General features: G+C 43.6%; 2 protein-coding genes and 1 long non-coding RNA gene across 6 annotated transcripts; 2 read left to right on the forward strand and 1 right to left on the reverse strand.

The window, feature by feature from the left end:
- Positions 1-34,914: 34,914 nt before the first annotated feature.
- Positions 34,915-40,065, forward strand: LOC128322145 (uncharacterized). 2 transcript variants are annotated; one of them, XM_053242922.1, is made up of 4 exons: positions 34,915-35,024; positions 36,782-36,870; positions 37,484-37,623; positions 39,489-40,065. In XM_053242922.1, exons 3-4 carry the CDS (start codon positions 37,509-37,511, stop codon positions 40,004-40,006), a joined length of 633 nt encoding a protein of 210 aa, XP_053098897.1. In that variant the 5' UTR covers positions 34,915-35,024; positions 36,782-36,870; positions 37,484-37,508; the 3' UTR covers positions 40,007-40,065. The 2 variants fall into 2 exon arrangements, with proteins under 2 accessions (XP_053098897.1, XP_053098898.1); XM_053242923.1 differs by lacking the exon at positions 34,915-35,024 and having other exon boundaries at positions 36,774-36,870.
- Positions 40,066-42,829: 2,764 nt separating this feature from the next.
- On the reverse strand, positions 42,830-45,407 carry LOC128325337 (uncharacterized). Its single transcript, XR_008307386.1, has 2 exons — positions 45,342-45,407; positions 42,830-45,208 (listed from the first exon to the last, which is right to left on the reverse strand). It is a non-coding gene; the product is annotated as an uncharacterized LOC128325337 (long non-coding RNA).
- Positions 45,117-60,587, forward strand: LOC128325336 (uncharacterized). Of its 3 annotated transcripts, none has more exons than XM_053251022.1 (3): positions 45,117-45,215; positions 52,274-53,100; positions 55,144-60,587. In XM_053251022.1, the coding sequence occupies exons 2-3, from the start codon at positions 52,293-52,295 to the stop codon at positions 55,737-55,739; spliced, it is 1,404 nt and encodes a 467-aa protein (XP_053106997.1). In that variant the 5' UTR covers positions 45,117-45,215; positions 52,274-52,292; the 3' UTR covers positions 55,740-60,587. The 3 variants fall into 3 exon arrangements, with proteins under 3 accessions (XP_053106997.1, XP_053106995.1, XP_053106996.1); XM_053251020.1 differs by lacking the exon at positions 45,117-45,215 and adding an exon at positions 45,559-45,639; XM_053251021.1 differs by lacking the exon at positions 45,117-45,215 and adding an exon at positions 49,682-50,835.
- The last annotated feature ends 10,547 nt before the right edge of the window (positions 60,588-71,134 follow it).

Raw genomic sequence — 71,134 nt, forward strand, 5'->3', positions numbered from 1 at the left:
GGCAATGGTAAACCCCTCCTGTATTCTACCAAAGACAACCACAGGACTCTGTGGTCACCAGGAGTCAACACCGACTCGACAGCACACTTTACCTTTACCTTTAGTGTAATTCAAAGCCTCTCTGCAGGCTTTTACTGTTTTGGCTTCAGACCTAGCTGAGTCTCACAAGTCTGGAGGGGTTCCAGCACCCTGAGCATTTACCTCCCAAAGATGCTCGCCTTCCTTCAGCCTCTGTTTACCTCCCAGGCTTACCACATAGTCTGGTTACAACAGCCTCATCATTGACTCTGCTATCCTCATAGATTACACCCTGGCTTCCTGACCACACCCCTTTCTCTCTCCTTGTCTCAGTTGAACCTGAAGTGTTAAGTCCTGAAACTTAACCTGAAATGTTAAGTCCCATGTTGGATTTTGTGTGTAATAGCACAGCTATACATGAACTTACTACTTACTACTAGATGGAACCCTCTTTATTATCGGACTTGACCATACTTGTGTTGTGGGACAAAGTACCTAGCTGGGCCGGCCCTACCATGAAGCAGGGTGAAGCAGGTCACTTCAGGTGGCAGACTGTGGGCCACTTCTCAGGAGTAGGACAGCAGCCCATCCAGCAGTGATGGGTAATTGTCTAATACAGCTCATCAATAATCAACAAGTGTTAAAAGGTTGATTCAAGCTTTTAGCAAAAGGTTTCTAACAGAGTATGTCAGGCAGGTCAGGATGAAGTTGTTGTTCAAGCCAAGAATGCGAGGTGTCCAGCCAAAAGACAGCGAATACAAAAGGATGCCTATGAGAACCAGACAGAACCTCAGCTAGTTGGCACCTTATGAATACACTGTCTATTCACCCCAAGTCCAATGAGAAGTAAGCCAAGGAGAAGAACAACAGTAGGTGCCAAGTTTGGATGGCAATGTATGAAAACATCTATTTTTATGACAAAGATATGTATGTAGTGCTAGTCTGATTTGTTTTTGATTTGCTTGCTTGTATGTAACCTATAAAACTCAGGAGCAAGAAAACTTCTGTGCACAGTGCAAGCCAAATTGTTGACGTGTACTGTGACTTCATGGCTATGAATAAAGACTAATCACACACACCCTCATTGTTTTACAATTTCTGGCAAACCTTTGTTGAACAGCAAGGAACCTGGTCAATCCTTTTGGGTCAGTACTGGATCAGGAAGGGAAGGCAAAGTTCCAGAGGAATTCCTGCTACAGCAGCTCCTGCAGGTGGCCTGCAGAAGAAGGGAGGAACATGGCACCACTCTTCTCTTGCTTTATTTTATTGGGTTTTTAACTTTTGTTTTTGGAAGTTGCCTTGAGTTTCTTTTGGAAGAAAGGTGGGTTATACAAATTAAAAATAAATACATACATACACTGCTTTTCCTCTTCCCTTCCTAAAAGTAACAGAAGGAAGGTAGGAGAGATTTGAAAGAAGGAATGAATTTGTGATTATGATTCTTACAGGAAAAAGAGAAAGAGGAGAAAAGAAAGTAGCCCCATTTGGTGCTCTGCTTCAGGCAGCAAATGTTATGGGCCATTACTGATTTCTGGCTCCTAGAACAAAATGATCCCCAAGAATATAGAACTTAGTCATCTCTGGTTGGGATGAAGACAACATAGGCACTCCTAAGATTTGGTATAGAGTCATGTGGCCCTGATACAGAGGCCACTAGCTTGCATGTCTTTAAAAGGACTTAGACAAATTCATGGAGGACAGGTCTATCAATGGCTACTAGTCTGGTGGCTATAGGCCACCTCCAGCAGCAGAGGCAAGATGCCTCTGAATACCTCAGGAGAGCAACAGCAAGAGAGAGGGCATGCCCTCACCTCTTGCCTGTAGACTTCTCAGAGGCATCCGGTGGGCCACTGTGAGCAACAAGATGCTGGGCTGAATGGGCCTTGGAACTGATCCAGCAGGGCTGTTCTTATTGTTAGACTGGACAAACTAATGTTCTTATTGTCACACTGGGCAAGCTAATTCTTCTGGTTTCTCACAACATTCTAGTGTTTTGCTTGCTACATCAGCTGTGATCCATTAGAGAACTGTCTGCCCCACAAGCGGCAAACCCCCCCCCCTTTCCCCACTCTTCCTAGCTTTTCAAATTCAGATTAAACTTTCACATTCACTTTAGCTATGTTCCCCCATGTGTTTTGCACATAAAAGGCACACACTCCCGTTCCTCTCATAAAAGTAAAACCTGCACTATCACTTCAAATTTTATATCCCTCTCTTTTCCAAAGAGGTGAAATATAGGCCACAGTTTGCCTATTTCCACCAGCTGCAAAGTGGTGTTCTGACCATAATGACATCCTTCTGCCTCCCATGATATGTTTTTCCTTCAACAGCTCAGGGAGTCTGCAGCAGTGATAAAAACCCATCAGCCCAGCAATGGGATGCAACATTTCTATTTATTGCCATTGTACTTATAAGGTAAAGATACAGTACATAGAAGATGGAAAATAAGTCACCACTTATTTACACACTGCACAGTGAGAGACTCCAATATTACCTCTATCTTACTCTATAGAATTAAATGTATACATATTTATTTATTTATTACATTTACATTTAGTACTGAAAAAAGAGATTCTTTAACTGAAATAAAGATTCCCAGACAAAAATACGTTAACAGAATACAGGAATATACATGCAAGCAAAAGGGTTTGTCACAGTGGATCATATTTCAGCCTGCTGTCTTGCTTCCAGCAATGACTAATCAGTGATGCTTCAAGGGAACATTAAGAAAAACCTATAAAGTGTTGATAACTATGCTGCAAGTGGACACAGTGCTAGGCAGAGCTTTTCAGGAGCTCACTTAACTGAGTTTGAAGCCTGATGTGTGAGATTTGACTCCCCCTTTTAATAATACAGAGTTCCCAAGTTATTGTTAGCCGCAGAATGGCTCTTTCCTTTAGAAACATTTGCGTAGTTTTGTGTGTTCTGAGCACCAGAAAGAAGTCACAACGCTAAATCAGGTCTTGTAAACAGTTCTGCAGACATTATTACCAAACTTAATTGATCCACTCTGGAAGCTCTTCTTGTGATCCAACATAAAGCAGTTGAGTTTACACAAGAAAATGGAAAAAGCCAAAAGTGTTGAAGCATTGATAGAATGCTAATTACCAAGTGAATTTGTGGCACGCAAAGTGTTTTGTTCATGGCATCACATATTTATGATGCTCACAACCCAAGCCTAGGCACTTGGAAATAATTCCTGTTGCATTAAATGGGACTTGCTTTCAAGTAACTGCACAGGACTGCAGCCTGCACTCTTGTGCTTACTTACCTAGGAGTAAGCTTGATTGAACATAGTGGGACTGACTTCTAAGCAAACATATGCTAGTTACCTGAATCCAAGACTAGGTTTTTCCAAGTTCTTTGGTGTTAGGGATGGGGGGTGGGACAGGACGGGTGGTCATTTGAAATTCAGAATCGTCTTCCAGGTAAGAATAGTTGAGCAAGTTGTTCAAAATTGTTCTGCACATAGGACCTGTTGTTTGCCCCCAGGCTCTGAAATGCTCTCCCAGTGAATGTCCATCTGCTCTTTGACATCTGTGGCTGCTTTTAAAGAACAGCTAAAAGGCCTTTTTATTTGTCCAGGCTTTTACCCCTTAGGGGCTGCTGGGTCTCTCAGCTCTCCTGCTTCTGATTGTCTTTTTTTGTGGGTGTTGTTTTTTTGGTATTTTGTGGTTTTTGCTGTTTAACTGATTTTAATGTTTTAAATGTGATTTTTATTTATTTATTTTAACAAATTTGTATACTCCTCAGTATCTAAGTCTCTAGGCAGTTTACCAATTGCGATGATACTGGGCGAGTCCCCTGATTTATAGCATATACTTATCCACCAAAATGTTTTCAGCTGTCATACATTACTCATCAAATCAGGATATTGATCTACAGTTATTCATTTGATCTACAGTTATTTATTTACTTAGGTCTCTTAAAATTTAGTAACTCCTGTAGACATTGAATAAGATTATAATATTGAGCCATATCTACATTAGATTGTCCCACTGCTATGATAGTAGATCAAAGCTGAAGAAATTCCTCTGTGTCAGACAAGTTCAGCAAAGATTTTTCAAGATCATCAGACCATCTAATGTGTGTGGGTACTTCATCATCCAAATTAACAAAAAGGGGTTCTTCTACCATTAATATTCCCTGACCAAAGGGTTTCAGTTCAGAGCTGGACTCGGAGAGATTATCATTCTCACAATGATGTATCACCTTTAGATGGGAGATTCTGCAAGACCATAAAGGAATCTATCGTACTCACTCCTTCCCACCCCCCATGATGTAAATTCCCTACAAAGGTCACCTTGTACCACCCCATTCAGAATACAAAGGTCCAGTCTGTCTGACAGCTGAACAAGATAAAGGCCTGCATAACTGCAGACTTTGTCCTTAAAGGTTCGAGCTGGTAATGAAGTACCATCACCTTCTTTTGGCAGGTATATTTGATATTTAGCATAAAGGTATACATTATTGGGCCCGAGTCTTGCATTACAATCACTGCCCAGTATTATATATATGGTAAAGATATAATATATTAACCAGATAATCTTAAAAATTGGCCCAAAAGCATCAATCTTAGCTTTTTTGATCCAGTTGTGGTAGATTTAGGAGATGACCATGCTTATCTTCAAACATGGCACTTGGCATCTATGATGCCAGGCATGTGATGCACACAACCAGCTCCAGGCTGGAGGTGCCATTTTAGAGCTTTCAATCTCAGCAGTAGAGGGTGTTTCAGTCCACCCTAATCCCTCAGTGCTAATCCTTCACTGGTCCATACAAGTGATAGGGACTGGGAAATCTTCATGGTGCCTTTCAACAGCAAACTTCTAAAGGGGAAACATTACATTCCCAGTTGTAGACAACAGTGAGAATCTAGGAATCCAGGAAGCAAACCATTGACTGAAACCACTGGACAGAATGCCGACTATAGCACTCCACAGGGAAGTTTGTTCCCCTTGTACAAAAGGGAGGGGTGATCCTTCCTTCCCTCTGCAGTCCCTCTGTTCTCTAAAAAAAAATATGTCCCTGCAGTTTTCAAGCCCTCAGGGACACATTTTGAGGGGCTGCAGATGGAAGGTGGGTTCAGTAAAAAATGCCCCTTCCTCCTTACATGTAGTATGTATTTCAAGTGGAACTGGATGCAGTCCACTGAAGCTAGTTCAAGGTATTACATCATCTGGTAATCTTTACCCAGCCACTCCTAGAAGAGGAAACCTAAACTCAATCCAGCTTTTTTTTATCCTGGCCAGGCCCAATTTTCCAATACCTATTTGCTGAAGCTTTAAATTGTTGTGCAGCAACAGTTGGCCTTTATCTAACCCTTCCTCCTGATGTAGGCCTTCTATTCTAGCAGATGGGCCTCTTCAAAAAACCACGCCTACTCAACATTTCAAGAGTGCACCCTGCTTGACCTTCCTTCTACATGCAAATCAAGACACTGAACCATAATCCAAAGCAACCACCAATGGCATGACTAATGAAGATTGTCTTCCCTCATGGGGTGGCGGGATGGCCATTGCTCATTGAATATGTTAATATATGCAAAATTAAAAGAGTCCACTGGGTTGAAACTGAGTTTAATTTTTTTTAAAAAAAATTGTTATATGTAAGCCACCTGTAACTATACAAGCTCAAATGTCCCAGCCCTATTCTGCTTTGAACAGCATTTATAATAACATTTCTTCTAGCTGTCTGTATAAACTGCTGATCTGAGAATGCTTACTGAATGCTTGCTGCAATGACTCAGTGTTTCAGTCAATGGTGGGCAAATACTTGTGTCTTCATTACATTACTGAGTGGATTTCTGACACTGTAAATGATGCTAAACCAGCTCAAGAGCCTTTTTGTGCCTTTCCAAATCATTTCCCCCACTGTTTCCTTCAAGTAAGTAATGAAGAAAGCAGCATTTCTTTGAGCCTGCTGAAGAGGAGCTCAATGTGATGCTGGCGTTTTCATCTGATCCCTTCAAAAAAACCAAAACAGTTTAAGATATCAGGCAAAAAGAAAATTGTGTACGCTTTTTTTGAACAGATGTATTTATGAAGAATTTTGATTGCATCTCACTCAAAACATCACAATGGGCCCAAATGTTCACAACCTTGGGAAAAGGTACTAACCCATACCATCAGTTTGTAGAATGTATTGTGCTGCCCTCTAGTGGCTAAATTCACAGGGATTATAAAAGATTCTCCTCATGATGGCAATGAGATAAGAATGCATTAAACACTTCATCTATCATAATAGGTATATGGAACACCACTTCTCCACACACAAATCTCATGTTAACATCCGTTCCAAAATTTTCTCACACTGATGCACTGTCAGAATTATTCAGAATCACTGAAATAATGCATGATAATGGGTGCCTTTACTACCACTCCATAGAATCCCAAAGCAGGGAATCAAAAATGTCTTGGACCAGGGAGGAAAGCTAAATTGGAGCTAGGAGGCAGAACTCCCTTTTGAAATAGTAGCCAAAACTTTCCTTAAAATGGCCCCAGGAGGACATTGAAGCACAGCCGCACAATTAACTGTTCCATATTGGTGACAGAACCCAAGAATTCTGTCTTGCCTACAGTGCATTTTTTAACCTTAAAATTTATAAACAATTTTTTTCCAAGTCAGGGTAAAAGTTGTGTGTGTGTGTGTGTGTGTGTGTGTGTGTGTGTGTGTGTACACGCGTGTGTATATACATAACTGCACATAGAAAATGTCACATATACAAAAATAATGGTGTTATAATGCAGGGGTTCTCAAACTTGAGTCCCCAGATGTTGTCAGACCCGACATCTGTAACTCCCATCATCCTCAGCCACAATGGCCTCTGGCTGCTGCTGATAGGAGTCACAATCTAACCACATCTGGGGACCCAAGTTTGAGAACCCCTGATATAATGAGAGTTTTTTACTCCCATTAAACTACTACTACTACTATTACTACTACTACTACTTGATCCAGCAGTCAAGAAATACGCCGCAGACTAGCACTTGGTAGGGTTGCAATGAAGGCCTTGGAAAGGATGTTTAGATGCCATGATGTGTCTACACCTACAAAGATTAGAATCATTCGGACAATGGTTTTCCCCGTGACACTCTATGGATACGAAAGCTGGACTTTGAAGAAGCAAGAAAGAAAAAGTATTGATGCTTTTGAACTCTGGTGCTGGAGAAGACTTTTAAGGATACCATGGACAGCCAGGAAAACAAAACAAAAAAATGGATCATTGAACAAATCAATCCAGAAATTTCACTCAAGGCATAAATGACCAGGCTCAAACTATCCTACTTTGGACACATTATGCAAAGACCCAGCTCCCTTGAGAAGTCCGTAATGCTGAGAAAAGTTGAAGAAAAGAGAGGAAGAGGACAACCAGCAGCAAGGTGGATGGACTTGATTACGACACAATGAATGCACCACTGAGAGACCTTAAAGGCTGAGTTAAAGACAGATAATCCTGAAGAGAATCTGTCTATGTGGTCCCTGGGTCGACACCAACTTGACAGCACTTAATCACCACCACCACCACCACCACTACTACTACTATTTATATATTGCTTTTCTACTACTATTTATATGCTGCTTTTCAACAAAAGTTTGTAAAGCAGTTTACATAGAAAAATAAATAAATAATAAATAAGATGATTCCCTGTCTCCAAAAGGTTCACAATCTTAAAAGAAACATAAAGCAGACACCAATAACAGGCACTGGAAGGATGCTGTGCTGGGGAAGGATAGGGCCAGTTGCTCTCCCCCTGCAAAATATAAGAGAATCACGACTTTGAAAAGTGCCTCTTTACTCAGCAGGGGTTAGATAAATAGCTATTATCAAACAAGTGATGGCTGTAGGCTGGGGAACAAAGACACTCTAGGAAAATTATATTGTCTCATGTACCGTGCAAGGCAAAGGTACTTCAGCCCAGTAACACTGCATGCACACAAGTTGTGCAGCTGCAAAAACTGCATAAATTGCATGCACACAATATGACTGGGCATACAGACCCTTGAGCAGAATGTCAGCCAGTAACAGTAGCAAATTATAAATATCCATTTGTATCTAGGCAGTACACCCTCACTTTGGGGAAGACATGTCAACAGTGCATTTATTTAATCCACATTGTGCCCATCTCTGCTTATACCTTCTGCCTGTCAGACTGCAGACCAGGCAACAGCAGGGCCAGGCAAACATAATCACCGTCCTCCCATAAGCAAGAGTAACATTGACGTGAGACTCCCCATTCCTGCACCTGTCAGTAAAAAAGTTTTCATAGGAGCATGGAAAGATCCAGCAGGGAAAACATTTGTGCAGATGTGCCTAGGTTTTACTTCGTGCCAGGAAATGGGAAGAAGCCATAGCTCAGTGGAAAGGGGCACATGTTTTCTGTGTAGAAGGTCTCTCGTTTAATCCCTAGAATCTGTAGTAAGGGCTAGGAAAGACCACGGTCTGAAACCCTGAAGAACCACTTCCAGTCAGTGTAGATCAGGTTTCCCAACCTGTGGTACTCCAGATGTTGCTGGACTACCACTCCCATCATCCCCAGCCACAATAAATTGGAGCTGGGCAAGACGGGAATTGTAGTTCAGCTATATCTAGAGTACCACCAGTTGGGAACCCCTGGTGTAAGCAATACAAAGCTAGGTAGACCAATGGTCTGAATCAGTTTTAACCACTTCATACAGAGATACCAAAGCCCTGGTAACATCACAACCAATGTTCACCTCCGTAATCTGTTTCCACTGACAGGGATTAGCCCTAGAACCATTACAATTTTTGCAAATAAGGAAGATGGCAGTGAATGCTCCATTCTGCTGCCTGTCCTCTTCCCTCCATGCCCCACTCCCCATCATTTGAAGCCCAGTTTGCAAAAGAAATTATTCTGGCAAACTGATAAAGTTTGGCCTCGCTAATTCAATTTCATCAAGGAGAAGAGCAACTGAGTATTAGGTGAATGGCCTAATGAAGGAAAGTTATTTAATTTATTTCCATCAGCAACGAGCCAGAGATATGCAGGGTGTATTCCCCCCCCCATTCCTTTTTTCCCCACGAGCACCAATTTTCCAACTGCCTGTGCTTAATTGGACTTCAACTTTGAACTGCCTCATGTTTAATAGGGCCTAATCTTCAAATAGAATATATTTAACAGGGCCTGATCTTCATAATGAATGTGTCCACGGCTCTGAATTTCAAAGGAGTTGCCTTTTACTAGGGTTTGCTTGCAGAGTAGTGCAATAATGTAATAACAGGGCCAGGTTTTAGAGTGTTTAGTAGGATCTGATATTTAAAATGTGGGTGCCTAATGGAACCTAATCCATATACGTGCTCACCTTCCAGGCCTCTTTTCTTCAGCTCCTTCTACCCTGCATATGATTGCTACTTGTCAGCACTTCTCTCCAAAAACTATACTTTGTTCCTCATGATGGAATGATTCAGTCCTCATTTAAATTCAGGCTCTGCCTTGGGGTTCCATTGAATATAGCCAAACTTAGCATTCCTAAGAGCTGATTCGCATCTAAAGCAGCAATCAGGTAGTGCTGTGGGTCTGATCAGTGTTTGCTGCAATACCTTATGAAGATAGCTAGGTATCTCTAAAGCACAATGGCATGCAGTAGACACTTGCTGAAGAGCTATGATGGGCCACAGTTCCTGCACATACACACTGTGTTTTGAAGACAAGGATCGTCTCGTGCCACTTTGCGTGTTTATCTCAAAAACATTGATTAGGAGATGAGGTGATAGTTCAGAGGAATGGCACCTATTATGCATACAGAAGACCTTGAAGTCAATTCCTGACATCACCAGGTTAGGAGGAGAAATATCCCTGTCTGAAACCCCGGAGAGCCACTGCCAGTCAGTGTAGGAAACATTGAATAGAATCATATTCCAGACAGAAGCATTGCTAACTGAGCAAGGAGGCACCTTTTTAAAGTGGTGATTCTCTTTATTTAGCGTTGGGGGAGCAACTGGCCCTATGCATCCCCAGCACAGCATCCCTCCAGTGGCTGTTGCTGGTGTCTATCTAATGTTTCTTTTTTAGATTGTGAGCCCTTTGGGGACAGGGAGCCATTTTATTTATTTATTACGGTATATCTATGTAAACCACTTCAGGAACTTTTGTTGGAAAGCGATATACAAATAGGTGTTGTATTTGTATTGGCCAAGCCAGGGTTCAGTTGAGGCAAAAGTCTGGCTACAAGCAAGATTCCCAAAAGAATTGTGGGCACACTGTGTTCCTAGAAGAGAGGACACTGTGTTCCTAGGAGTGTTCCTAGGAGAGCAAGAGTCATGCAAGGGGGTCAGGACCTTGGACAGCTCTGAGCAGGTAGGATTGAGCTGAAGAGTAACACCAGAAAAGGTAAGATGTTGTTCCAGCAAATGTCTGGAGTCTACTGAAGGCCTACATAGATTGCAGTCTGGCTAGGCCCATGCCCTTTCCCTTGTAATTTAAAGAGGCATTGCTTAATTGTGCAGATGCTGACTTCAATGATACTGGGAGGCTTCAACTCTCAAATTCCAAAGCACTCTTCTGAATAAGAGGACAAGGGCAGAGTTAGGCTATGGGAGCAGTCCTCCCCACTCCCTGTTTCCCCAGCAGGGGGTGGGGGTTCCATCAAAGTGGGGGCTTTGGGCATCTGAGCTGTGGAGACTTCCCATTCAGCCCCATCCCCTGAGTCTTCTGCCTCATCTCCCCTATATATCTGCTGGGGCCTTGACATTTACTTCAGAGGCCCTTCTCTCGGGCCCACATTTAAGTGGGAAACATTTGGTGGATACCAAAGATGCAGGAGCCTCTTCAGACATTACACTGTACATGCATACAGGTGTCTGTACATATGTGCAAGTTTTTGTGTGAATGACTGTACATGCATTTATTTTAAAAGTGTACCTGGACACAGGCCCTTCAAATGCAGGGTACAGATACAAAATATACTGTTGTCTGTGCATTGAAAATAATATGTGACTAACTGTATGTGTTTACAGTTCTGTATATGCATATACACTGTACACATGTTGTACATGTGTTGAACATACTGTGTGACTAGGGCTAGGGTCTTCTCAGCTGCAGGACCTCAACTTTAAAATGTCTGCCCTAGAGAGATTTTACTGGCTTTCTGGAATGGGACTGTAGCTCAGTGGTAGAGCATCCACTTTGAATACAAAAGGTCCCAGCTTCAATCCCTGGTATCTTCAGGCAGGGTTGAGAAAGGTTCTTACTTGAAACCTTGAAGAGTCAGTCAGTATAGACCAAGCCTGCTCAATTTAGGGCCCCCAACAGTTTTTGGACTACAATTCCCATAATCCCCAGTCACAGCGGCCAATAGCCAGGGATTGTGGGAGTTGTAGGCCAACATCTGCAGGAGGGCCGAAGCTGAACAGCCCTGGTATAGACAGTACTAAGCTAGATGGGCCAATGGTCTGACTTGGTATAAGCTCTCATCCCCACAACATGTCTTTTTCCTACTATGTCTTTTTTTAAAAGCAAAATTGAAAAGACATTTGTTCCACAAAGCCATCAAAAGATGGTTTGATCAGCCACTGTGTTTTCATTTCTTCCTTCTTTTAGTGTAGTTTTAATTTCATACTCTTGATTTTACTGTATTTATGTGGTCTTATTGTTTTGTTAGCCCCCTTGTACCACTGCAGGGAAGGCAGGCTAGAAATCCACAACTACTACTACTACTAAGCATATTTATATACTGCTTTTTAACAGCAGTTCTCAAAGTGGTTTACATAGAAAAGTAAGTAAGTAAGTAAATAAATAAATAAATAAATAAGATGGTTCCCTGACCCAAAAGGGCTCACAATCTGAAAATAAACAAGGTAGACACAAACAGCAACCCCTCGAGGGATGCCGTACTGGGACAGGATAAGGATAGTTGCTCACCCCTTGTTAAATATATGAGAATCACCACTTTAAATGGTGTCTCTTTGCTCAGTTAGCATTAAATAAATACAAGAGTCGATTTCCCTAGCTACTACAAACCATCCCAATCAACTCTCTTATAAATCTAGACAGGTAGTAAACCTTTTTGCAGAAGTCTCCCAACTGAAACAAAATTATAATTGAATTCTCAATATTGTAAAAGCCTACCAAAGAGAAACCACAGCTCCATCCGCAGCAAAGTTTTGCTGCAGGCATGAAAGCAACTTTATACTCAGCCACCTCTTAAGCGTTCCATGTCAGCCGAGTTATATTGCTAAATTAATTCATCCTCCACTCCCTTTTTATTTGCAGCAGACTCAGACTTTGGTGTAGTCTTAAGATTTATGTTGCACACATCTTATTGACAGCCAGCCAGGTTAGAAGGTTAGAGCTGCAATATGACTCAAATTTGCATAAAACAAGGGCATTTTATAATTTAGCTGATGCAGATTTGGATAAGATGATACTTGCTGTCCGTTTTATAATTAGGTGGATAATCATAAGGTAACCTTTGCTAGTCATCAAAAACCACTATAATACAAATGAATTCCAACTCAGCATCCAACTTATTTTTCTCTTGTCCTTGAAGGCTGAAAGAAGCAGGTGGGGAGAGACACAGGAAATTTGCTGGTAGGCTTCACTCCGCAGCCAGCTTCACGTTGTTACTGTATTTTATAGACCACAAATGCTTAATCGATAAGGCAGTATTTTCAGGACCAATGCTCTTTCCCAGCTCTCTCCATGGCGGAAATTGATTGGCTAGCCACTCACACAAATCTTTGGACATGAACTGGCCAGCTTGGCTATACCCTTCCTTGAGTTTAAGGGCAAATTCATCAGCAGAGCTTTGAAGAATGGGAAAGCTTATTGAGACAAAAGCATCCCGTGCTGACAAGCAGTGAAATAATACATGCTGCCCTTGGGCTTGTTAACGAACTTGTCAGGTTAAGAAATGGCTCCAGGAAACTATCAAATATGCACTGACTGGTAGATTAGTGCTCCAGCAAATAAACTGAAAACAGAACACTTTCCCCTCCCAACATGCCAGCAAGAGCTGGCCACAAAACACCAACTTCCTTTGTAGCAATCTGGGTTATGCTCCCTGCAGCAAAGCTAGCGGAGTTGACACTCTGAAGCGACGACGAAATTGCATTGCTGCAGTCCAACAGAATTTAGCTACTCCTGGGCAGTCAAGCATCCTTGCTTTCTGTTATCTGGCTTGTGAATATGGCCTAGGCTTTTATCACATGCAGTGCTTGGGGTAGAGGGAAGTGCAGGAGTTTGTTAATGTAGGCCCATGTTACTTGGGTTGAATTAGGAACAGTCCCAAAGACTGGTTTGCATCTGATTTCCACCACCACCACCCCCAGTAATATTTAGTAGTATGCAGAGAAAATCAATGGAACCTGGCAAGTAACTGACATATTTTAAAGAAAATTGGCTGCCCCAAAGCCAGACAAGTTAGTGGCAGTGGTGAGATCTGACCACAGCTCTTCTACCTCCTAGGAGTCTATACTATGGGGGAAGGTCTGTTCCAGGGATGAGAGCTGTTCATGCAGTAGTGAACATGAATTGTCCCCTTTGCTAAGCAGAGTCCAGCCTGGTTTGCATTTTGATAGATGAGTATATGCAAGCACTGTCTGCTGTAAGATATTATCCTTAGTGAAGAGAGCATCTTAGTGGTAGAGCATCTGCCTTGCATGCAGAAGGTTCCAGGTTCAATACCTGGCATCTCCAGGTAAGAACATAAGATCAGCCCTGCTGGATCAGGCACAAGGCCTATCGAGTCCAGCATCATGTTTCACATAGTGGCCCACCAGATGCCTCTGGGGAGCCCACAGGCAAGATGTATGTGCATGCCCTCTCTCCTGCTGTTGCTTCCCTGCAACTGGTATTCAGAGGCATCGTGCCTCTGAGGCTGGAGGTGGCCCACAGCAACCAGAATAGTAGCCATTGATAGATCTTTCCTCCATGAATTTGTCTAAGCCCCTTTTAACACCATCCAAGCTGGTGGCCATCATCACATCCCATGGCAAAGAATTCCATAATTAATTATTCACTGTGTGAAAAGGTACTTCCTTTTGTCTGTCCTAAATTTCCCGACCTTCACTTCATGGGATGACCCCTAGTTCTAGTGTTGTGTTTGTGAGAGAGAAATTTCTCTCTGTCCACCTTCTCCACTCCATGCATAATTGTATACACCTCAATTATGTCTCGCCTTTGTCGCCTCTTTTCTACGGTAAAGAGCCCTAGATGCTGTAGCCTAGCCTCATAAGGAAGGTGCTCCAGACCCCTTATCATCTTGGTTGCCCTCTTCTGAATCTTTTCTAGTTCTTTAATATCCTTCTTAAGATACAGTGACCAAAGCTGTACGCAGTACTCCAGATGTGGTCACACCCTAGATTTGTATAAGGGCATTATAATATTAGCATTTTTATTTCCAATCCCCTTCCTAAAGACTCCTAGCATGGAATTAGCCTTTTTCACAGCTGCCGCGTACTGAGTCGACACTTTTAATGAGCTGTCCACCATGACTCCAAGATCTCTCTCCTGGTCAATCACCGACAGCTCAGATCCCATCAATGTATATATGAAGTTGGGTTTTTTTAGCCCCGATATGCATCACTTTACACTTGCTTACATTGAACCGCAATTGCCATTTTGTCATGCCCCACCTCCCACCCCAGTTTGGAGAGATCCTTTTGGAGCTCCTCACAATCTGTTTTGGATTTCACTACCCTAAATAGTTTAGTGTCATCTGCAAATCTGGCCACTCCGCTGCTTACCCCAACTTCTAGATCATTTATTAACAAGTTAAAGAGCACCGGTCCCAGTAACAATCCTTGGGGGACCCCACTTCCTACTTCCCTCCATTGTGAAAACTGTCCATTTATTCCTACCCTCTGCTGCCTGTCCTTCAACCAGTTACCAATCCACACATGCACTTATCCCTTTATCCCATGATGACTGCTAAATTGGTGTTGCATTGGCTTCTTCCCAGTCCTCTGGTACAGAGCCTGATTGTAGGGACAAGTTACATATTATTGCTAGGAGATCAGCAATTTCACATTTGAGTTCCTTCAGAACTCTTGGGTGGATGCCACTGACTCTGGTGATTTATTATTTTAGCCTACTTTCCACAGGCTTATGAGATCACCCGGCATTCTGTGTGTGTGTCCATTCGTCCAAGTGTGTGTCCCCCACTATCAATTTTGCAATACCTGGACCAATATGAACCAAATTGGGTACAGGTTTAGGGACACATAGGGACACCTCAATGGCATAGTTTGTGGTGACATCATCCACCCCAATCCAAGATGGCAGACATGTACACTTTTGAGTCGCAAGTAGGCTAACTTGTGAACCACTTAACCGATTTGAACCAAATTTGCTACAGCTGTATGGACACATAGGGATGCCCCAGTGGTGTAGTTTGTAATCCACCCCAATCCAAGATGGCTGACATGTGAACTTTTGAGGCACAAGTGCACTAACTTGTGGACTGTCTAACCGATATGAACCAAATTTGGTACAGTTGTAGTGAGTGACACACAGGGACACCTCAATGGTGTAGTTTGTAATGATGTCATCCACCCCAATCCAAGATGGCAGATGCATGAACATTTGAGATGCAAGAGCTCTGACTTGTGGATCTTGATTTGAACCAAATTTAGTCCAGTTGTAGAGACAGTGAAAGGAAAGTAGGCTGATTATTTCTTACTAGGACAACTTCTTTATTTTTTCAAGACAGTTTAGAACATCTTCCCTTGTCACCTCAATTTGGCCCAGTTCTTCAGCTGTTAAACTTGAAAAGCTCAGTTCCTGAGAAGGTATATGGTCAGTATCCTCTGCCATGAAGACAGATGCAAAGAACTCATTCAGCTTCTAATAATAACAAATTATTAAACATTAATTATAATTAAAAGCCTGCGAGAAAAGATGAGTCTTGAGGGCCTTCTTGAAAACAAACAGAGAAGAAGAGCATCTTATTTCAGCAAGCAGCATATTCCAAAGTGTCCACAGAGCAGCCGCAGAGAGAGCCCGACCCCAAGTCACCACCAATGAGCCAGTGGCAACCGTAACCAGTTTTTGCATCCCTTATTGTCTCCTTGCATTTCCTTTGCCAAAGTTTATGTTCCTTTCTGTTCTCTTCATTTGGGAAGGACTTCCATTTTCTGAAGGAAGTCTTCTTCCTTTTTATAGCTTCCCTAACTACTTGTTAGCCACCCTGGCATCCTCCTGAACTTGAGGTACCTTTCTTCCTTTTTGGTATACATTCCAACTGAGCTTCTAGTATTGTGGTTTTGAATAAGTTCCATGCTTTCTGGAATGATTTGACCTTCCTGACTTTCCCTTTCAATCAGGGAAATATCAGTCCCCTCATTTTTGAGAAGTTTCCTTTATTGAAGTCCAACGCATCTGTGTTAGACTTCCTTGACAATTCTCCACTTGCATATATGCTGAACTGGATCAAACTATGGTCACTGCTACCCAATGGTTCTGCAACTCTGACATCTTGCACCAGGTCCTGGGCACCACACAGGATTAAGTCCAAGGTCGCCATCCCTCTGGTTGGTTCCACGACTAACTGTTCTAAGGCATAGTCATTTAGCATGTCTAGAAATTTGGCCTTGCTTTCATTATTTGAATGAGAATTTACCCAGTCTATGTGTGGGTAGTTGGTCACCCATTATTACTGCCCTGTCTCTCTTTGACGCCTCTCTTATTTCCTTCTCCAACTCCAGGTCACTTTCAGCATTGTGATCCAGAGGGTGATAGCATGTCCCTAGAAACACATTTCCTTTCAGTCCTCATAATGTTATTATTTTTTATTATTATTATTTATTCAATTTCTATACCATCCTTCCAAATATGGCTCAGGGTGGTATACACAGAGAAATAATAAATAATGGATCCCTGTCACCAAAGGGTTCACAATCTAAAAGAAACATGAGACAGACACCAGCCACAGTCACTGGAGGTACTGTGCTGGGGGTGAATAGGGCCATAATGTTACCCATAATGGTTCTATGGAGGACTCTGGTCCACCTAGGTTTTATAGCTTGTTGGAATCTATCCTGTCTTTGATATGCAGTGCTACTCCTCCCCCAATCCTCCCCTTCCTGTCTTTTCTGTAGAGTTGGTATCCAGGAATAACTGTGTCCCACTGGTTCTCACTGTTCCACCAGGTTTCCATTACACCCACTGTATTGATGTTTTCATTAGTAACCCAGCTCACCCATCTTCACTTGGAGGCATTGGTATATAGATACCTACACACCAAGTCCCTCACCTGGTGTTGGCATGTGCTATCCCCCTTACCAGCCTTTGACCTTTTTGGCAAGCTGTTGTGTGTTTCCTTCTGCTCAACTCCTGGCTCTACTCTGTTCTCTTCTGGTTTATCCAAAACATGTGCACCTTAGGGGATTTTGCTGGCAGAACCACATACCTCTCAGTTCCTGGGCAGCAATCCCCCAAGTGTCATTTTAAAAGCTCCTCTGTGACCTTCTTTATTTTTAGCGCCAGCAATCTGGTTCCATTTTGGTTCAAATGGAGCCCATCCCTTTTGTTCAGGCTTCGCTTTCCCCAAAATGTACCCCAGTGCCTAATGAATCTAAACCCCTCCTCCCAGCACCACCGTCTAATCCACACATTGAGACCCCTCAGCTCTACCTGTCTTGCTGTCCCTGCATGTGGAACAGGTAGCACTTCAGAGATTGCTAGCCTGGGGGTCCTGGACTTCAATATACTACCTAGCAGCCTAAATTTGGTTTCCAGGACCTCCTGACTGCATTTCCCAACATGGTTGGTGCCAACGTGCACCATGACAGCTGATTTCTCCCTAGCACTGTCTAACAGCCTACCTAGATGCAGCATGATATCCACAACCTTAGCACCACGCAGGCAAGTCACCATGTGGTCTACACGTGGGTTACCCCCTCCCCAGGTAAGGCTGGGAAAGACACCTGCCTGAAACCTTGGAGAGCCACAGCCAGTCAGTGTAGACAGTACTGAGCTAGATGGACCAATGGTCTGACTTGACATAAAGCAGCTTCCTATGTAGCATTAGGAATGACAGAGACAGTTTAACAGCAGCAATAAAAATCAAAAGCCAATTTTTCAAGATCACCATGCTAAAGCCCACTTCTAAACAAGCTTGAATGCCTAAATGTACAAAGAGAAGGAACTTGCCACAACTCCTCAGGCAAAGAGTTCCACTGCCCAGACACCATAGTTGAGAAGGTTTTATCCCAATTGACCCACTCAGTGTTGATGGGAGATGGAGCAGGACCTCCTCAGACATTTGGTCATATAGGTGGAGATATCCAGCTTCCAAATCATCTACGGCTTCAAAGATACTGGCCAATGCTTGGGTCCAGCATTGGTCCCAGCTGACCCCCCAAACAAATCAGAAGTCAATGGAGTTAATATGGTACTACATGATCAGAAACATGGAGCCCTTTCTCACGATTGAGTGAAAGGACTTGAGGGCAAGTGGCAGGGAAAGCAGCAAAAGCTCGTCTTCCTGAAGACAAGCAATGTGGAGTTGCTGGGTGATCCACGGCTGCCACAGGCAGCACAGAAGTTGGGACGCATCATCCCAGCCCCCAGAAATCCCACAATGCACCGCAAAAGTGCACCATGCATTGTGAGGATCCCCCAGCGACAGGCGGATGCCCATCAGTGTTTCAGCGCCAGCTGACACAGAGTCAATTGAACCTTGTTTAAGAGCCTGGCTTCTTAGCCAGATTTGTCACCAAGGATCCACTGGGAGCTGAACGACTCCCGGCGGTTTCCACAGGCAGCCAAGCCTGGGCTTAGCTGCCCTAGTCTAGTCTTGGCTGCTTGTGAGAACAGCCTCATAGTCTCACAACAGTTATCAGGCTGATGCATTCTGTACCAGGAAATCACTTATTCTATGGAAAATATTCCATATACCTGGCTAGTTTTGATGCTTTGCTGCTTTTTCCAATTATACAGTGAGGTTGTTCTTATGATCAGCCAAAACTATGCTAAGGAAGCCGAGCCCAGTCTTGGCTGATCGCAATAACCACTGGGATCATGCTCAATCCTGGCGGTGCTTCAGCAGCAAAATGCCTGCAGAGCCAGCCTCTTAAATGGGGTTAAGGGAGCAAGCACTCCAGTAGCCCTGTTTTCTGGATTGTCTGCCAGCTGGGAGACTATAATGTTCCTGCCCATCGCTGGTGGGGGAGATACCCACAATGCACCGTGCACTTGCGCAGTGCATTATGGGATTTCTGGGGGCTGGGATGGCGAGTCCTGGCTCCCAACTCTCCGCGCTGCCAGAGGAGGCAGCCGAACGTTTGGGCCGGTGATCTCTGTGCCCAGACCTGGAAAAATGGTCATCTGCAGGGGAGGTAAGCTTTTGAAGCCTTCAATCCACATAGTTTTCTACCCCTTTCCTAATTGTTCCTATCATTCTGTTTGCAGACATTTCCATGACTACAGGCAATGAAATTATGTTATTACAACATGTCATCACCGTAGCATCAAAATAGGCAAAGTCAATTACTCTCCTATTATGCCTTTGATAATTGCTAAGGATACACAACAATGCTCTTGGCTTATCTCTTTCCTGTGCTGGCTGCATTCACAATAGTTCCAAAGACTTCAGGTCCACATGTAGCTCACAACTAGCCCTATATCAAAACAACAGCCATGATTCACACATCATCTGTTTCTCTGCAGGAAGAAAAAAGAAGTTTCCTTAGAAATGTAGGGGGGGTGGGGATAGAGTCAGCTAATTCATTCCCACTCTATTTAATTTCCTGCACTCATCAAGGCAGCAAATTATCTTGTCCAGTTCAGACTTAATTTGTTGCACGAGTATAGTTAACAAGGTGTATTGACTGTGTTTGGCTTTTTCACCGGAGCAAGTGCTGAATCAGCTCCTAACAGACCTTGCTGATATGATAAAGATGAGGCATATTGAACCAATGTGATATTGGTTCTAAGCATAGTTTTAAACAACAAAAAACCTTCACACTTTCATGATGCACTTCTCTTCCAATAATATTCAGTAATCCAAAAAACTTTGTTTTAACATGAGAGTTAAGATGCTTTACATTTTCACTCATGCTCTAAAAAGAATGGAAATTGCAAGATAAAAGTGCCCATCTTAACTTCTGCACCATATAAGCTGTAAAGACTTTGTACAGTCTGGTATATGGTGATGGCTTTAGAAATGAGGTTCCATGCACCCACACTTCACCTTGATCAGAAATGCATCAGGCAGAAATTCATCAGGGGCATTTCTAGGAAGTGATTAACCAAGTGATTAACCAAGACCAATGTCCAACTGAAAGACCAAGGCAACTTTCCCTTAGTTATTTTCCCTATTATGGTGATTTTGAACAGTAATTACTCAAAAATCACTAGATTTATGTTTCTCAATCCAGCAAAAGGCACCATTCCCATATGGACATGACTTTGGGGGAAATGCTAGAAAGACATCAAACATTTAAAAATATACATTATCTGTGGTGAAAAAACATTGCCAACACTTTGAACCCTCTTTTTAGGTTCAGACTGCTTTAGTCTGAACCTAAACTTTACTTCAACTGCTGTTTCTCAGCCATTCTGCAATATATTTGCACCAAATTCAGAGTGGTGTCTCTTGTCCCCTAGTTGATGCATGTATGATTTCAGAGGGATTGGGTGGCTACTTTTGACTTTATAAGCAATAGAATGTTCAGGGCTTAGAATGGTGGAATGTTGAAAACACTAATCTTAACTATACTGCACGACTGTGCCAGTATAATCTTTGCCTGAACTTGGGATAGTAAAAATTAATGCTCCACCTTTCCCTTGCTTCTTCTCATTTTCAGAGCTCAGACCCATGGAGGAGCTGCTACCAAGTGGTGGTGCTAGCGCAGTGAAGTGTACCTTGATGTACCAGCAAAAAGTGGGTGCAAGAACCAGGAGTGCAAATCAGAAATCTAGGGTGTAGAATCAAGCACCAGGACCATGGACAGAGCACAGTGGAGCAACCAGATTAAATCAATATAAGGCTAGCAAGAAGTCCAGAATGCTGCCTGCTGACGCGGCTTAGTGTGATGCTTAGTGTGTGATTTTAATCTCACTTCCCTGGAGATCAATTTCCAGTTAAAGGGTTAGCCCTTCCCCTATAAAGTGTGCAGTCTGGCAGTACTGGGATGCCTTTTGCTAGCTGCCATTTTTGAAGCTGGCATGGCAGCAAGGTCAGGATGGCAGCTGTTAGTGTCCATTGACATCAGCCGCAAAATTTTCCCAGAGACATACAATGAGTTCCCGGAGCTTTCTTTTATCCATCTTTAAAGATCTCTGTAGGAGAGGGTTTAGAAGAGGGTTCTTTAGTGGCTGCTTCCCAAGACAATTCAGGGAGAGAATCCTCACCAGGCTCAGAATCCCAGGTTTTCTGCTGCAATGCAAAAGTTTCTACATCCAGCCCCTGGGCCATGATACTTCTTGGTGTTTCACATTCAGTGCTAAGATAGTTTAAAACATGACTAAATATGTGAAGGTCTAGGCGGGGGGGGGGCAGAAAATTATATGGTGGGTTAGTTTTTTTCTTTCCCCCCAAAAAACCCCAAGGGGGGAAATGGGGGGTCCCCAATTTTTTCTGGGTTTTTTTCCAGGCCTTCACATCTCTGAACATGATTCAAAAACTGACATATTGCCAGTTGCATCGTTTAGAAAAAGCATGGGGGAGGGATAGTTGCTCCCTCCTGTGTTTCAATCTACATGTGGTTTTCCCCAAGAACTCCCATTTCAATGGTCAGCTCATTGCTTCTACACTCTCTTAGAAAGCACAAAATCCTTTGCTCCAAAAAGGAAGGTGAATTTCTTGCATGAATAATTTTGCTATTGTTATTATGAAATATTATGTTGGAGTTGAGCCATACGTAGCTGTAGAGCAGGTGCCAAGCCCAAAGTCAAAGCCAGGAGGTCAAGCCAGAACCAACAAAGACTAACAATAAAGACTAAGCAAAGCCTGAACTGGAAGAATTTATAGTGGCCGCATTCGCACGTAACATGGAACCAGAGTTGCAAGGGTCAGACATTTCCCTACCATTACGTCTGCATACATGCAAATTCAGCCCCATCTGAAAATCCACCAGTTGTGGTTATATTCAGTCCCATCTGGAAATCCACCAATTGGAGTTGTGCTCTGCAAACTCCAATTTAAACCCTTAGTTTGTAGTGAGCTTTGCTGTTCATAACCGGGGTTCCAGTAGCGGAGTGTTTCAACTGAATGCAGCACTAGAGGCTGCATTAACTCCAACCAAAGTTTGGGGGAATAAGCGCCTCCCTCTCTCTGGATGTGATTGGCTGTGCAGCCTGTCCGTAAAGCAAGAAGGAAGCCCATGCAGCCAGTTCACCCTCCTTTCTGCAGTCTCCCTGACTCTCCATTTCGTCCGAAAGTGGACAGGATAGTGGGGTGGGGAGCAGATACCGCAGTTCCGCGTTACGTGAAAATGCAGCCATTCCTTCTTCATGAGCAGAGCCAGTGGCTAGCCTGAGTGGGCAGGATCATTCCAACACCCTTTACTGTCTAGGGAAATGCTCCTGAGCCATAAAAAGTTACCGCAGTAAATGCTCTTTAAATACACCATCTTTTGTATTTCATTTATGTAGATTACTGTAAATATATGAATGAAGAATGAACCCTTTGAACCAGTTATAAATGGAGTCCCTCCATTCTGCCTTTCTGAAGCACACCAGACTCATATCACAAATTCACCCATGTACCCTAAGCATTATATTTTTAATGCTAACAATATAGTTTCTGTGAACAGAGGCTCCAGATATGGAATGCTCTAATTTTTAATGCCAACAAATCTAAGCCCATTGGTTAAAAATCTACATTTTTAAAAAGGTTTTAAAGACTATAGGGCACCTTGGCCATTAAATATTCTAGAAATGAAAAATTAAAGCAGTGTGAGCAAAGGTCTCAATACAAGCACAATTTGTACATCCATAACACAAATTGGAAAGTGTGAAAATTCCTGGAACAACATTCTCTCTGACCTCCTAGACATAGTTATCAAGTTACCTAATTCTTCAGATCCTGAATTATAGAAAGGCAATTTTAAAAGGCTTAAAGCTCTGGAGTGATTGCATAAAGCATTCACATAGCTATAACTGTGTCCCACAAGCTATATAAACAAAGATTTTCAAGGTCGATGACTTCCACATCTTCCAAATGCAGAATGCTTACATTTTAATTATCCTTTCACTGAGAGACTGCCCTGTTCTATGTGTAATAAAGATGTGCAACTAAGAGCTTACACAGAAAACCACTTACCACCAGTAATAAGGGGGAATCATGGGTGGATTTGCACCCTGAAGTTTGTGTAAACACGATCAAAATAGTTACATTTTCTTTTTCTTCAACTAGTGGCAATCACTGTACAGGAGTTATTGGACTGAATGATCACTAGTGTGCTTTTCCGTTAGTGCTAATCAAGAGATTTTGCCAGGGAGGCTATTGCAACACTAGTACTTCACTGAAAAGAAAATCAGCCTCCCAGAATCCCTCACAATTGCCACTGAAGATTGTGTCTCTGTAGATTAAAGCTACAAGGCATAGGTAGAGACTTAGAATTCTATTTGTATCTAAAAGCAATTTTCAGAATTCTACAACCAGAAGAATCATGTGTGCAGCTGGAAATGTTATGCAAACAACCTGATAAGAACAACTTTGAGGAGTAGATTTGTAGCTTGGGAGGCCAACTTGGGTGACCTCCTTGAGCATGACATCACCCTTGGATGTCTCTGTGTCCGCTGTGGCTCGGGGTGTGTGTGCGCGCGCACACTTTTGATCAACTTTGGTTGGTGCACCAGTTGCACTCACTCTTGGACCACTCAGGCCTGGCTAGAGGGATCCATACCCTTGTTACACCTTGATTGGATTACTGTAACTATTAAGGGGGCTCTTCAGGAGCTGATTTGAACCTTCAGACACCGGACTGTACCACATATCCTGTACAGTACACACATATTGTCAAATACAGCCCTCTTTAGCAGTCCTCTTATGTTCTGCTAACTGGGCAAAGAAGTAACTGTGCCACTTCTTCCCAGCATAACACTCCTTCTAGTAGCTATTGCCAGTGTTTCCCTTATATTTCTTTTTTAGATTTTGAGCACCTTTGGGACAGAGAACTGTCTTCTCATTTCTTTCACTATGTTCAGAACTTTCCTGTTGAAAAACATTATATAAAGATTCTAAAGAATAATGGCTTCTATGATGAAGGAAATTAGTCAAAATAGGCCTCCCAGTACCAACAAGTTGCTCAGTCTGCATAGCTCACTGAGACTGGCCCTTCAGGCCAGGTGAGGGGTACCAAAGCATGGCTGGCACCATGGAAACCCAGAGCTTCCAATCAGAAGTCAATTGATTTGCCAATCTAGTTACAATCAGAACAGGTTACGGATTATCCAGGCAGCAGAGCCTGGCTGCCGGGAACACACAGGCAGCCCTGATACCAAGAAACTCTAAAGACCCCTTGGGATCACATAATTAGTTTCAGAGTTCTTTGCATTTTGGCCATCATCTACTTTAATTGAAATAAACAGCCCACTTGTTCAAAATAAAGTTGTCTTCTTTGTGATAAAGGACAAAAGAGAATAGGAACTTAATATTGGTTGATCCATTTTTCAGGCACCTTTGAGAGTGTCAATTCCTTGAGCAGAAGATTCTGTCCTCTTACTCTTTGACAACACTCCCACTCAGTGGTAAGATCAGAAACTGTATAAGTAAAATAGTATCGATCAATACTTTATTACAGTCACAGACAAGCACAAAGTAAAATAGTATGAATGACTAGAAGAGGTTGTCTCCTCTCTGAACATCAGAACTGTCTGCAATAAATAAGTTAAAAAGTGTCTCATTGTGTCTTTACTCCACTTCTCTTGATTTTTTGTATTCACCAAAGGGAATGTGTCTAGGACTTCAGCTACTGAGAATCCACTCAGTCAATATAATTCCCACACCAACCGGAACAAACTCTTCTTAAGTAATATATAACAAAGCAAAGGAATCACTACAAAGCACATTTAGACCTATTGTCAGCAGTGGATAGACAAGCAGGCCTGGTCCATGTTACACACAAGAAGGTTTTGCCTTCACCCTTTTACTTCCAAGTTACCAGTCTGTGGGATTATTCCTTAAACAGACTGTAGTCAAGGGCTTCACCAATGTGTCACTGGACTATAGCCACAGTCTATACCAATGGACCTCTTAGACTATAGGCAGGCTTCACCCGTTAATTACTGGACTATAGCCACAGTCTTCACCAATATGCCATTGGACTGTAGCTGGACTTCACATGTGGGACATCAGACTATAGCCCCAGACTTCACTGATTCCCAAATGACTGGACTTGGTCCTTGCTCCATGGGCTTGCTTACTCCCTATGGTGGGGGAGGCTTGCCTGTACCAGGGAGGGGTGCACGGAGGACCTTGCCAGCTAGTTGGTTGGACTATAGTCTCCACCCAATAGGTTTAATGGGCTTACTCCCTATGGTGGGAGTAAGCCTCTTACCTACCCTTTGACCTGGAGACTTCGCCAACCAACTCAAGTTTCTATTTTAGAAGGATGCAGAACTTGCTCCATGTGAGGAGGCTTACCTACCCAGAAACCAAGGTTCCTGCAGACCAGTATACTCCCTGAGTGCAAGAGCTGAGAGGGATCCACCCAATGGATGTCTGAGGAAACACAAGGAACCAACCCAGAAATATATTTTATAACTTTACTTAAGGATTTGGATTTGGAGAAGTACACTCGTTATAAGGTCTTGGCAAGCAAAGCTAATTTACCTAATACAAGCAGAGTACCTAGCAAGAGATGGAAAAGGAGTAAGGGAGGAGGGGAAGTCCATTGCCATAAGTGCAGGAAAGGAGAGCTGGCCTTGTGGTAGCAAGCATGACTTGTCCCCTTAGCTAAGCAGGGTCTGCCCTGGTTGCATGTAGATGGGAGACTTGATGTGTGAGCACTGTAAGATATTCCCCTTAGGAGATGGAGCTGCTCTGGGAAGAGCATCAAGGTTCCAAGTTCCCTCCCTGGCTTCTCCAAGATAGGGCTGAGAGAGATTCCTGCCTGCAACCTTGGAGAAGCCACTGCCAGCCTGTGAAGACAATACTGAGCTAGCTAGACCAATGGTCTGACTCAGTATATGGTAGCTTCCTATGTCCCTATGTCCTATGAAACCAAATGGATGCATGGGCAGATCGAGGTTTTTCCTGGTAGTTGAAGATGCTAGGGTTCAAAGAAAATATGGGGTGCACGAAGCTGGGGTGCTGCAGTGTTGGAGAAGTAGAAGGTGCATCTTCTGGGCCTGCCCTCTGAGAATTGGGTCTGGAGTCTTCTGGTTTTATATTCCTTTAGTCCTTGACTGCTCTTGGGGTCAGTCCTCACATCCATCAAAAATTGTAACTATGACCAATCCAGTGCCACCTGTCTGGATTGGAACTAGATGTTCTCCTCTCATCCTGTCAGTATAAGCAGCTTCTTATCCTCTGCACACCAGGATGTTCAGATCAGTTGTTGTCATTCTCTCGTAATTCAAGTCTTCGGCCTTAGTGGTTCAACACTAATTGTTAAACAGTCAGCACTTTTCCTTTCTGGGCCTTTGGACACAAAGTCTTCACGAGTCTTTCGAAATGGGAATTTTGAAGAAGGAGGGGACAAGGGCAGAATAACAATTATGCTAAATTGCCATATAGAATACATATGCCAGGTGTCCTGAATAAAATATAGTAATACATATATCATAAGTGCAAGATCACAGAGTTCAGCTCATTATTTCTCCATCTATGGGGCTAATTCATTAAAATAGCTAACAAGGTATCTGGGAGCCTGGTAATCTAGCACTCCCATTCTGGTTGCACCCATCAAGGTCATTGATAAATCTGTCAGCACGTTCTGCAACTGACATCCTTGATGTAGCTCTTTGTTCTCCCACAGTTGCTGACATACACATTTAGCATGGATAGAAGAGCGCTATAAAAGTAGAAATAATTAAAATAAAACAGCAAAATCACCCAAAAGCTGTATTACAGCATAATATAGTGGCAGTATAGCCATGAAGACTGGGGCCTGGGTAACAAAGGCCTGTAGCAATGCAGCACCAACCAATGAATGCTGCCTTTGATCTCCTCTGGTGGCTAAAGACTCACTGGGCCGTTTCTCACAATTAGGGAGAGAGAGCGGATGTGGAGGAAGGCTACAGAAGCTTACCTCCCTCAAAGAAAACCAGGTCCCAGTTGCTAGACAGGAGGTTGAGTGGCTGCTGCCCCAGGCGAGTGTGCAGTGCATTATGGGTATCCCCCATAATGGGCGCCCCTCAGTGTCTCAGCACCAGCTGAAAGCAGCCGGTGCTGACACATGGTCAGTTAAACAGGGTTAAGGGAGCACTCTCTCCCTTAACCTTGTTTAACAGCCGGGCTTCATAGCCGGGTCTACCGCCAGGAGCCTCATGGCTCCTGGCAGTCCTCACGGGCAGCCAAGCCTGGTTTTGGTGGCCTTAGCCCTGTCTTGGCTGCTCGTGAGAACAGCCTCACCCTGTTCTTTTGTTTGCTTCCCTTCTCGGAGAAGGTGGATAATAGTTTCACCGGCCCTCATAATCACCTGGGAGCAAGCTGAAAACATAGTGCAAGGGTTCTCATTGTGGCTGGGCATTATGGGAGTTGAAGTCCAACAACATCTGGGGACCCAAGTTTGAGAATCTCTGACATAGTGTATATCCTAAGCCACAATATAAGGAGTTTCTGCTCTTAGATGAAGCCACTTCCAGCTTGGCTGCCCTGCCAAGCTTGGGTGAAGAACATAGCCAGTGTTCCCTCTAACAGGGAGGATTTCCAGATGTTATTGACTACAACTCCCATAATCCCCAAGCAAAAGCCATTGTAGCTGGGGATGCTGGGAATTGTAGTCAACAACATCTGGGATCCCTGTTTGAGGAAACACTGGACATAATTTCTCCAAGTTATCAGGGATGGGATTCCACCCCCTACCCCAGCTATATCCACAGGTCTGCAAGCCTGGAAACTCATCAGTGCTCAAATTATGGGGGAAGCAAAAAAAAAAAAAAAGGCTAGGTCCCCTTACCTTTTATGATATTCCCACCCCCACCACCAGCTAACATTTTTAGAAGGCTAAGGGGGCACAATTTGCCTAAAACCGAGCAGAATCAGGGGTAGGGCTAGTGGATTTAATTAAAGGTCCTTTACCATATTTTTGAACCCTGAGAAGCCCCCTTCAGGTATTCTAAAGCTGGGTACAGTGTACCTGAGTAGAAGGGGAACATGCAGGCTAGCCCTACTCCCAATGCTGACATGCTCCTTAACCATGCCTCTTTGGGCAGCCCTGACTTCCACTTGTCTAAGGAGAGCAGCACTGAGCCTGGAGGGTTTTCCTCCACACACTCTAGAATCCTGAGACACCCAGGGTCCTAAATCATGTGGACAAAAGCCCTGATCAGACATTCTCTGAAACCTTTGCCGTACACATGTACAACATGCAATGCAGGTTCGGAAGTCCTGCCCTTGACATGTCTCTGACGCATCAGCCACCCTCCCACATGTTTAAGGCATTCATCTGAAGAGGCAAACACCCTAAGCCTGACCACACTCTTTTCCATGAGTGTGATCATCAGCAGGCTGGTGCACACCCTAAGCATGAGGCTCACCAGCCTGCTGATCATGGAAATGACAGCAATCACACTTGGGTATTCGCCTCTTCAGACTAATGTCTTAAGCATGAAGAGCCCACATGGGAGGTTGACTGATGTGCCAGAGATGTGGCAGGGGTGGGACTTCCAAACCCGCATTGCACACTGTAAGTGTGTGCAGCAGAGGTTTTGTAGAACAGGGCTGTGTTCTCCCCGGATTCAGCTCTGCCCTCCTTAGACATGCGCTGAACCTGGGAATGCCCAGGCATTTAACTAAAGAACATGCTGACAGAGGGCAGAGCCTACTGATGTGTTTCCATTCTCACTCTATTCAGGCATACTATACCCAGTTTTAGAATGCCTAGAGCCACCTAATGGAGCAGTGGGGAAATGACTTGATTAGCAAGCCAGAGGTTGCTGGTTCGAATCCCTGCTGGTATGGTTCCCAGATTATGGGAAACACCTATATCGGGCAGTAGCGATACAGGAAGACGCTGAAAGGCATCATCTCATACTGCACAGGAGGAGGCAATGGTAAACCCCTCCTGTAAGACAACCACGGGGCTCTGTGGTCGTCAGGAGTTGACACCAACTCAGTGGCACACTTTACCTTTAAGGACAATATAAAGTAAGGGAAAGTGTGCCGTCGAGTCGATGTAGACTCCTGGTGCCCACAGAGCCCTGTGGTTGTCTTTGGTAGAATACAGGAAGGGTTTAGCATTGCCATCTCCTGGGCAGTATGAGATGATGCCTTTCAACATCTTCCTATATCTCTGCTGCCCGACAGATGTACCAGCAGGGATTCAGACTGGCAATCTCTTGCTCCCTAGGCAAGTTACTTCCCCGCTACGCCATTAGGTGGCTAAGGACAACTATACACCCTCTATTAATGCCATTTCAGAAATCTATGATATAAAGCTGCTTGGGCCTGACTGACATGAAACTCCCAGACCAAATCACAGAAGATAGAAACATGCCGTTTTGGCTGGTAGGTTCCAGACCTTGCCCCGACTACCCCAAAAAACTCCCTGGAAAACTCCAGAAACAAATCATTAAGTTCATGGGAAATGTGGGGAAACTCTCCCATAGGGAAAGTGTGGGTTAGGGTTAGTGTGAGGGTTAGCATAAGTGTGAGGCTTAGGATTGGGGTTGGGTTCAAACAAACATTCATAGTTTTCTTGGAACTTCTACTCACAGAAAATCCAGCCTTCAGTACAGGACACATTCTTGCAAACTGCAAGCTGTTTTACTAGTACAGTACAATATAAAACTTTATTTTGTCTACTTTAGAAGTGTTTGTGTGCGATGGGATCCAAGGTGTGCATCCTGAACTGGACAGCGTGTTGCTTAAAACCTGAGCAGAGGTATTTACTCCCTAGCAGTGTGAAGGCTTGTAGTGGGGACTTTTAGGCAGAATTTATTTCATAAAGGAGAAACTCAGCAACAAGAAGAAACATTGATTTTGTGTTCAGTAGCAAGTGAGAAGGCTGAGCGATGGTAGACTTACAAGTTAACTGCTGCTGTTTTGGCTTAGTTCAAAAAACAATTTACACGACTGGGAAACAGACAAGTGCATCAGAGGAACTGAATTTAAAAGTATTATTTTTTAAACTTATCTTGTCTCTTTTGGAGAGATCTGACATGGATTTTGAGCATCCTGCTACATGATCAAATTACAGATAAAAAGGTTTATACTTACAGTCTCTGCAGTTTCAGAACTGGACATTTTGATCCTGATCATGTAGTTTTGCAACTGAAGATCCTGCAAGCTTCCTTTGCAAACCAGAGATATCAAACAGCACCACCAAGTGTTTGATTCCCTGCAACATTTGGTTCTGTCACCTGAAATAAGGCATTATTCCATTTATTAAAAAGGTCTTTTCATGCTTCCATCTCCAAATCCTTCCTAGAAAAGCTAAATCTTTTTTTATACTAATGCTCTCGTCACACAGTAGTGAACTTACAATGTACACAGTGATATTAGATGTTCGGTATTTTAACTGAGATCCTTAACACTGCAATTGATCACAACAAACTACATTATCGTGCTGCCTCTTTAATTTTGAAATATTCAGCTGATCCTCCAGACATGGGCATAGAGTTCATGGGACAAGGGGGGACAAATGTCCCCTGGCCCAGAGGGTCTGGGGGTCCACAAGGCTCGGAGTGCACCTTTCCACCGCCGCCCTTTCCACGCCAGCTGCTGCTGGGTTGAAGACTGCAGTGCCTTTACATGCAGGTGCACTAGAGATTGGATGCATCCACACACCCACTTGGAGATTTAACTTCTAGAGACTCTGGGGAGAGAAATTAATTATGAAGAATGACAACTCTAGTAACTCATGGGAGGTGGAGGGGATAAACATTCCCAAGAGGTACAAATGTGGCCAAAATAGGGACCATAATTTACCAGGAATAAATTCCAGACAAAAGGGACAGTTGGAGCTTTTGTCTTAAAATCAACAACACATCAGAGGCATAAAAGAAGAATTAAAGCAGCATAAAATATAGTGTAATCCCCTCCTCTTAAGGGGCAGGGCGCTTTTCAGACTAGCTGCTCAACAGCAGCAAAATGCCTCCATTCAGGTAAGTCACATTCGAAACATAAACAGCAGGGGGAGCAGTCTCACAGAAACTAACAACCCCCCAAAACAGCAACTTTCTTATGCTGGATATATGACGTCCTAGCTCTACATTGCAGTGATTAAATTCAAAACAAAGTGTTGGAAATGAGAACGGCACCCTGCTGTCCACGTAGCGACTGAAGTGTGGAAGCACACTTCCGAGATACCACATGACCCCATTGCAGGGTCTAATCTGGAAAGCGCCCAGGTGGGTTCAATCTTACTAGACAGCAAAATTCCCATCCATGGCTTTACAATTCCCTAAACCAACATTTTTGAAATGAACAGGGTAATAAATACAATATGATTGGAATTAAATATTTTCTTTTCTTAAATCAAAACACAATTTTCAACCAGATTAAATTTACAACATAATCAGTAATCCTGCTGCTATTATACCATAACCCTCAATTATACAAAAGTCTAATAAGAAAATAGCTTAGGTCCTGGGTATTTAAGAGAACTTCTTCATCGCTACAAGCCACACTGCCCATTGAGATCATCAGGAGAGATTTGTCTGCAGTTGTCACTGGCTCCTCTGGTGGCTACTCAGGGATGGGCCTTCTCCGTTGCTGCCCTGAGGCTTTGGAATGCGCTCCCTGCTGAAATAAGAGCCTCCCCATCTCTTACAACTTTTAAAAAGGCAGTCAAGACTAATTTGTTCACCCAGGCTTTTAATTAGATACTGAGGCTATTCTCACGATGGGGGGAAACTGGCCGAAAGAAGCCCAGCCCAGTTTTTCCCCATCATGAGAATCAGCGGTCTTGCGGTTGAGCCTGGTGTTTCTCTGGCAGCTAGCCTGCCAAAGTAGCCCTCCCCTTAGCCCAGGTTAGTGGAGCGAGCGCTCCGCTAACCCGGGTTTTCTGATTGTGTCCACGGCACGGCTCTGTGCCATAGCAGTACATGAGGAGACCCCTGCCGGGAGACTGCAAGCAGCCTCTCGGGCTCAGGGGTCTCTAGGATACCCCACATACTCGCGCGGGGCATCCTGGAACTTTCAGGGGCCACGCAGCCCCCGATCCCTGCAGCCCCCACCAGCTCCGTGACGGAGCCAGCAGTCATGTGGGTGGCCAATCTGGCCACCCAGGGCTGCCTTTTGATCATCTGTGGGGGCTAAGCCCACTCTCCCCACAAACCCCCATACAGCTCTTCACACTGATCATGTGAAGAGCCTCCTTGTTTTAATTATGTGATGGTTTTTAATAGTTTTAACGTTGTTTTAAATTTTGTTGTAATGTTTTAACCTTTTTGCTTGTTGTTTCTATTGTTTTGTTGGAAACCGCTCAGAGACATGCATTTTGGAAGGTAGGTATACAAATATGTTAGAGGAAGGAAGGAAGGAAGGAAATACTCAGTTCTCTTCAGCACTCCTGAGAATACACATATAGCAACGTATATACCAGACACATATGTAACCTTGTAGGTAGAGGGAAAGAATGAAAAAACACAGAAAGAGTCCTCTTGCCCTTGGCCAAGATCATGCGATGAATGCAACTTTTTTGAATGGTAGTGAAGATACCAGTTGATTTCAGTCCCTGTAACAAATAGAGACAGGCCCATAAAATGAAATATATTTGCAGGCCTCCTTCTGCATCTGATTTGGGCTTAATTTCTTCTTTGCTTGTTTCTCTAACAAGCTCCCAGAAGCTTATCTTTTCAAACAAATATACTTCAATAGAGTTACATGCATGACAGCTACAGAATTTTACAATACGACACTTCACTCAAGATTAAGCTTCCAAATTAAGCCCAATTTACTCTCAAATTTAAAATACTCCGCAACAACTTGACCCATTCCTGAGAGAGAAGCCATATTTGCATGTAATGCAGAACCAAAGCTGCATGACACAGACGTTTCCCTACACATTATGTAAGGAAGTCTACATGCAACTGCATGCACTGGAGGCTGCATTCGGTCAGATTGGAGATGAGGGAGGAAGCCTCTCCCTCTCTCCATGCGTGATTGGCTGTGTGGGCTGTCCTTCAAGCAAGAAGGAAGCCAGTTCCCCCTCCTCTCTGCAGTCTTCCTGATTGCAGAGAGGTTGCTCTCTCTCCATTTTGTCCCAATGTGGACAGGAGAGCAGGGATGCGGGGAAGTGGCTGTGTGGTTCCTTGTTATGTGTGAATGCCGCCACAGACTTCCTTCATGACCTGTAACAAATAACAGACCCATAAAATGAAATATTTTCAGGCCTCCTTCTGCATCTGATCTGGGGTAGCTCCCTTTTTTACTTGTTTCTGTAACAAGCTCCCAGAAGCTTCTGAAGATCCTACAGAGCATGCTCCACTTGTTAGTTAAGGGAACGGGGAGGAGAACTCATTACACCCTTTATTTACCAGATCAAGAATGGTGTTTCTGTCTTTATTCCCTACCATTATTGTTAATAAGACTGGTAGTAATAGCATGGGTTACGATAGCACAAGTTAAAATCCAGGGTGGTGGTGGTTAAAAGGTCTTTACCTGGAAAAAATGTAGAAGAGCATCAGGTAAATGTCCCTGAGGAGTATATTCTATAGGAAAGACACCCCAGCTGAGAAAGCCTTCTCTCCATTTGCCATCCATTTCACCTTTTATGGCAGCGACACCCAGCAGAGGGCTTTGACTCCACAGGTGACCCAAATACACTAAATATAATCAGTGGCCAACATCCCCAGGAATGGTGCAGAGGTTATGCAGCCATCCGAGACATAGACAGCAGCGCTAAAGAGCACTTCTGGGGGAAGGAAAGATTGCCGAAAATTATCCTCCTGCCCTTTGCCATTCTGGATTGCTGAGTGTTGCAAAGCCACTTTTCATGCAGCTCTGTTAGCAAGGACGATTACCACTTTATTTCACCGTCCATATGCCCATTGCTTATTAAAACAAATTTAATTATTTGTTTATATCTCACTCTATCCCATAGGCTCAGAGTGGCTAATAGAATTTTTTCTGAATGTTATTAGTCCTGTCCCCAACAGGCTCACAATCTTAAATTAACATCAGTGAAACTACTTCAGAGGAAGGATCTAGGGAACTAGACTCTTTAAGGACTAGACTCTGTGATTTTTGCAACAATAATAGATGAGCACAGCTAGCCCTCTCTGGAAGCATTAAATTAAGTCTTAGCATTATTCAATTCATACACCTTGAAGAATTACAGGTTTAAGGGAATATTGCAAAAGTCATGGCGAACAATGTTCAAAAGCTATGTTCATCTGAATGGGAGCTTACAATTGTTGTTAACTTGTATGTGGCTTTATAGTTTTAGTGGCTGACATTCAGACTCCACTTGTGCCAACTTGTCGTGCCAGCACACGGATGTTGTACTAGCCAGACGTGCTACATCAGGTTTGAATTCCAGGCTAGTGTTGTGCTAGTGCAAACATGTTTGTGCATGCACAAGGTGGTGCAGATCCTCTTGTGAAACGTCTCCAGGAACACAGCAAGCTGCATTATACCAAGTCAAATCATTGATCCATCTAGCTCAGTATTGTCTACACAGACTGGCAGCAGCTTCTCCAAGGTTTCAGGCAGGAGTCTCTCTCAGCCCTATCTTGGAGGGGGCGGGGCTGGGGTGGGGGAGAGACTTGGAACCTTCTGCATGCAAGCATGCAGATGTTCTTCCCCATCCGTCAGTTTGAGTCAGTTTGACTGCTGGTGTTGAATACAAGGCTCGGACCAGAGGAGCTTTGCTCCCAGGAGATTTCCTAACAGGAGTCTACAAACAGATAACAAAGGAGTTTTGCAGGAGTTTAGTGGGAGATTGGTGGGGAAAGCTGTGGGGAGACACACAAGTCAAGAATAAGGTGAGTACTGCCCAACCCTTGTAATTTTCTTGGAGGACAAAACTAAAAACCATTAATTTGCTGACAACTGGGCCCAGTACCTAGCTTCAAACCCCATATACTTTTAATACCCAATAAAACTAGTTATGAAGGTAGAATGCCAGCAGGGGAGGGGCTGCTTCCCAGTGTATTGCACAGAATGTTGCATGTATAAACTATCTGCCTGAGGGGCAGAAGTCATGGGGTTGTGCGCTCAGTGCAAAGAGCTCTTGGCTCTCAGAGAACAAGTTCATTCCCTTGAAGCCAAGGTGGCTGACCTGGAGAAGCTCAGGAAGGCAGAGAGGTGTGTCCTGCAACGCACTCTATGTGGGGCTGCCCTTGTACGTAGTCCGGAAAATACAGTTAGTCCAGAATGCGGCAGCCAGGTTGGTCTCTGGGTCATCTAGGAGAGATCATATAGTTCCTGTATTGAAGGAGTTACACTGGCTGCTGATATGTTTCCGGGCAAATTACAAGGTATTGGTCATAACCTATAAAGCCCTTATACAAATCTAGGGTGTGGTCACATCTGGAGTATGGCGTACAACTTTGGTCACCGTATCTTAAGAAGGATATTGTAGAACTGGAAAAGATGCAGAAGAAGGCAACCAAGATGATCAGGGGCCTGGAGTACCTTCCTTATGAGGCTCGGCTACAGCAACTGGGGCTCTTTACCTTGGAAAAGAGGCGACTAAAGGGAGACATGATCAGAGTGTATAAAATTATACATGGAGTGGAGAGGGTAGGCAGAGAGAAAATTTTCTCCCTCTCTCACAACACTAGAACCAGGGGGTCACCCCATGAAACTGAAGGTTGGGAAATTTAGGACCGACAAGTGGAAGCACTTTTTCACACAGCAGATAACTATAATCTATGGAATTCTTTGCCATGGGATGTGGTGATGGCCACGAGCTTGGGTGGCTTTAAAAGGGGGCTTAGACAGATTCATGGTGGACAGGTCTATCAATGGCTACTAGTCTAGTGGCTGTGGGCCATCTCCAGCCTCAAAGGCACGATGTCTGTCAATACCAGTTGCAGGGGAGCAGCAGGAGGAGAGAGGGCATGCACATACCTCTTGCCTATGGGCTCCCCAGAGGCATCTGGTGGACCAGTGTGTGAAACAGGATGCTGGACTAGATGGGCCTTGTGCCTGATCCAGCAGGGCTGTTCTTATGTTCTCATCCACTAAGAGGAATATCTTACAGTGGTCACACATGTAGTCTCCCACTCAAATGTAAACCAGGGTGGACACTGCTTAGCAAGGGGGACCATTCATGCTTGCTACCACAAGACCAGCTCTCCTCCACTTTCTCATGTTTTGCAGGGAACTTTTGCCCAGGTGCGCAAGAGTGCACTCAGCACCCACTTTCCACTTGACTTCAAACTCTGACTATAATGGCCCTGAACATCTATTCATAATCTAGGTGGAATTGAAAGCAAAGTTGCAGGGGGTGGAGAGCAGTTTTGGAAAAAGTGACTTTCATTTGTGGCATGTCAAGGAGTCAGCTGGCTGAACTCACTGGAAAATCTCCAGATGCAAAGTATTTAATGGGTGTCTTTGTAACGCCTATTGTCTTTTAAGATTTCTATCCCCGCCTCTACTTTATCACCCACATCCAAATATTTAGAGCCAGCCCATGTCATCCTGGCTATATCAGGAATGGGCTACCAGAGAACTAACAATGCTTGACATTGTATCAGTGCAAGCGGCTTGCACAGGGCCTTATTTCTTCTGTTAGTTCTGTAGATCTGACTGAGTCCAGGGCTTCCTGTCTGTACTTCCTCCTGATGCTGGTTTAGCTTTCTGGACTCCAGACTTCATCACAAGGTACTGCTGTCTCTTCATTTTGAGTCAAGGCTTTTCTGATTTAACATTTTATTTTGGAAAACTGAGAAAATGCTTTGAGAATACCTGATTCTTCTTGAAGTTTATTTGACAAAAAAAAATAGAGAGAAAATGAGCCATCTTTCGGGCAGAAATGGCAAAGAATGCTTTGTATACTGCATGGTTACTGATTTACATCAGTCAGTGTTGCAAAACAATTGATGGAATTGAACTGGTGCAAATCCCTTTGTTTGAATTTAGGATTAAATCCTGGAAGAGAAGATTTAATCCAACCTGGCTGTTGTCTGTCCCTAAACTCCAGATCATTCAGTTTACAGCTACAGTTTAGGGCATCTCCTGAGGACCATTTTCAGAGAATAAATGTTCAATGTTTAATTCTTTTAGCCAAAGGATCTAAATACCTTCTCTCAGTGAAGTATTTCTTCAGGGTTGTCACATTTCCCCAGCACTCAAATTGGAATTTTTTGTCACTGAGGAAATGTGATTCTTTTCCCAGATAGCACATTTTATTTTGTTACTTTTTAATTTGCTTGTGACAAAGACAGTGCAAAACAGAGCAGGAGGGTAATGATGATGTTTTCTGGATTTCCATCAGTGTTTGCGAAAACGTCAAGTTGGAGATGGATAAGAGAGTACTAGATTGCAACAGTTGTTTTGATTCTCAAGGCCTAAGGATGGCAGATATTCCTTTCTGGATGGAGGAAGAGTCAAGAAAAGATGGGTCCTTTGAAAAAGGTATGTTGGTGTACTATTAGCCAAGTTTTCCTATAGGGCCAAGGTATCTCCATTTAAGAATCTAGTAAATGTTTTGCCACCTAATGGTGCAGCAGGGAAATAACTTGTCTAAGGAGCAAGAGGTTGTCTGTTCGAATCCCAGACTATGGGAAACACCTGTATCGGACAGCAGCAATATACAAAGATGCTGAAAGGCATCATCTCATACTGCACGGGAGATGGCAATGGTAAACCCCTCCTGTATTCTAACAAAAGAAAATTGCATGGCTCTATGGTTTGAAATTAATTTGGCACACATTCTAACTCTCATGGTGATCTAGATAAAAACTTGTGGTGGGAGAAAAATTGAATCTCTCTCCTTTTCAGGAGAGATGGGAGGCAGTAGCATCTCTAAATGTGTGTCTTGGATCCACAATGGAATCCATGGCAGGGAATCAATTAAGTTAAACTCAGTCCAGCTAGGACAGAAGTGAAGGATCCAGTGAAGCTGTTTGCTGGGGAAATGCTAGCTCTGAGCAGAGTCACACACTCTCTAAAGAACCAGGTTAATAGTTTTTGTTGTTTTTGGGGGGGGCGGGGGTGGACTCTTCTAGACTTGAACCTATGCCTCGAATCCAGGGGATGGCCATGGCACAAAGCACTTTTATCAGCTTTGGCTGATTCACCAGCTACATCCACTACTGGAAGACAGTGGTCTGCCACTGGGTAACTTCTAGATTAGATTATTGTAATAAGATCTAGTGGAGAATGCTGTCACCTAGCTGATAAGAGGTATAAACTGGAATACTCAGATTGTCCCCACTTTCAGATATCTGTACAGGCTACCAATCTATTTCACTCAGTTCAAGGTACTGGTTGTTGTTGTTGTTGTTAATTCAATTTCTATACTGCCCTTCCAAAAATGGCTCAGGGCGGTTTACAAAGAGAAATAACAAACAAATAAGATGGCTCCCTGTCCCCAAAGGGCTCACATTCTAAAAAAAAACATAACACACACACCAGCAACAGTCACTGGAAGTACTGTGCTGGGGGTAGATAGGGCCAGTTACTCTCCCCCTGCTAAATAAAGAGAATCACCAAGGTGAAAGGTGCCTCTTTGCCCAGTTAGCAGGGGGGATTTGCTTTTGACTTAGAAAGCCCTAAATGGCCTGGGTCCTAATTATTTCATTGGGTTTGTTGTGTTGTAACCACTTGGCTCTCTTTTGACTGACTGACATTCTGACAAAAGCTGAGTGCATCCCCACTTTAGCGTTATGAGTGCTTGCATGCAGGGGAGATGATTTTTGCCAATCTCCTCTTCCCCTAGAAGCACTTTGAACAATGTGCTGTTATGTCTTTGAGGGCTGTGCGATCCTCAGGGACATAACTGCACGTTGCTCAGAGCACTTCTATGGGGAGAAGAGATTGGTGAACACACACACACAGGGCTGTAGCTATAATTGAGTGAAAGGGTTCAAAGAACCCAGGGGCCCCCAGCTCCACCCCTCCCTATTTTCTTCATTATCTCCCTCACTTTGAAGGGCTGCCGGAGAGAGGGGTGAACATGCCCCCCCCTCTCCCCTAGCTACGCCCCTGCACGCAGACACACTCATTCCTATACACAAGCACCCATGCTTCAGAAGCAGGGAACCTACCACTGCAGCCATGCATCCTTTCACTGCACAGATGCAACTTTAGTCAGGATGTCAGCCTTTGCCTTCAAGACATGCATAAGTCTTCCAGCATGGCTTAATTTGAGTCAGGGGGCTCAGCTCTGCAACATGTTTTGAAAGCCAAGAGACAAAGCTCTAGCAGTGTCTGTTGCTTTTATTTGCCAAGCATATTAACACACCAATGTGTTTTTTCTTTCCCTTTGCTTTGTCCAGTTCCCACCAGACCACAAAGTGCTCTTAGTGTCACAAAATGGCTTTCACATTTGAGAGCTAGGAAAAACTATGTCCTACACCAGCATCTCCTGAGGAAACCTGACGTTCTCGCAGAGGTCTCAAATAACCTGGGAAGAAAGGAGACTGAGCAGCAAATTGCTGAGGGGCAGAAAGGAGTGATAAGACAGCCGCACACACCGGAGGCCATCATCCGTCATAACCTGGCAGAATCTCAGCAGCAGCTAATAAGCCTCTTAGTCAAGCAGATAGACACGCTGGAGAGCTTGCTGGAACTGTACTCCCAGATCCAAACGCCATCCTCTCTGCAACCTGTGGCTTGTTTCGAGCAGGTCTGCTGGGATGGGAGATGTGGCAGAGTGAATTTCAGGAGTCCTGGTGTGCCTCCCCAGCCTCAAGACAAGGATTATTGTCATTATACCTTTGCCATTTTATGGCTCTCCACTTTTTACTTGCTTCCTCTGGTCCTCTTTTTTGTGTTTCTCTGTCTTTCCTTTTGATTTTTGCTGTAAATTTTGGAAAAGATTTCCAAAAATCTTTTGATTGTATCAAAATACAATCAATTCCATGAGGAAACATTAAACTAAGATTAGGCATCAAAATAGTTCAGATGCCTAAATAACACCTTTGTTCACCTTCTGCTGAAAGCTTTGACTCAAAAATTTAAAAAAACAAGACCTTAATTTTTTTTAAAGAAGCTTATTACATTTGTATTCATTCACTCACTGTCAGTTTCACAGTATTCAGTTTCACAGTTTCCACTGCCCAATAACCCATCAGTGTGTGTGTGTCCCCATTTTTTGAAGAGTGATTGTGCAAAATAATGTCATACTTTACCTGTGGATACCAGATTTTGCATACACAATCCTGTCACTTAAATTAGCCGATTGCACTACTTTTTATACACCAGAATAAGTTTGATGAATGGTTTAATTTAAAAAAAGAAGACATTCTGGATATAATGCTCATATTTTAGCTGTTATTGTTCTCAACAGGTTTTTAACACACAGTAATCAGATCAATAATTCAAAAACCACATCATGCACAAAAGAAGCATAAGATCTTTTTTCAGATTCAAATGGACTATGATTCAAATTTACTATGTATGGTAATTATTCAATAAAATGAATAATGTTTGAAATTGAAATTCTACAAATTTAAAACTCTTTTTTTACTTTCCTTTTGCAAGCACATTAATTTAAACAAAAACCACTATGAAATATATTTAACTTCTTGAACTTTCCTATAATCTAACCTATGCAAAATGACTTTGCCTGGTCAATGACAAGCCTCACCTCCTAGTTCTAGATATTTCAGACAAACTCCTGCTGTTGCTTCTTGTGTTGTTATTAGATAGTTTTAGGTTATTTGATTTTAGTTGTTTTCCTGTTTTGTATTGATAAAACTTTATTGATGAATTGTGTGTATGTTTTGTATAGTACATTATAAGCCACCTTTAGGGCTATGCAGAGTCCTGTGGTGGGTTAGAAAATGCAAAATAAAATATTTTGATTTTGGAACAGATTATATACCTGATTTTGGAGCAGTCTTAAAGGAAAAGTGTGCCGTTGAGTCAGTGTCGACTCCTGGCAACCACAGAGCCATGTGGTTGTCTTTAGTAGAATACAGGAGGGGTTTACCATTGCCATCTCCCACACAGTATGAGATGATGCCTTTCAGCATCTTCCTATATCACTGCTGCCCAATAGAGGTGTTCCCCATAGTGTGGGAAACATACCAGTGGGGATTCGAACCAACAACCTCTGGTTTGATAATCAAGTTATTTCCCTGCTGTGCCATTAGGTGGCTAGTCTTAAGATACACTAATACATATTTAACTGTGTATAGACTAGGCCTGTGCACTGGTACAAATGTCAATTCCAGCCTAAACATCCCAACAGTGAGTGACACTGCTGGTAGCGGTCATGTTAGCCCTTCCCAAATGTCATATGTTGGTGATCTAAGAGCTCTGTCGGACCCTCGCCCTCTCTGCCACTTCCTCCTTTATCTGTGACCAAGTGGGGGCAGGGGCAGGCTGTGTTTGTTCATCTTCATTCCAGAGGGAGGACAAACACAGAGATAGCTGCCTTCCATAGACTGGAATTTAAAAGGGTTCTTTTCTTTAACTTCCTGGTAGGGTCCTCAGAGCAGGTTCTTCTGGGATTGGACCCCCTCCCTGCCTCCCCAGGCTATAGTCCAAAAAGATTCTGTAGAAAAAGCTCTATTTTATAGAGCCCTAGTCACACATTTTTTAATTTATTTTTTAAAACTGAAAATGAGCACAGCCACCCCAAAGTGCACCGTAAGTGTTGCCCGGCACATCACTCAACTGCCCAGCACAACAAGCATGAAGAGTGCATATGGGCGGGTGAGTGATGTGCTGGGTGGGATATCCAGCACATTTTGGGATGACTGTACTTATCTTCAGGTTTGGGGTTTTTTAACTAACTTGTGAACAGGGCTTGTGAGGTCATACGGCTTGAAAGGTGGAATTTAAAAACCATTATTATTATGTATTGAATAAAAAAATCTACCAGTATCATTCTCAAACTTAAGCTCTGAGATTGAGTCTTCTTATTTTTATTCAAGAGTTAGAAGCGACATGGCCACTATATCTGTTTATATATGCAGGGCAGCATTCAGACTCAGTTAATTATGACTAAATATAATTGAAATTAATGGAATTTAAGGTAGTCAAGATTAACTTGTCTCATTGCTTTCAATGGTGCTTAGTCATGACTGACCAGTGTGGATGCTGCCAATAGTAATCCAGCCTGAAGAGTAAGGATGTTGTCTTAGGCCAAGTACAGTAACACATCTCTAGGTTCCATATACTACCAGCTTTGTTCCTATGTCTCCTAGTTGGGCTTTTTAATATAATGTGAACATATGAAGCAGCCTACCTTATACTGAGGCAGATCATTGCTCCATCTAGTTCAGTATTCCTGTAAGTAAATACTTGGGTTGGGTTGGGCCGTGCCATCAAATCGGTGTCAACTCCTGGCGACGACAGAGCCATGTGGTTTTCTTGGTAAAATACAAGAGTGGTTTACCATTGCCTTTTCCCACATAGGATGAGATGATGCCTTTCAGCACCTTCCTATATAGCTACTGCCTGATGTAGGAGTTTCCCATATTCTGGGAAACACACCAGCGGGGATTTGAACCAACAGCCTCCGGCTCTCTAGGCAGGTTGCTTCCCCAGTGCTCCATTAGGTAAATACTACCTTTAGTATATATCACAACAACAACATACATGAGCTCAGTCTTCCAAAATTATAAATGACTCACTTGGTACTTTTAAAAGGTATGCCTGGGCATAATTAAAGATTGAAGACTTTAATTAATAAATAAACATAAAATAGTAGTGCAATTAAATGACGAAACAGATCATACAAGTACAATTCAATATATGTCATGTGCGCTGCTTAAACTAATGGCTCCAAAATGTTTCCTGAATACTACAAAGCCAACCAATATTTATAGAACGCTCTTCAACCAACGCTGGACATCTGAAGGACTGCCTGCTCCCAAGGGTTTCAGCCCCTTGGACAAGATCATCAGAGGGGATTCTGCTCCATGCACCAATGGTGAAAGAGGCTTGGCTGTCGAGCACGCAGGACAGGGCCATCTCACCCATTGCCCCCAGGCTTTGGGATGCTCTCCTGGCTGGCATCTGCTCCCCAGCTTCCACCAGTTTTTAGAAAACAAGTAAAGACGTGGCTCTTCACCCAGGCTTTAAAATGAGATTAGTTTTTACTGCTGCTGCTCTGTGTTTTATGTATTATTGTTTTATAGAGGTTTTAAAATTTTTAAATAGAGATTATTTAATCTCTATCTACATGTTGCCGCCCCCCTGCCCGTTCCCTCCTGCTGCTGCCGCACTCCTTGAAGTGGCCGGGCCCGCAGCCGCCTCCTTGGCAGCCTCCTGTGAGCCTCTGCCACCCAGCCAATCCACTGGGTTGCCGGGATGCATCCCCACAGGCACGTCTACAAGGATTAATATAATAGATTCCTACAATCAGGCACTGTACTGGAGGACTTGAAAGTAAATGTAACATCGATTTTCATAAAATCTCCCTGTTGAAGGAGAACCGCCATGGCTTCCGCAAAGGTAAATCTTGCATCACCAACCTTTTGGAGTTCTTTGAGAGTGTCTACAGGTGGCTGGATAAAGATAATCCCGTTGACATAGTATACCTGGACTTTCAAAAAGCTTTTGACAAAGTTCGTCATCAAAAACACTTAAGAAAATTTAGCAGTCATGAGATAAGGGGATAGGTTTGTGTGTGGATTGGTAACTGGTTGAGTTTTAGGTCTATAAAATCATTCATGGTGTGGGAAAAGTTGACAGAAATTTTTCTCCTTCTTGCATAACACTAGAACCAGGAGTAATCCCATGAAACTGATTGCCAAGAGATTTAGGACTGAAAAAAGGAAGTATTTTTTCACACAATGCCTAATTAAACTATGGCATTCTCTGCCACAATATGTGGTGACAGCCACCAGCCTGGGTGGCTTTAAGAGGGGTTTAGATAAATTCATAGAGGACAGCTCTATCAATGGCTGCTAGTCTGAGGGCTATTGTAGGCCACCTCCAGCTTCAGAGACAAGACCCCTCTGAATACCAGTTGCAGGGTTGCAACAGCAAGAGCAGGGGTGGGGGGAGTATGCCCTCAGCTCCTGCCTGTGGGCTTCCTAAAGGCATCTGGTGGGCCACTGTGTGAAACTGGATGCTTGGCTAGATGGGCCTTGGGCCTGATCCAGCAGGGCTCTTTTCAAAAGTCACTTGGAGAGTGATGCTGATTCCCTGAGATTCAAGACCAATCCTGAAGAGTTGGCAATCATGAGCAAACCCCATCAAAGAGAACGGGGCTTATTTCTGAGTAGGAAATAGGAGTGCACACAGGGAATCATGCATGCATACTATCTCTGGGTCCGGATCGTCTTCATCATGCTTCACGAATGAACATGCAGTCGAATCTGAAGATGCATGTTGCCTCCGAAGTCCCTATACCGTGTGCAGCTGGATTGCAGTCCAATACCGTAAGGCAAATCCCGCCCTATCTGTTCAGAAGTAAGTGAGGTCCTGTTCAGTTCAATGAGATTTACTTCCAAGTTAAGTGTGTGTATCGGACCGCCGCCTTAGCGGAATTGTAATCAGATCATTTTGGGTGCCTGTTTTGTGATGTTGCTTCCCTGCCCTCCAAATAAAATAGTAACAAGAGCCTGGTCCATACAACTTGTTCTGATAACCGAATTCGGCGGGTCGGGTGGGAGCATTTTGTCCCAGAAAAGGAAACGTTTATGAGTGTAGAGGGGAAACTTGACTAACAAAATCTGCAAACGGGCGCTGAGGACCGACCAGGACTCCTTTCTCCAGCAATCCCCTGAAAAAGTGAGAACAAAGGAGGACAAGAAGAGGATTAACTTCTAAATGACCCCCTCGTTGCGTTGCTCCCTGCCGATATAGCAGGGGGAGCCACGCCTCTGGAGTGGCCAGAGGTCCGGCTTGCAGTCACATGGGTCCCTCTCAGCATGGTGGGAAGGATAAGTGATTTGAACTGCAAGCGCTGCTTGCTTGCTTGTCTGTCTTGGTACGGTTAAAGTTGCAAATCCGCTTCTTATGTGGCTGACTGCTTCTGCTTGAAGTTTGTTGCTTCGTCAATCTCACCTGCGCGCTGCAAAATGCCTCACTGAATCTGCAAGGTAAAAAGAAAAATTTAGCCTTTATTAATCTCTCTCTGTCTCTCTGTGCAAATCTTGCATCCATCCCGGGAAATCTTGTCTATTCACCAGAAGTGGATCCCTTTAAAATCAATTTATGGCTCTTACGTGGTTTCTTATTTGGAGATTTTTAATAAGTTGTTGAGTGTTGAGGGTTGTTGTTTTTTTACTCCCTTCCCCTCCCTTTCCCATTATCTGCCCTCTGATTCGAGGCCTCGCCTGTCAGTCACAGACTCGACTCTTGCACCTCCCCACCTTCCTGATTGAGTGCTTGTTCCCCGCCTTCTTCCTTTGCTTTGTCCTGCCTCTTTGAAGTCGCCTCTGATTGGGCCAGCGCCATGCTCGTTGCGCAGCTCGCCCAATCAGAGCCGGCCTGCATGCCCACGAGCGAGCCGGGAACTTGCAAGTAAGTGTGCGACTGTGGTAGGGGAGCAGCAGAGCCTTTTAGGGAAGGCAAATAGGAGGGTCGGGATGCTTGTGGAAACGTATCATGGTCATCCTAACGTTGGAGAGCACCTAGAGATTGGTCTGAAAGTGGCTGAGGAGGATATGCATCGCTGGGGGGACTTCTGGGCGTGGGGGCAGGAAGAGTGACCGGGAAGAGTAGCAAGAAACCCCAGAGTTGCTGTTTTTTTAAAATATATTTTTGGGAGGAAATTCCTGGATTTAAAGTGTCCCTATGCTATAAAAGAGTAATGCAATCACAGGTTCACTTGGGGCTGCTCAAAGTCTCTGGTTTAATTTAATGGAATGTCTGCCATCTTTTTGGATTTGCTTTCCTCTGCCCCGTGCCTTAAAGCAGATTGTGGTTTGGAGGGAGGAGGTCTTGCTTTGGAGATGGGGCAGCCCAGTGACTGTTCTTGCCTCTTGGAGCTGGTTTGCAAACCCACTGAAGCCCTGTTCAAACATTATGCTGTGTGTGTATACAGGTACATGTACACACATGTGTGTGTTCACTTTAGAATTGCTTCTGGGTAGAGGCCCCCTCAAGTGCAAGGTACAGAACTGAACCATTGTATATGCATTGAACGTAGTCTGAATAACTGTATGTCTGTACAGAATGTGTACATTGTGCATCGATTGTGTGTTGAGTTGAACATAATGTGTGAATAGGGCTAGGCGATATCCTAGTTTAGAAGTGCCAGGGCTAGATCTCTATGAACCCAGGAATATTACTCAAAGAAGTACTTTGGAAATGCCCAAACTTATGACTGGAAAGTGGTAGCAACAGATCAGCTAGAGTAAGTATAGCGGTACCTTCACGAAGGAGCTATTCTACCTAAGCAGAAGCTTGTACACCAGGGTTTCTTAACCTTGAGTTGTTGGACTACAACTCCCATCATCCCCAGTCATGGCCTTTGTGGCTGGGGATGATGGGAGTTGCAATCCAATAACATCTGGGAACCCAACGTTAAGAGACCCTGTTGTGTACACACTGTGAGAGGAATTTCAGAAAGCTGATCAGAAAAGCTCTAGCTTCACTCTCGCAATGTGAGTTTAGGAGGGGAGCTTGCTAGTTGTGGTGGTTGCCATCAGAGCTTTATTCAGCTTTTCTGCTAGTATATTGTAAGATATGTCTTCCTTGCTAGGTCCTATGAAGGCAAAATCTATCCCAGAGATACTGGCCTAGTTCTTCTTGAGGTGGTAAACCTATGTCTGGGCTGCAGTGTTCCCTCTAACAAGGATTCCCAGATGTTGTTGACTACAACTCCCAGAATCCCCAGTCTCAAGGGCTTTTACTTGGGGATTATGGGAGTTGTAGTCAACAAAATCTGGGAATCCCTGTTAGAGGGAACACTGCTGTGCAGCTTCAGACTTTAGATGAGGGTGCACATATTTAAATGCTCCTGTATACAACAAATTCATGTAGAAAATTAAATGTCAGCGAGAAAGATTTTAACCTAGCCTTCTCCCTGATATGCTAGTTTGCTTTGCAGAATTTTTTTTTTCATTTTTTGTATTATCCCTGGGAAATGTCAACCTTGTGGTTGTAATTCATAATAGCATGGCCGAGCTATTCAAACTTTCTGAAAATTTTGAAGACAGGGGGAGGGGGGGAGTCTAGAGGCTTTCCCATTTTTGAAAAATCAGGGAAAATTCAAATATGCAGTATTTGAATTTGAATGCTGTATTGTAGAAACTGAATTTACTTTGCTGTTTCAAGAACATGAAATGCAATTGGGTTTAACGTGGTACATAAAATTGTAGTGTCTGGGATATTTATGAAATTTAGAAGTATAGCTACTTTACTTTTAGTCATATAACAATTACAAATGTCCCCAGCATTAAAGATGGAGCAGCATCTTTATTTTTCTAGACTTAAATTGTCTCCTCTCCATACTGGATAATGTCATTATCCAGTTACACCCTTCTAACTTGGCAAAGAGGCACCTTTTAATGTGGTGATTCTCTTTATTTAGCAGGGGAAGAGTAATTGGCCCTATCCACCCCCAGCACAGTATCTCCAGTGACTATCTTATGTTTCTTTTTAGATTGTGAGCCCTTTGGGGACAGGGTTCTATCCTATTGTTTTGTTGTTTCTCTGTGTAAACTGCCCTGAGCCATTTTTGGAAGGGTGTTATAGAAATTGAATAAATATTTCTTGTTTGCACAGTCAGACAGGTGTTATTGACTGGTTTGTTTTATCCAGACATCGAGTCCTTCCCAAGGACCTGGGATGGCTGAATTTTATTGTCAGTGTTGTTGCTGTTGTTATAGATATCGTCGCAGAATATAGGCTGTTCCCAGTAACGTTGCTTTTTGTAATTGGCTGATGGTGATTTTTGTGGCCCCTGTGGTGTTGAGGTGCTCTTCAAGGTCTTTTGGAACTGCACCCAGGGCGCCAATTACCACTGGGATTATTTTGGTCTTTATTATTATTATTATTATTATTATTATTATTATTATTAATTATCTAGAAATAATATTAAAACCTGCAACATTTGTTTACTAAAGGTGAGAGTGGGCTGAGCATGCAGACCACAAGCAATAATTCTTCTTTCAAACTGCTTGCAGTTTTTTGAGTTATAAACAAACAAACTAGTGTGCTTCCAGCTTAACAGTATTATGACCTATCAGTAAATCTGGATTTTGAGTTAAACTTTATAATAACGTTGCTTCTCACTGGTGTCATCACACGAATGTGGCAATAACCAAATAAAACTGACAACAATATAGCCTGAGAAAATGCTAGCATCTCAAGCTTAATTCTCTAATCAGAATCTGCTTCTGAAGAATCTCAATAGCTTCTAATTCTAAACTTTTATTTCTATGAATTTCTGAAATTCTATCTGAATTTCTATGAATTTCAGAGCATGGATTGAAACAAGCTTTCTTACTCTTTCATGCATTAGCTTGTTTCTGGATTTGGTGTGTATATTTACAAACATAATTTATTTTACATGCTGCAAGAGGTGGAGGAATCTGAAGCAGGTGAAAGGATTTGGAGTTATGTGTGCCTAAATTGTACAGAAATTGTAACTCAGTAGATGTTCTTACAGTTACTAGAAAGCATTTGTGGGTGGGGGGGATAAAAGACAGCTACAACAGTGTTTTAAATAGCTTGCCTTAAAAAGCATTTCATTCACCATTCTAAAAGAGAAAATATTTAATAATTTTTTCAGTGTTTTGCATAACTTTCCAACTTTTTGCTGGGAACACTGAGGAAAAGAAAACTCCAGGGAAACAAAACATATTTTTTTCCAAAATTCTTCTGCTTCTTTTCCAGGCCTTCACATCACCAGTAAGGTCTATTTGTCATCTAATCTGGGGGTTTTGCATTAACTTCCTGCTTTAAAAAAAAATCCTAATTAGCTTCAGGCATGTTTGGGTGAACTCTACCAGGCAATGCAATCTCTCTTTTTTGGTCTTAGTTTGTTCTGTCCATCTAACATCCTAAACTTAATTATATTTACCTGAAAGTAAGTCCTAGTAATTTCAGTGGCACTTACTTCCAAATAAGTATGCTGACGATCACAACCTAAGGATGAGGAAGGGTTCTATATGACTTGAGAGGTTGTTTCCATGTCCAAACATGGAAAGTGGGGGTTATTCTTTCATGTTTCTTGTTCATTGAGTTCAACAAGGGCTGTTGTCACATACACACTTACTCCAAGTTCCATTGAATTGACTGGAATTTACTTCTTGGAAACCTGCATAGCATGGGGATGTTGAGCCTTAAGGAACACCATATGGCAAAAGGTCCTTTATCAGGTGATGAACCAGTCCCATGTCTAGCCACAGACAGGAAAAGGTCAAGCAGCTACTTAGTTTAGGTGTCCTGGAGATACCATGTGACCCAAATGTTTGCAATCCTGCACTTATTTACTTGCATGTGTCTCATTTATTTAAGTGGATTTCCAAGTAGTGATGCTTAGGGTGTTAACCTAAAACTGTCAAAAGATGCCCCACAATTCTTTTTAGACTGAATTATGGCATGTGGGTAAAGGTGATCCAGTTAACATATTATACCTGGACTTTCAAAAAGCGTTTGACAAAGTTCCTCATCAAAGACTCTTGAGAAAACTTAGCAGTCATGAGATAAGGAGCCAGGTTCATGTGTGGATTGGTAACTGGTTGAAGGACAGGAAATGCAGTAGGAGATTTATCTAAAAAGAGGGAAGGGAAGTAAGAAGTAAATCCCCCAAGGATCTGTACTGGGACCAGTGCTTTTTAATTGATTCATGAATGATCTAGAAGTTGAGGTAAGCAGTGAGGTGACTAAATTTGCAGATGACACCAAATTTAGGGTATTCCAAATTTCACAATTTAGGGTAGTGAAATCCAAAACAGATTGTGAAGAGTTCCAATAAGATCTTTCCAAACTGGGGGAGTGGGCAACAAAATGGTAGATTTGGTTTAGTGTTAGCAAGTGTAAAGTGATGCATATTGGGGCAAAAAATAATAATAAAAACCAAATTCACATATACGCAGATGGGATCTGTGCTGACCAGGAGATAAGTCTTGGGGTTGGTGGTAGACAGCTTGTTGAAAGTGTCTAGACAATGTGCAGCAGCTGTGAAAAGGGCAAATTCTATGCTTGGAATCATTAGGAAGGGGATTAAAAATAAAACAACTAATATCCTAATGCCCTTATACAAAACTATGGTGCAGCCACATCTGGAGTATAGGAGAACCCAATTTGTGGGAGTTCTGTTCCAGGGGGTGTGGCTGGATAGTGAAATTGGGGATATTGAGTAATGAAGTCAATGGGTTTTCAGGGGTTAGGTTCCAAGACCTGGAAAATCACAATAAATATAATTGTTAAAAAAGCAAAAATGGGCCAAATAAAGTCTTACTGTGCTCCACAGGTCTATAGGTGTCCAGCCATGTCCCCCAAAACTCCCAAATGGGGGGGGGCTGTGATTTCCCCTCCTGTTTTTTAAACAAGATGGCCACACAAAAAATGACCTCCATGGTCATTTCAGGCCCTCTAGGATCCGTGGGTTTTAACCCTTTCATATCCATGGATATAGAGGCTAGGATTCTCCTGTACTGCGTGCAGTTCTGGTCACAATATTAGAAGAAGATGATTGTAAAACTGGAGAAGGTGCAGAAGAGGGCAGCCAAGATGATCAGGGGCCTAGAGCACCTTCCTTATGAGGTAAGGCTACACCGGGGGCTTTTTAGTTTAGAAAAAAGGCGACTGATGGGTGACAAGATAGAGGTCTATAAAATTATGCATGGTTTGGAGAGACTGGACAGAGAAGTTTTCCTCCCCCTCACATAACACTAGAACAAGGGGTCATCCCATGAAACTGATTGCCAAGAAATTTAGGACCGACAAAAGGAAGTACTTTTTCATGCAATGCATAATTCACCTGTAGAATTCCCTGCTACAAGATGTGGTGACAGCCACCAGCCTGGATGGCTTTAAGAAGGGATTAGATAAATTCATGGAGGACAAGTCTATAAATGGCTACTAGTCTGAAGGCAATAGGCCACTTCCAGCCTCAGAGGCAAGATGCCTCCAAATGCCAGTTGCAGGGGAGCAACAGCAGGAGAGAGGGCATGCCCTCACCTCTTGCCTGTGGGCTTTGCAGAGGCATCTGGTGGGCCACTTTGTGAAACAGGGCGCTGGACTAGATGGGCCTTTTGCCTAATCCAGCAGGGCTTTTCTTATGTTCTTAACACTTTTAGCTTTTTTTTTTCTTTTTAAAGGAACTATTTGTGATTACTTGTAGCAAAGAACTGGAGGAGACTAACTGCAAGATCAACATTTGAGGAGGAAAGCATGAATTGCCCCCTTTGCTAATCAGTGTTCATGCTGTTTTGAATTTGGATGGGTGACTACATGTTAGTGCTGTTAGATATGCCTCTTGGGGGCAGTGTTCCCTCTAACATTGATTCCCAGATGTTGTTGACTACAGCTCCCATAATCCCCAGCCAAAGACCATTGCAGCTAGGGATGCTGGGAGTTGTAGTGAATAACATCTGGGAATCCCTGTTGGAAGGAACAGTGCTTGAGAGATGGGGCTGTAGCTCAGTGATGGAGCATCTGCTTGCATGCAGAAGGTCCCAGGTGCAATCCCTGGCATCTCTAAGTAGGGCTGGGAGAGGCACCTGCCTGAAACCTTGGAGAAGCCACTGCCAGGCAATGTGCATAATACTGAGCTAGATGGACCAATGATCTGACTCGGTATAAGGCAGCCTCATAGGAACATAGGAAGCTGCCATATACTGAGTCAGATCATTGGTCTATCTAGCTCAGTATTGTCTTCACAGACTGGCAGCCGCTTCTCCAAGGTTGTAGGCAGGAATCTCTCAGCCCTATCTTGGAGATGCCAGGGAGGGAACTTGGAACCTTCTGATGCTCTTTCCAGAACAGCTCCATTCCCTGAGGGGACTATCTTACAGTGCTCACACTTCTAGTCTCCCATTCATATGCAACCAGGTCAGACCCTGCTTAGCTAAGGGGACAGGTCATGCTTGCTACCACAAGACCAACTCCCCTAACTCTATGAAGGTCAGAAAATTGCTTAATGGAAAACGATAACCTTCCACTCTGTGTCTGAAATATTAACTTATATGACTTCTTACAGCAAGGGCGTGAGGAAAATAATGGCTGGTAATGACCTCTTAAAGAATCTGCAGAGTAACTTGCAAGAACTGAACGACCTCCGATCTGCATATTTTACATCAACAAAGCGTCGCTTGGCATCCACGGGAACAACTACCAAGTTGCTGCTTCGTGACCAACAGCAACTGCCAAGAGAGAATATGAACATCCAGCCATTTGCTCCTAGGAAGAGTATCCGCCACCGGAACCCCTACTGGCCTGATGAAGAAATCCGGACCTTCATTGAAATCTGGGGGGACGACCAGGTCCAAGCATCCCTGGCCACCAACTTTCGCAATGAGGCCCAGTATGAGTGGATCTCTGACCGGATGCGGGAATATGGCTATGACCGGGACATGAAGCAGTGTCGCTTGCGCGCCAAGGAGTTGCGGCGAGGATACAAAGCCATAGTCTGTGGCAACAACTCCTCTGTGAGTGGTCAACGCGCCCTGCCGTTCTATGATTCCTTGAACAGTTTCCTCTGCATGCACAAGGGCCTTGTCGTGTCCAAGGTTTCACTCTCTATAGATCGGAGGAATCGAGAAGCACAAAAACTAGGGCTGGAGCATGAGAAGAATGAAAAGCTGAGTGTTGTCCTTGTTTCTGATGATGATGAGGCATCCATCCCAGAGCCCGCAGATGACTCCAATGGCTATTTTCAGGACCCACGGGTGGATTCTGACCCTGTGAATGCTCAGTCCCCAGGTGATGAATGGGAGCAGCATGGAGAAGATGGCCTTCTGGCAGGTGATGAGGCTTCGCCCAACTTCCCCAATGCAAGAGGAGAGAGCCATACAGCTGCTAATTCAGGTGAAATTGGAAGATTACAATTCAGTTTGTAAAAGTATTCTTTTCAAGTGTGTTCTGGCAAAATGGTCTGGCCTGGGTTAAATTGGGATTGTTATGTAGGCTTTGCTTGATTTCTGAAAATATGTGCTGGTGCAGGAGTATTTAATTTGATTAAATTAATTTGATGGTTCACCTGAGCAGCAGCCAGTGCCCAAAGTAAAACACCTGAAATCAGAAGAATTTAGGCAGAGTTTCCTAATAGTCACCAGGAGTGCTACTGACAAGCAATGCTTTTTCAGAACCCACCAAGAAAGACGAGTATCTTAATTATTTGCAAGGCTTTATTCAGAACTCATCACTGCTACAGATATTCAGTTCTCCCTCCTGCAACATCTTGCCTCTCCATCTGCATCCAGAGACTTGAATTGTGTCCAGGAACTCAAGCTGCAGAAAATAAGTGTCCTTGGCACTATTTGTGGGGAGTAGGGATTGAAATTGGGTTAAATATTGTGGTGTTGAAAACTCTTGTGAAAGAGGGAAATGTGCTAACAATGTTCTATTCTAGGTTCCTCTTTGCTGCTTGATTCTACTATTACTTCAATATCAATATAGAACAAAGCATCCCCTATGGAATTGTACCAAAAAGAAAGGGGGGAGGCAGTGTACAGAATTAAAACATAATATAAAATATAAATCATTTAAAATTCATAAAAAGATAAAAATCATAATAGATAAAAACACATTAAAATTCAAAAATTGATATCAGTTAAAGGTCTGGGAAAATAGGTACGACTTCAGGGTCCCCCTAAAAACAAACAAGAGAAGGAGATGCTCTTATTTCAGCAGGGAGTGAGTTTCAAAGCCCTGGGGCAGCCACAGAGAAGGCCCAGTCCCGAGTTGCCACCAAACAAGTTGCGGCAACCCTAACCAGACCTCTCCAGCTGATCTTAATAGGCGACAGGGTTCATGACAGAGAAGGCACATGAAAGCCATTAAGGGCTTTATAGTTAATAACCTGTACTTTGTATTTCATTTGGAAACATATCGGCAGCCAGTGCAGTTAATATATGATTAACTGAATATGGCCTCTGTTTCAGCTTGCCAGGCAATGACCTAGGAATATATATATTTTTTCATAGTTCTCGTGCAACAGAATGCAGCCAGCTGTACCGGACTGACCACTGTGTTTTTGTCTGCAAAACACCAATATTATTATCTAGTAGAGTTGTGGGTTGCGCCATGATGATTAACAGCAGGGGAGGTGGTCCTTTCCTCTGCTCTCCTTTGATGCAGAGTAGAACACTGGACTCAATTTAACATGTGACAATATTGGTGGGTTTTGAATTGCTCGGGATTTGGATTGAGTAACTGTTACAGTCAGAAAGGAAGAAGAAGTTGAGAAAAGGTGTTACTTCTTGGGTATAAAATTTTGCTTGTCAGTAGCACTCCTGATGAGTATTAGGAAACTTTACCTAAATTGAATCTGTTCTTCTGATTTCAGGTATTTTGCTTTGGGCATTGGCGGCTGCTCAGGTGAACCATATGATCTAATTTTAATCAAATTAAATACTCCACTGGGACTCAACCCTGTGTGAAAATTATATCCTGGAAGGCCAGACCTGTAACCAGTATTCCCTCTAACAGGGATTCCCAGATGTTGTTGAGTGCGACTCACAAAATCCCCAGCTGCAATGGCCTTTGCTTGGTTCATTATGGGAGTTGTAGTCAACAACATCTGGAAATCCCTCTTAGAGGGAACACTGCCTATAACCACATCTATATGAGATCTATAGTAACTGAGATCTGTAGTTTTCCCATTACTCAGTAGTAACGGGAAAGAGCACTGTGCATGTTTAGAAGTACTCTTATTTCTATGTTCCAAGGAATGCCCTAATTAATGTCCCATGTTCCAGGGCTAAGTCCCAGTGAGCTCTGTCTAAAATTCAACCTTAAGTGTAGCCCTGTGTACTGTTGCTGTTATGTTTTTTTAACTTGTCCTTTCGGCACTGGGTATGCTGTGGGTTGTTTGGAGAATGCCATTTTGACTTCTTTCTTCCATTACAGGCCCATCCAGCTCCTTCCCCAGGGCAACCTTGGTTGACGCTGACAGAATGAGCAACCACTGGAACAGGAAGCAGCGGAAACAAGCCGATGTGGCTTCAGACCTTGTGGACGCCATCTCGCACGTGGGTGACAGGCTGGTGAACGCTCTGTCTGATTTGCACTCAAAACACAGGGAGACTTCTGAGCTTGCACAGACCAGGGAACGTAATGCCCGCAAGGAGGAATTTGCCATCCTTGCAAGCCACGTAGACCAGGCCACAAGAAACATGGACAAACTCTTCACTCTTATGGAGACATCAACCAGACGAATTGCGGATGCCATAGACAGACAAACTGCTGCCTTGGAGAATGTGGCACGATTGTTTGCTGCCAGGCTGCCAGCTCCTTCACTGCCCTCGGCATCCCAAGGGCAGCCTACACTTTCTTCCCCAAATATCTCTGCACCGCTCCCATCCCCAGCAGCACGGCTACCCAGTGCCCTGAACACTTTGGGGGCACATCACATTGGTGATGCTACAACGCCAGAATCGCCTGCTCCCTGTGAGGCCGAGGAGTGTCAACCAGAAGCAAAAAAAATAAAAACTGAAGATGACTAGAATAATATGATCATACAGAAATCCTCCAGATGTGCTTGTTTTGCTCCCATTGGGTACATGAGCCAGCTGGGTTGATCAGTACCATGGGGTGGGGGGTGAATGCTGATTGTTACTTTTGACCAGGTCTACACCCCAGAGATGGAAAATAAGAACATAAGAACAGCCCTGCTGGATCAGGCCCAAGCTCCATCTAGTCCAGCATCCTATTTCGCACAGTGGCCCACCAGATGCCGCTGGAAGCCACAGGCAGGAGTTGAGGGCATGCCCTCTCTCCTGCTGTTACTCCCCTGCAACTGGTACTCAGAGGTATCCTGCCTTTGAGGCTGTTGGTGGCCTATAGTCCTCTGACTAGTAGCCATTGACAGATCTCTCCTCCATGAAGTTATCCAAACCCTTCTTATAGCCATCCAGGTTGTTGGCTGTCACCACATCTTGTAGCAGAGAATTTCACAAGTTGATTATGCATTGTGTGAAAAAATACTTCCGTTTGTTGGTATCATCTAAAATAGATAATAGTGTTACAGTGCTTTCAGCTTTCAGTGTGATATCATGCTTTTATTGTCTTGACCATCAGCCCTGCAGCAGCCCAATTAGCAATGATGTTTGACAAGCTTTTAAAAAATTCAACAACATAAAAACGATGATAAAACTGGTTGTCAGGGGAATGGAAATAAAAATTGGCATGAGTGTCTTCTGAAGTTTACTCCGTAGAGAGAGAGCAACAATTTATCCATTGCTACCCTAATCCTTTCCTCTGTGCGAAAATGACTGCAATTTGGCCCTAATCTGGGGGTAGGGATAAAGAGGTGATAACCCACAGAAAGCTGTTAAGTGCAACTATGCTGTTACCTATTTTCCATCTCTGGGGGGTAGATGTTGCCAAAAATCACTATGAGCATTTGTCTGCTGAGATGGTACCAATGATCAAATCTTGTGGGTCAGGTTCATGGACTATGAATGTTCATCCTTTTTTATTCTCCCAACGGAAAAGTCAGGAAGATGAAGGCTGTAACACATTTCATTTTTTCTTCATTTCGTTTGTTCTTTCTTTTTATAAATTTGTAGTCAGATTTTAAGTGTTTAGGGGGGAGGGGGCAGGGAAGGGTAGGTTTCTCCCAGGATGATAACATTGTACAGCTCACTGTCATTCCAGGATTCTATTATTTGCTTCATATTCTGCTGCTGAGTTATAAGATTCAGGCTGCAGTTTTATGCACACTAACTTGGGAGCATAGGATCAGGCTGTCAGTGTGGTCTGGATGTTGGCTTGGGACCTAAAGAACATGGATTCAAAATCTTTGGTTATGAACTCTCTGGGTGGCCTTGGGCAAGTTCCTCTGAGCCACAATGTCTGTTACTCCAGATAAGTAATATTAATGATTTGCATCACTTTGTGGCTCTGAAGGTGAGCAATTTAAGGACTGGATCACTGTGCACACTAAAGCTGCTCTAGACGATGTGAGTAGAGCACTCTATTCTCTGTTGCTGTATCAATCCTGTTATTAAATCAAGGAAGTGTGTTGCTAACAACGGGCTATTTTCCTTCCCTGTTTTGCTGGAACTTTGTGCCCAATGAACCTGTGTCTGATTGACAAAAGAGAAAATGTTTGAAATGGTTGCTGCAGCTGCTCTTGCAAGCTTAAAACCCAAACTCTGTTCTCTTGAGGGTTTTTTCCCTTGCAAGTTACGAGTCAGCCAAAACTACCCAAAGCCATTTTCCTTTGGTTTGTAGCCTAGGTCAAACGGACCCATTTAGTTAGTAAGGGAAGCACAACAAGCCTTTGAGTTCTAAAGACCTCTTGCTCAGGCAGTATGGTCTGCACTGACTAGCACCAGCTCTCCAAGGCTTCAGAGAGGGGTCTTTCTCATCCCTGCCTGGAGATGCCAGGGGTTGTACCTAGGCCCTTCTGCATGTAAAGCAGGTGTCCTACCTCTGAGCCTACGGCCTTGTGTGAAACCAGTACTTCCTTTTATCTGTTCCAAGCTACTGACAATCATAATGATGTGGAAGCTGAATCCTATAGGGTTCTTGCAGGTTCCTACATGGAGAAACAACCTGCCCACACCCATTTTCTCTCCCACGCTCGGACTATTCATACATGGCATTGTACATGCATACAGGTGTCTGAACATGTTTTTGTATGAATGTACATTTAACTGTAAAAGTGAGCCAGCGATTGGCTCCCTCAGATGAAGGGTAGAGATTGTTGGTGTGTATGCGTATACAGTTATTAATACTTTGTGTATACTGCTGTACATGCACTGAACATAATCTGTACAACCAATATGTGAATAGGCCTTTCTTTTTAAGACATAGTGTAGAGAACTAGACACCTTTATTCAAAGATCTGGCTGGTTATTTCAAGTGTCATATATTTGGCCTTCCTTCACTCTGCAGCTCCTAAGCATGCACACCTCTTATCTCTGCCCATTCCTCTAGGGGTGGCCAAACTCTCGTCTACAGCCATTGTTCAAAGGAAAGCTGGAAGAAGAAATGGTCTAGAGCAGTGAAGGCAAGCCTGGGGCTCTCCAGCTGTTGATGGACTACAACTTCAATCATTCCCCATAACAGTGGCCAATAGCTAGAAATGATGGAAGTTTTAATCCAACAACAGCTGGAGAGCTTCAGGCTTGCTGTCACTGCTCTATTTCTTCCAGCTTTCCTTCCCTAGCTCTCTCAGATCTTGGGAACCAATGGAATCTACCTGCTGACTGACAATCATTTTATGCATTCCTTGTCTGGAACCTTGAGAGATGGCTTCTTGAACCATCATCTAGTACAAAGGCTGCATATCTTTGTCCTGTCCCCCCCAGCTATTGATGGACTACAACTCCCATAATCACCAGCCACAGTGGCCAGTAGACAGGGATTATAGAGTTCTAGGCCAAAATTCTGCAGCCCTGATCTAGGGTATGACCCAGATGCCACTGTTCCATAAAACCTTCATCTACCTATCCATCTATCACTCTCCATTCAAGTTTTCTTGGCTTCCTGCCTCCTTTCCTAGCCCCCTGTTGCTGCTGCCTCCCCCGGACTGTCTGCTTTCTGTACTTCCCTATGATCTGATCAACTTAACCAATAGCCAGCCAACCAGAGACCTATCTGCTTGCCTTTCCTTTGTGTCACTTTAGGACAGCTCAACCAATTAGGTAAGAGATCTCATCACAACCCTCTTTCTCATCATTCTAATGACCAAAGGCCATTGAGGCTGGGGATAATAACATCCATGTACAGATGTTGCTGTAGTCCAGCAACTTCTAGGGATCCAAGGTTGGGGACCCCACCTTAGATCATTACAATGTAAGTTTCAGCAGAGCAGCCATGTTTCTTGTAGCCAAAATTACAGAGACCTGTGGCTCTGTAAAGATGCCATGTTCATTATTGTCATAAGCTTTCATAGGCAAGACCCTAGTTAGATCTATTGCCAACAGAGCTAGTACCATGATGATTTTACTAAACTTTTAAGGTGCAAAAAAAAAAGTGTGGTTTCTTTTAGGGCACATGTTTCTCCAACAGAAAAGACACAGAGGGAGAGATTAAAGAGCAAGGTGTCAGAACTCTAGATCGCCATCAGCATGGATTTAGGTTAGCAGAGCAGAGAGATGGAAGGCCTTGCCCATCTGTTCTAAGTGTGGACAATACTTGTGAGGCACAAACACTTAACTGAAAAGTGGAGATAGAGTGCATTCCTTCCACTTCTCAAATGCCTAGTTATTACTGGAATCTGTGTGCTGTATTGTGGATGATGAGGATTATGCTCCACGTAAGTAATTCATCCTTTCTCTCTCGCCTTACTTGCATACCTACCCCACTAATAAAGTTGGATAGTAAAAGCTAAAACAAGGTGATCAGTGATGGCTTATTAAGATGGTATATAACCAACCATTCCCAAAGGTGGTGACGGATATGGACAGCCTTCTGGGGAAAGAAGAAGGGTTGTAGGTGCACAGAGAGCCTTCAGCATCCCTACACTGAATACATCTTCATAAACATCTAGGAATCATAATCATCATCATCTTGCGCAGTAGACCGGGCAGGGGGGAGCAATTTCTGCATCTCCCCTCCCACCAAAAGCCCTTTGCACATGTATTAATATGTTCGTTCCTCCCACAGCACTAGAACCTGGGGTCATCCCATGAAACTGCTGGGAAAACTTAGTACTGACAAAAGGAAGTACTTCTTAGACCATCCATAATTAATTTATGGAATTCTCTGACATGGAATGTGGTGATGACCAGCAGCTTGGATAAATTTCAGCAGGGCTTAGACAAATTCATGGAGGACAAGTCTATAATGGCTACTCGTCTTGATAGTTATAGGCTACCTCCAGGCTCCTTAGCAGGATGCCTCTGAATGTCAATTGTAGGGGGCAAGAGAGGGGCATGCTTTCGTCTCCTGGATGTGTGGCTTCCCAAGGCAACTGGTAGACCACTGTGTGGTGGATTAGACAGACAAGGTGCTGGGCTAAATAGGCCTTAGGCCTGACCCAGCAAGCTGTTCTCATGCCTGGCCCACTGTGCAGGGACACTGAAGGCTCTACAGACTTGTGGCCCTTCCCTTTCCAGAAGGCTGCATGTCATGTCAGCCATTGTTTAGATAACTGAGCTGGGGAAGACTGACTTCTGAGTAAATAGGCTTTGGATTCTGCTCTACAAATGAGTTCTGGTCTGAAATGAGTTGCTTATGAATGCTAAGGGTGGGGAAGCAGGAGAACTGTTTTGAAATGGAATTGCATCCTACTCAATGTACCTTTTCTCATTTAATTTCTGATGGAAGAAATGCAGAGACCAGTTTGTATTGTCTGTAAAAATGGCTGAGCGATCTCTATTAAACTTCACAAAACTACAGTTCCTTGGAGGAAGTAATAATGTTTAAGCTGGTTTGTGTTGGAGGCATAGATGTGATTTAGATATCTAAAAGTCCAATGACTGCAATGCAATTACTTGCACATAATAATCTACATTAAAGGGATGTGAATTGATGCATTCCTAATAAGAGTTAAAATGCCATTTCATAACTGATTATTGAGGAAGTGAATCAATTTAATTTCTATTAAAGGCTATCATGCTCTATGGGTTGAATGCCTAAGCATCCATTTCAGGTTCATTGTAATGCAACCCTTATTTCAGAAAATACCATTTTAATTTATACAGAGGCTCACTTTCAGTTTACTTTGTTGCTTACTTTGCTTTTTTGCATCCCGCACAAGTGGTCTTGTCTTGTGCCAGATTTCAGTGTGGAATAAGATGCCTCTACCTTTGATTGTGTAGAAGAGAGAATTATCGTAGATACAATTTCTTCTTACCAGAGCAGTGCTACATATTCGGGCACCTAGTTGTTTATTATACTTGGCAGTTCTGGCAAAAACAGTCAATCTTTAACACAGCCTGTACAAACAAATGAGACTGATGTCTTTTCAGTGCTCCTTTCCTACAACTTAAATTGTTCAGCTACATCAGGGCTGTACAACTCTGGCCCTCCTGCAGATGGACTACAACTCCCATCATGCCTGATTGTTGGCCACTGTGGCTGAGGAGTATGAGAGCTGTAGTCCAAAAACAGCTGAACAGGCCAAAGTTGTGCAACTCTGATCTACATAGACAGGGGTGAAGAAATGTTGGCTCAGTTTGTTAGCCAGCCAAAATATTTTACTCGTCAAGCTATGTTGCTGCATTACTCATCAGGGCTTTTTTAACTCATCGGGTATCGTTTTTCACTTGTCACAGACTAGTGGATTTCTGCAGCCTTGTACATACATCTTCCTGTAGCATTCTACCAGGAGTCACAGGACTTGGTCACCTTTACGGACGTCAGATTTCTCTGCCAGTTCATGGTTACAGACAGTGCTAAGCCATGCTCTCCTCCAGCACTCCCATTTAGGGGTGAGCACAATGTTCTGTGTATATTTGGTCCTTATGATGCTTCACTGGCCTGTTTTGTCGGTTAGTAATGTTTCTAAATTGATTGCTTTCTGTATGTGGTGTATACAAAGAGCAGTCATATGAAGCTGCCTTCTACTAGGTCACACCACTGGTCCATCTAGCTCCGTACTGTCTACAATGACTGGTGGCAGCAGCTGCTGTCCGGGGTTTTAGAGAGGGGTCTTTCCTCACCCTCCTTTGAGATGCCAGGGATGCCAGATGCCAGGACCTTCTGCATGGACTAAACCAATGGTTCCCAACCAGGGTTCCCCCAGATGTTGCTGAACTACAACTCCCATCACCCCCAGCCACAATAAATTGTATCTGGGAATGATGGGAATTGTAAATGGCAACATCTGGAGCAACCCTGGTTGGGAACCACTGCACTAAACTATGGCTTCTCAGGCATCTGGTCCAGCTGACATGGAAGTCAATGATTTACATTGCCTCCTGTGTCCTGCTTTGCCCCTTTCCTGCCTCTGAGCTGCACGTGACTCTCACACTTATACAGACTACCCAGGGGTGAGCGCTCTCAGCCAAAGAGAGATTGGTCAGATTCTATAGCAGACTGTCTAGGGGCAAAGAGACACAAATATTCAAGGAAATGGTTATCTGAAAAGTTCATTGCATGGCTCAGTTGTACAAACACTGGTCTTATAGGCTGGGGCCTCTGGCTGCTGTGTGACAACATGCAATGTTTGCACAATTCTTGTGCATGATTCTATCAGTTCTTGCTGCTCCTTAAGATCAGAGCTTTGGCTGAGACAATGGGCAAGTTGCTCCTGTGCATGTTAGGAACATAGGAAGCTACCTTATACCAAGTCAGACCATTAGTCCATCTAGCTCAGTATTGTCTCTACACAGACTGGCAGCCGCTTCTCCAAGGTTGCAAGCAGGAATCTCTCTCAGCCCTGTCTTGGAGAAGCCAGGGAGGGAACTTGGAACCTTCTGTTCTTCCCAGAGCAGCTCCATCCCCTAAGGGGAATATCTTACAGTGCTCACACATGTCTCCCATTCAAATGCAAACCAGAGCAGACTCTGCTTAGCAAACAGGACAATTCATGCTTGCTACCACAAGACCAGCTTATGTGTCCTACTTCATTTAGTAGGACTTAAGCCACCCTAATTTATTTTATTTATTTAACACATTTTTATACCGCCCAAAACGCAAGTTCTCTTAGTTAATCAGTCTCCTAAAGACTGATTTAAAATTCTGAAATAGCACTTCCAGACTGCCTCTTGACTAACAGTGTTTTTGCAGGGTGAGAATAAAAGTTAATAAAAGTTAATAGGATTATATCCTGGCCTTTGTTATCTTGCTTGACTTAATGGCGCCACAACCCTAGAATGCTGAGATAGCTTACAGACTTCAGCAAATATCCCTTGCTAGGAGCTAAGATTGCATTGCAGCAGCATCTGCAGTCTGCATCCCGTTGTCCGAAGTAACTCACTACTGCTATTCCGCCTTAGCCAGGGCCAGCATGAGTTCCTGCCTGCATTGTTAAGGTCTCAGCATCTTGGGAGAGCCTCACTATACTACATTCTGATCTACTGCCACTTAGAAGCAGTATGTGAACCTTGGCACATTTGAGAGGCTTGGTTCTTTGTGGGTGGCCCACTAACTACCATGCTGCCCACTTGCTGCTGCATCTCCATCTTTATTTTATTATTTCTCTAAACTGCTTTGGAAACGGTATACAAGAAGAAGAAGTTGCCGTCGTCCTCTCTAGGAGGTAGTGGGATCTAAATCCAATGGCTTCAATTGTCACTACCATAATATCTAGGAAGACTGAGGCAAGCAGTGGTTGATTATGTACTTCCCATCACCGGGCACAAGTCCCCCAGCACGTGTTATAGACCCAACTGCATTACCAAATCTGGTTGGCTTGGCATTCAAGACAGCTGCGAAGCTTGATTACATGGCTGCTCTACATCTCTATACTTCAGGGCAATGGCAATTTTCAAAGTTTAACAGGCACCTGATGCAATCTCTAAGCAATAAAAAAAAATTGGATGGAACCCACAGTGGAGTAAGACTGGCTCCCGCGAAATGGTACTGTGTCAGCAAAAATCAAAAGGAGGGGTGGGAAGTGTGCCAGCCATGATCTGGGTAGGATGGCGGCACAGGATGTGTTTTTCCTCCACTCTCAATACAGTGCTGGGAAAACAATGCCATTTGGTCGCCGCCATCCTACCTTGATCACAGCTAGCATGCAATCACTTCCCCATCCTCCTACCTTGATTTTTTGCCAACACACTATTTCTCAGGAGCACACACAGGGCTTGGAGCCTGGCTGGATGTTCTGGGAACAGGCTGGCTCTATGTCTCTCTGCATTTCACACCCAGTCTATGATGAGCCGCTTTCCTTGTTCTCTCTTTACACTCACATATCATTGCCTTCCCATCAGCAGGAAGCTACCTGGCATCTTACAGAAAATTCCTATGACTTGCTCCATGAGGATACTTTAGGGCCAATAACTTCCCCATTCAGAGACATCCACTCCTGCATTATCCACCAGCATTCTGTTAAATAAAGAGGTGGCCAAGCAGCCATTACCTAATCTGTAACAGACAATAATCTCCTATCAGCTTCTGCTCTTTTTTGTGAGGAAACTGGAGCTAAACTGATTTTCTTCCATTGTTAATATAGGGATTGGAAACAATGCACAAAGGCTAGTTTCAGTTTTCAGATTGCTGCTTTGCTTTTAAACCTCTAAAGATGACCAGTAGGAATCTGATAACAAGTTTCATTTTGTGTGCAAGCAGATAAATTAGCACCCTAATTCCTATATACATTGGGGAAAGTTAGTCTTAATTCATTTGAAGTTATTCCCCCCACTTCACCCAACCCCAAGAAGAAGGAGGAATTTTAGGGCTGCAAAGAGGTGCATCTTCACCATTCTCCTGAATATACACAATGTCAGAGCTTGGCGTACCTCAGAGGGAAGGGCATTCCACAGAGAAAGCCCTCTCACCTTTAATTAAAAGCCTTGAATTAAAACTAAACTGCAGCTCTGTTCACACTGGCTGATACAACGGGGGCAAGCCCTGTGTTGATGTTAGGGGGCGCTGTTGCTCACGCCCAACTTCAAAGGCAGTCCTGATGGGGCTGGTGCGGAATGACTTGAAACTGCTTCTAGACAGTCAGGCAACCCTCTTTTCGTTATCGCCAATGTAAAGAGTGCCACACTGCTGCCCAGAAGCAGGTTTAAGTCATTCTGCAGCAGCCCCATCACACGACACTACCAAGGCTGCCTTGGAAGTTACACAGCAGTCCCAGCGGGTCCCCAACGTTGATGCAGGGCTGCCCGGTCATGTTAACTACTGACTGGAAAGCAAGCTCCATAGAACTTACAGGTAACCATGTATAGCATCATGCTGCACAGCTATAATCCTGCACATGCTTATTTCAAGAGAATCCCTGCTCCTGAGTAAACATGGTTAGAGTTGAGATGTTTGGCTACTATCCTGTGCACACATATTAGGAATAAGCCCCATAAAACTAGTTAGATTTTACTTCCAAGTAAAGATTTAGAGTACGGGGCTGCAGGACTCTTTCTTGGAAGCTAGTCGAAAGCAATCCAGGGAACATCAGAGTAAAAAACTTGTTCAGAGAAGAAACCCTTATGTAAGCATATCAAAATGAAAACAGTGTTGATTATCATCATTAACAATTCCCTGGGTGTTTTCCAAGAAATTGATACTGCTCAAAAATTGACATTAAAATACTGACAAGACTAGATTTATAGCTCTGGAAGAAGAAAATGCAAAGCTACTCCATTAATTCAGGGTTGCATTAATTTTTCCTTAAAATCTCCTAGTACCAGATGTCAATTAATTTTGCTGTAATAGTTCCCGTCATTCTGCTGTCAAGATATGTTGATTGCAATTGATGGAAGCTTATGCCAAAAACCACGCACTAGGCACTGAAAAAAGCTTGTGGTACCCACTGTATATGAGGTGGCCATAGAAGGGACCTATAAGCCTACCTTGTTGCAGGGCCCAGATAGTGACCAGATTTTCTGGAAAGGTCTGAATCAGAAAAAGTGCCAGAAAATCTTTCAATACCCTAAATAGGTTGGGATCTGATTTCTCATATTTATCTGACATTTATATCCTGCTCTTCCTCCAAGGAGCCCAGAGCAGTGCACATGATTTTGTTTATCCTCACAACAACCCTATGAGGTAGATTAGGCTGAGATAAGTGACTGGCACAGAGTCACCCAATGAGCTTGATGGCTGAATGGGGATTTGAACTCGAGTCTCCCCATTGCTAGTTCAACATTCTAACCACTTTTATTGATTGATTGATTGATTGATTTATCTAATACATTTATATACCGCCCCAAACCAAAGTCTCGGGGCAGTTCATAATCATAAAACAACAATACAAATAAATAAAACATTAAAATCAATTAAAACTCCAAAAAGCTGCTTAAACACTACACCCTGCTGACTCTCAAAATTGAGTTGCACACTGAACTACCAGTGCTTAAAGTAAAGTGTGCCATCAAGTCGGTATCCACTCCTGGCGACCACAAGTCCTGTGGTTTTTCTTTGGTAGAATACAGGAGAAGTTTACCATTGCCATCTCCCACGCAGTATGAGATGATGCCTTTCAGCATCTTCCTATATCGCTGCTGCCCAATATAGGTGTTTCCCATAGTCTGGGAAACATACCAACCAAAGCAAACCGCAGGGTTCTGTGGGCTCCAGGAGTCGAAATGGACTTAACAGCACACTTTACCTTTTACCAGTGCTTACTCCGTGTTAATTTTCTGTGCTACAACACTCAAAGGCTTTCCAAATAGCCAGAAATACTTGAACTGACATGATTGCTTAGGAGAATGTTCAAATTAAGCACATTTAATGTGGTTTAAATATTATATTCAAACAAATTCACGGGCTTATGTGAAAATCATTTTTACTGGAATATTTGCAAAAGATAGCATGCAGTTCCTTACATTTTAAGAAAAAAAGGGAAGAGTTTGAAAACCATAGTTGACATACTAATTTTAACATACCCAAAGAACTGTGCGTGATGTGCCACTATTGTTCATTCATCTTCTTCAACAGAATTTAATTCTCTGTTATGGAAGGCGCTGGGGCACCTTCCGTTTCACTGTCTATAGAAACAGTAGCTCAATCTGGCTCAGATTGAAGTAAACATGATTCAGAACTGCTTGAATCACATTCTCTTTCATTCAAGGCTGGTTCTACCAATAAGTCTATGGGCAAGGGATGGGGCTGTTGCTCATTGGTAGAGCATCTGCTTTGAATGCAAAAGGGGATGCCAAGAAATTTATGACCAACAAAAGGAAATATTTTTTCACACAATTCTCTGCCACAAGATATGGTGGCAGTTAACAACCTGGATGGCTTTAAGAGGGGTTTGGATAACTTCATGGAGGAGGGGTCTATCAATGGCTACTAGTCTGTGGTCTATAGGCCACCTCCAGCCTCGGAAGCAAGATGCCTCTGAATACCAGTCACAGGGAAGTAACGGTAGGAGAGAAGGCATGTTCTCAGCTCCTGCCTGTGGACTTCGCAGCAGCACCTGGTGGGCCACTATGTGAAACAGGATGCTGGACGAAATGGGCCTTGGGACTGATCCAACAGGGCTGTTATGTCCCAAGTTTAATCCCTGGCATCTGCAGGTAGGGTTGGGAAAGATTCCCACCTGAAACTTTGGAGAGTCGTTACCAGTAGATGTTGACAATACTGAGCTAGATGAACCAATGGTCTGACTTGGTATAAATTTGTTTCCTGTGTTCTTAAGGGCAACTTATTCTCCATCCTCTTCATTAGTTAGGCTTGTGTCCATTTCTCTAGCAAGAGATTTTGAGAAATAGAAATGAAGGCCCTGCTTAGCCATCATAATGCAGAGCCAACATTGAACACTGGCCTTGCATGGCATCCCCTAGCCTCAAGAGGCACACTCTCCTCCCTTCCCTTCACATGTGACAGGAAGAGGATTCTGCTTCTGATCCTAGCTTGGAACAAAACAAGTCCTGTTATATCTGAGCCAAGCAATCCTGGCTTATTCTAGCATTCGAAAATAAACCAGTGTTTCAAAATAAACCAGGATCTGAAATAGTATCATGGTTTTGTCATCCCACCACGGTTTACTTCAAAATTTGGACTAAAATAAGCCAGGATCACTGGATAAGATGAACTAGTGTGGACTATAAAGTAGGGCTTTGCATGGAACCGTCTGGCTCGGTTCGAGGCCAGACCGGCCTTGAACCAAACCAAGCCAGTTCGGTCTGGCCCCCCATCGAACCCCCCTCCTCGGTCCAGTCCTGGACAGGTCCGTGAATTTTTTAAAATTTAAAGTAGATTTTAAATACCTTTAGCCCCTTCGGGGGGCTTGCTGAGGCCGCAGGGGGGGTGGTCAGCATGGGTTCCCTCTCCCCCTGCCGGCCTTCCTGATCACCGCCACGGTCGGGTAACTGAGCATTTATGGCCCTTTCGGGCCTCTGTACAAGCGTGCGGCCGCCGCCGCGTATGCGCCAATGCCCTCTGAGATGCTCAGTTACCCTGCCGCAGCGGTGATGAGGAAGGCTGGCTGGGGGAGAGGGAACCTGCGCCCCCCCGCGCCACCCCACGGCCTCAGCAAGCCCCCCCGAAGGGGCTAAAGGTATTTAAAATCTACTTTAATTTTTTTTAAAAAAATCCGTGAACCGGCCAGACTGCACCCCGTGGTCCGGTTCCGGTCCGACAGAACTGGGGTGAGTGGGTGGTTCAGTTCAACCCCGGACTGGACTGGTCCGCACATCCCTACTATAAAGGTGCAGTTTTGTGTATGTGGTATTCAACCAGTCTAAAAATCACTTTTCTGTGGTATATAAAACAGTATTTTATATAGTGTAGACATGTTCCCTCCACATGAGACAAATCCCTGTGCTTAAGGATGGACTGAGCAAAGCTGGCCAATCTTTTATGCTCCTTTATCTTTAATATAGCATGTAGAGGAGTCTGTTTGGGGAGCAAGAGCTTTTCAGACATATGGCAGACTCAGTCTATGGAAATTGCTAAACTTCAGCAACTTAACTAATAAACTATAGCAGGGTTCCCAACCTTGGGTTGCCAAATGACTTTCAGCCATTATGGCTGGGGATAATGGGATTTGTAGTCCAGCACCATCTAGGAACCCCTGGCTTATACCAATAGTCCAACCTTTTGCAAATTATATCACCCCCCCCCCTTTAAACACAATCTGCAAAATGCAGTGTTCATACAGGGAAGAAATTGGCAACCAAATAAGACAGGAAAAACAATGAGGTTACGCAAAACAGATTCCTAATTGGTGCATGCAAACAACAGATTCTGCCCTGTTGATTCTGTAGAAGGGACAGACAGCGCAGCGGGAGAGAGATTTATGACTACATCATCCTTACCTGAGCAGCAACCCTGTATGCAAAGGAGAAATTGGCAGATAGGACCAATCTTCTCAAATGGTGACAACCGTAGGAACCAACAAACTGAAAGGCCAGAAAACAACTCAAGTGTGCCTTTGCAAATAATTAAAATGACAGATCAGCTTGAACGATGACCCATTCCAGCAAATAAAATGCAGCTACGAGACCAGCATGTAAAATTCTACACAGATCTAGATCCTGCAAAAAGGAAACTTTCATTTTTATAAAGAGAACCTCATTCAAGATTTCCTTGCCTTTGCATGCTTCAGATGGTGGCGCTTGGTGACAGTTGCTGTTCAGAATGGGAGCTACTATATTAAGTCCCTCAGGGCTCCATTCTGTCACCAATGCTTTTTAACATCTATATGAATCCGCTGGGTGAGGTCATCAGAGGATTTTGTGCTGCGTGTTATCAATATGCTGACGACACCCAAATCTTTCTCCTTGTCATCAATATCAGGAAATGGCATTAGCCCCTTAAATGCCTGACAACAGGCAGTAATGGGCTGAATGAGGGATAATAAACTGAAGCTTTATACAAGCAAGATGGAGATGCTCAGTGTTGGGGGTCATCATCTGCAAGATGGGATAGAACTTCCTGTTCTGGACGAGCTAACACTCCCCCAGAAAGAACAGGTTTGTAGTTTGGGAGGGCTCTTGGACTCAGGTCTTACCCTGGTGCCTCAGGTTGAGGCTATGGCCAGGAGCACTTTTTACCAGCTGTGACTGATTCAATAACTCCACCCATTTCTTGAGAAGAATGACCTGAAAACCATGGTACACCAGCTGGTTAGACTACTGCAATAAGCTCTATGTATCCTTTGTACATAGTTTGGAAACTCCAGCTAGTCCAAAATACAGCAGCCAGATTGGTCTCTGGGGTATCCTGATCACATTATGCTTGTTCTTAAATAGTTGCACTGGCTGCCGATACATTTCTGAGCAAGATACAAAGTGCAGGTTGTTACCTTAGACCCGGAACGGCTTAGGTCTGGGTTACCTAAGAGAGCACCTTTCTCTACAAGATCCCCATGGCTCATTAAGATCATCAGGAGGGGTCCATCTTTGGGTGCCACCTGGTGTGGACCTGGGATCGGGCCTTCTCAGTTGTTGCCCCTAGGCTGTAGAATGCACTCCCCGTGAATTGAACATCCCTTGAAACAATTGGCACAGAATGCAGTGGCAGACTGGGGGGAAGCATTCCAGGCATATCACCCCAGTGGTTTAGCTGCACTGATTGCTAGGTTTCTCCTGGGCCCAATTTAGAGTGCTGGTCTTAACATTTAAGGCCCTAAATGGCCTGGACCTCCTTCCATACACACTTGCCTGGACACTTCCTTCAACAACCAAGGCCCTGTTGACCGTCTCCCCTGCCACCTGACATTCCAGCTTCCTATTTAAGGTGAAAGTTCAATCCACAATTCTATTAACTTGATAACCAGATGGAAAGCCCCTTGCTCCCAGCATTCTACCAGTAAGAACACATTCACTCCAATCCATATCAAGCAAGTAGTAAACATAAACATTCTCCTCCCTACCTGGAAGAATGTTAGATGACCAGCTTACCAAATGGTTACAGGAACACAGGGGAGAGTTACATAAGAACAGCCCTACTGGATCAGGCCCAAGACCCATCCAGTTCAGCATCCTGTTTCACATAGTGGCCCACCAGATGCCTCTGAGAAGCCCACAGGCAAGAGGTGAGGGCATGCCCTCTCTCTTACTATTGCTCCCCTGCAACTGGTATTTAGACGCGCATCTTGCCTCTGAGGCTGGAGATGGCCTATAGCCACCAGACTAGTAGCCATTGATAGCCCTGCTCTCCACGAATCTGTCCAAGCCTCCTTTAAAGCCATCCAAGCTGGTGGCCATCACCACATCCCATGGCAGAGAATTCTATAATTACACACTATGTGAAAAAGTACTTCCCTTTGTCAGTCCTAAAATCCCCAACCTTAAATTTTATGGGATGCCCCCTGGTTCTAGTGTTCTGAAAAAGGGAGACAAATTTCTCTCTGTCCACTCTCACTACACCATGCATAATTTTATGC

The sequence above is a fragment of the Hemicordylus capensis genome, chromosome 4 (genome assembly GCF_027244095.1).
Source record: "Hemicordylus capensis ecotype Gifberg chromosome 4, rHemCap1.1.pri, whole genome shotgun sequence".
NCBI lineage: Eukaryota > Metazoa > Chordata > Lepidosauria > Squamata > Cordylidae > Hemicordylus > Hemicordylus capensis.

Coding starts and splice junctions, on each gene's coding strand:
- LOC128325336 (XM_053251020.1), top strand. CDS start 45,572: ATGCTCGTTGCGCAGCTCGCCCAATCAGAGCCGGCCTGCATGCCCACG. Junction 45,640..52,273: donor AGCGAGCCGGGAACTTGCAA/GTAAGTGTGCGA, acceptor GACTTCTTACAG/CAAGGGCGTGAGGAAAATAA. Junction 53,101..55,143: donor CCATACAGCTGCTAATTCAG/GTGAAATTGGAA, acceptor CTTCCATTACAG/GCCCATCCAGCTCCTTCCCC.
- LOC128322145 (XM_053242922.1), top strand. CDS start 37,509: ATGGATAAGAGAGTACTAGATTGCAACAGTTGTTTTGATTCTCAAGGC. Junction 37,624..39,488: donor AGATGGGTCCTTTGAAAAAG/GTATGTTGGTGT, acceptor TGCTTTGTCCAG/TTCCCACCAGACCACAAAGT.